The 64,133-nt window shown below is 40.0% G+C and overlaps 2 protein-coding genes across 6 annotated transcripts; one reads left to right on the plus strand and one right to left on the minus strand.

Moving 5' to 3' along the window:
- Window positions 1-1,709: 1,709 nt before the first annotated feature.
- tmem79a (transmembrane protein 79a) lies at window positions 1,710-12,169 on the plus strand. Its single transcript, XM_085446671.1, has 5 exons — window positions 1,710-1,985; window positions 4,722-5,495; window positions 6,383-6,577; window positions 6,677-6,899; window positions 11,252-12,169. Exons 2-5 carry the CDS (start codon window positions 4,814-4,816, stop codon window positions 11,442-11,444), a joined length of 1,293 nt encoding a protein of 430 aa, XP_085302797.1. The 5' UTR covers window positions 1,710-1,985; window positions 4,722-4,813; the 3' UTR covers window positions 11,445-12,169.
- Window positions 12,170-13,981: 1,812 nt separating this feature from the next.
- Window positions 13,982-47,517, minus strand: LOC146682985 (myocyte-specific enhancer factor 2D homolog). 5 transcript variants are annotated; one of them, XM_085446666.1, is made up of 14 exons: window positions 47,322-47,517; window positions 38,462-38,499; window positions 38,149-38,387; window positions 34,418-34,621; window positions 33,644-33,781; window positions 30,304-30,520; window positions 29,318-29,374; window positions 28,586-28,767; window positions 27,175-27,204; window positions 23,864-23,984; window positions 23,535-23,709; window positions 20,993-21,061; window positions 19,535-19,585; window positions 13,982-19,024 (listed from the first exon to the last, which is right to left on the minus strand). In XM_085446666.1, exons 3-14 carry the CDS (start codon window positions 38,200-38,202, stop codon window positions 18,547-18,549), a joined length of 1,776 nt encoding a protein of 591 aa, XP_085302792.1. In that variant the 5' UTR covers window positions 38,203-38,387; window positions 38,462-38,499; window positions 47,322-47,517; the 3' UTR covers window positions 13,982-18,546. The 5 variants fall into 5 exon arrangements, with proteins under 5 accessions (XP_085302792.1, XP_085302793.1, XP_085302794.1 ...); XM_085446667.1 differs by lacking the exon at window positions 27,175-27,204 and having other exon boundaries at window positions 38,149-38,499; XM_085446668.1 differs by lacking the exon at window positions 19,535-19,585 and having other exon boundaries at window positions 38,149-38,499.
- Window positions 47,518-64,133: the final 16,616 nt, after the last annotated feature.

Raw genomic sequence — 64,133 nt, forward strand, 5'->3', positions numbered from 1 at the left:
GATTTATTTGTGACATACAGCCTTTTTAACAAAAAGTACAGCGTTTAAAAATAATTGTTTTTCGTTTCCATCTGTGTGCCATTGCAACATTAGTTTACACACACACACACACACACACACACACACACACACACACACACACAGAAATGCTGTTAAGATAGCAGTGGAGTCTGTTAATATGAGGAGCAAAGGGATGAGCGTGCATTTGGATACAGTAATAATGAACAGGTGGGGCTATTATGAAAAAACAGCTGTGATTTTAAACTAGAAAATGCAAAACAACCTGATGACTTCATGGCTGTGGGATGAGGTAATTCACTGCAAGACTCACGAATAGAAACCAGGCTGTAGTTCACAAAAACACCCAAACAGAAGATTTTTGGGACAATCTTCCATAGTGTAAAGCATCACAGATGTCCTAAACCTTTGACCAAAGCAACCAAAAAACCGTTCAGACTGAAGAAGTTGGATACATTTCTGAAACATTAGCTAGAGGCTGATTTATCAGGACTACAACTTTATTGAGATATGCACCATGAACACGATGAGGATGAGAAAGGGGGGGGAATGGCTGTGTTAAGGGTGTGTAGCAGGACGGGTACTTTTTTGTTTCTGAGCAAATATCTCCATACTGTCAGCTGGAAGCAACATCAGACTGCAGCACATGAAAAATTGACTCAGTGAGTATTATGCAGTCATAATTATTATGCATAATAATGCATAATTATTCAGTTCAATTATGCATATATTATGCATAATTGAAGCTGCTGGAACAGTGAGGTGCTGATGAGAGAGAGTAGAAAGCAGAGGAGAGCTAGTGAATAAGGAAGTGCAGCGGATTACTATGGAGAAGGAGAGGGCAGCTATGAAGAGGAAGGAGAGTGGAACAGCGCTCGGTTGAGATGACATACCTGTAGAGATGTCTAGGAGAGAGGGCAGTGGAATTTTTAACTAGTCTGTTTAATAGTCTTGGAGAGTGAGAGGATGCATGAAAACCCATGCCATGAAGAGATGAGAAAGAGTTAAGAAAAGTGGTGATGATCAATGAGGAGCACTATGACTTAATGCTGAGAAAGAGCGTTGAGTGTGTTGGTATTTGAGGACTGTGGAGAAAGCTTATATTAGGATGCCAAGACAGGAACTGTGGTACTGCATGAGGAAGGTGGGAGAGGTGGAGGTATGAAGTTAGTAGAAGCAAGATAGAATATGTGTGTGTGCATGAAAAAGCGACAGATGGAAAGCTGAAGCTGCGAGGAGCAGAAGTAGTGAAGGTGGATCAGTTTAAATATCTGGGTTTAATGCAATGCAATGGACAGCTTGCAAGAGAGGTGAAGGGCCGAGTGCTAGGGTGGAGTGCGTGGAGACGAGTGTCAGTGGTGATTTGTGACAGAAGAATAGTTACAACAATGAAGGTGAAAGTTTCTAGGATGGTAGCGAGACCTGCTATGATGTATGGCACGGAGAGGCCTGGCCTTCTGTTTCTGTACAGGCCACGCCTCTGTATTCAGGTGAATAAATTAGCCTGTGAAGGGAAATGCGTTTGTTATGAAAAAGGAAATTTTTTGTTGTAAATTTGAGGCTGTAAACATGCTTTTTATGCTGTAAAATTGGGCATGTTAACATTTAGAGATCGAACTATTCTGAAGACAGCTCCTCAAGTGTTCACTAGAGGAACTGCAGCTTTTCAGCTCTGGAATAAAGGTTGATTAGCTGAACACGTGACTTTTTAGTAGAGACCGTAAAGATTAATAATAAAGATAAATACTCTAACTTTGATCAGAACCCCGATACAATAACGCTTTGAGAGAGGGCGGGGATGTTGACGTTTCTCGGGCGGAGTGATACTTCTGCACTGTTTAAACAGTGGAAGAGCACCTGGCCTCACCTGTCTGGAACTTTGTTTCCGCTTGCGGGAAACGGCAAAACTGGCGACTTTTAAACGAAGTTACGGATTGTCTCAGTGATGTGACCGGATTTAAAAACAGGTAAATCAACCGTTAACTTTTTTAAAAGATATATTTTAAAACCCGGTGCGGCGAAGAATCAACGGGCTGAGTCGTACTAAATATAGAGTTGCTAAACAAGTTCTGGCTGAAGCTACTTTTTCTTTCACGGGCTTCTAAAGTTACTCTACAGTGCATTTAAAGGCCCAGAAACGTCTCTGTGACACCTTAAGCCTTCACAGCAAACTCTAGACAATAAACTTGATCAACAGTGACCTGTTTTTTTTTTTTTGTTGTTGTTTTTTTAAAGTGAAATACCGATAATGTGGACCGGTCGTCCAGAAGCAGAAGTATTTCCTGAGAAATCGCAGCGGCTGCCTCACATATTTTAATGCGTGTACAGCTTTGAGCACTCCTATCTCATTTTCTTAAATGTTTAAGAAAACAAAACATTTGATAACACATTAGATCTTTTTTCCTAACGACTTTGCACGATATTTTCAATCCTGAACAGCTCAAATCAGATTAATGGACGATGCAGCTGATTCTTGGTTGAGGCCTCAAAGTGGTGAAATGCCATCAGAACTGCTTTAGTTCTCAATGTCATAGATTCAAAGAGGTGCTGGAAACGTTCTTCAGAGATGTTGCTTCATGTTGATATGATTGCATCACACAGTTGCTGCAGATTTGTGAGCTGCGCATCCATTATGGGTCTGCTGTTCCACCACATGTCAGAGGTGCTCTGTTAGGTTGAGATCTAGTAACTGTCAGTGCAGTGAATTCATTATCATGTTCAAGAAACCAGTTTGAGATGATTTCAGCTTTGTGACGTGGCACGTTATCCTACTAGAAGCAACTATCAGCAGATGGGTACATTGGTCTCAAAGAGAGATGGTTAGCAACAGTACTCAGGTTGGTACTAAGGGGTCCAAAATATACCACAAGAATGTCCCCTAAATTGTTACATCACAAGCAGCCTGAAATGCTGATACAAGGCAGGATGGAGCCATGCTTTCACATTTCTGCCAAATTCTGATCGTACAATCAGAATGTTGCAGTAGAAATTGAGACTCAAAATAAAATGTTATTTGTATAGGACATTTTCAGAAGAATCTCAAGCAACAATAAAATGAATCAAATACAAGTTTAAAAAGAAGCATTTTTAGCTGCTTGTTAAAAGGGATCAAATCCATTGATCAGAGGCTCAGAAGGATGTAATTGCAGATCTGGGGGCCACTGTTAAAAAAGCTCTCAGCCTTGTGTGATGCGGGCCCTGATCACTTGACCTCCAGGACCTTGCTGGGAATGCAAGGATGTAAAAGTTCACTGATGTAACCTGAAGTTTGTCTGTGCAGAGCTCTAAAAGTCAAAGCCAGATCCTTAAAGTAGACTCTAAAGATAATGGGGAGTCAAGGCGATTGAATTAACAATGTTGTGAAGTGGGAGCACTCAGGAGATTTAGAAGATAACCTATAGAAGTTTCAAGGAAGCTTTCTTAAGACAAGTGAACAATGAATTGCAGTAATCCAAATGTGATGAAATAAAGGTGTGAATAACGATTTTCCCTTCAGAGTGTGACCCAATGAAACTGAACTTGGTAATATTTCTCAAGTAGAATCCAAGAGTGAACCAGAGATTTAACGTAAGCATTCAAAGTAAAGGCCGAGTCAGAAGTTACACCTGAGAGAAGATTTAGCTAACATGGCAGAGGATCAAAAATGTCCATAACCTTAGACACAAATCTTTTCAAAGCACAAAAAAAGGCTTCTGTTTTTGCTTCATTAAGTAGAAGAAAATTGTCAAACATCAAACTTTTAATATTTTCTAAATCCAAGAGTAACTATACAACTTAGAAAAATCTTGGGGCTTAAAGGAGGCATACAAATGAACTTCATCTGCATAGAATGATCCAAAAAAGTACTTAATAGTGCTCAAACTGTGCTGAAGAGGGACGGAAACAGCCTTCTGGTACACCGTAGGCAGGAGAATAGGACCTAGACTTGGAAGCAGTCATGGGAAAGGACCATTCAGGCAGAAGTGATCAGAGTCATTTCAAACCAGGCCACGATACGCCCACCCAGTATCTCAGTTAACTGAGCAAAAAGTGATCGTCAACATTTCTGAAGGTAGACATCAGCAGAACAGATCAATCTCCTGCATGATTGATCCGGGGCTGGGTGGCGGGGGCAGCACCTCCCTCTACCCTGCCACCTCCTCCTGCTTGTCCTTGGGAACACCAAGACATTCCCAGCAGTGGAACCTGGTGTGGCCTTCTGCTGCTGTAGACAATCTGCTTCAAGTGTTGTGCTGTGTATTCAAAGATCCTCTTCTGCATGTCTTGGTTGTAACAAGTGGTTGTTTGAGTTACTGTTACCTTCCTATCAGCTCAAAGCAGTGCGGTAGTTGCTGGTGAAGTTGCTGCCATGTGATTAGCTGATTAAATATTTGCATTAAAGATAAATTCAACAAGCGTACCTAACAAAGTGGCCTTTGAGTGTACATCGTGATCTCCTAATAATTTTCCCGTTCACCCTCTGGATTAGTCGTTTATTGCATTTGCGACTCAGACACGTAGTGATTCATGTATTAATCCTGTCACATAAATCAGAGCTGCAGTAACATGTTGTATGCACAGTGCTGGTATGTGTGACGACAGAGTGAGCCATATCTGGTAACACGCCCATGATAAACAGTGAACTTTGATGTTTTTATGAAGCTCAAGTTGAAGCAGGCTGCTGCTTCAAGCATCGTTATAATGTTTTGTTCCCTCTCTCACAGAGAAATGCGAACAAAGAGGACTTTTAGGAGCTGGTAACAACAGATTCTCAGCAGTGCAGCTGGTATTGACTGGAAGTAAAGAAACACCAAGAATGGCTGACCTAATCAACAACACAAGTGAGGAGCTGGCATTTTCACCTGCTGCTTCAACTGCAGAGCCACAAACGCCAGTAAGTAAAAAGCCACAAGAACACAACGGCTTGGAGGACAAAAGAAAGCTTACAGATGATGAGGAGGAGGAGGAAGAAGAAGAAGAAGATGATGATGCGACCAGCTCTGCTTTTCTGGAGCCAAGCACTTTACCGTGGTCGGCAGGCAGAAACAGCAGAGCCCTTACAGAGCAGGATGAGGGAATCTCGTCAGAAAAAGGAGGATCAGAGCTTGACGAGAGGGACACGGGAATCAGCAGAGGGAGCCAGGACCTGTCAGAGGAGCAGAGCCAGGAAGAGAGCGATGTGAAGAGCAAGACCAAATGGAGGGAGAGCATGCCCGAGGGGGAGAGGTGGAGGGACGATGAGATTAAGGTGAAGCAGGGTGATAAAGAGGACGGCTCCCTCGCAGATGATGAGGAAGAGGAAGACGAAGGGGGATTAACATGGGTCTCGGAAAAATCATCTCCAGGTTTCACGCCACAAGTCACGATTTTGAATCACTCCACGAAAGAGGTTCCCGAGGTGAGCAGGCCACTCGGAGAGAAGGAGGTGGAGCCGGAGATAGAGCACGACTCCGTTGTAGAGTTTTACCCGGAGTGGACAACCAATGACGACAAGTACTGTGAGTATCCCGACCAACCCAGACTCTGCTACACCCAGCCCACTTTTTTTATTAGCATTAATAAGGACCTACTCCTTGCACCGCTGAAATCTTAGTGCTTAGTGCTCTTATTCTGAAAAGTTGTTTCATTTTTGTTTTCAAAGTATTTAAAACTCCATCACAGTCATGAGGTGAGCAGCCAAAGTTGGCACACAGGCACATATCATTGATATCAGGTATTACGATGTCATCGCATTCCTTAACAACCTACTAACTGGCTGAAACAGCCTATTTGTGGCTTTTACGCACCTAGCACACCTTACAAAAAGAACAGTATTTTAATTTCACACCAATAAAATCTTGAATTGTGCTATATAGTACTCTTTTTAGTACTCTTGGATCTGTCTTTATATGGTTACCTGAGACTCGAGGCTCTACTTGATAGCACAGAAGCTCCACCTTCATGAGGGGCTGCCAATCAGAAGAGGAGCTTGTTTCACACAGTGGGTGAACTGAGGAGCTGCATCAAGACTAAGTATGAGAGAAATCAGGAAGTGTGACTCATGCAAAGTTACTCTATTAAAGTCAAAGAATAAAAATATGGAGTAGTAATTGAGGATAATAGGTCCGCTTTAATTTGATGATCTAATCACATGTTGGTTCTGTTCCAAGTAGGTTAGCGTGTTTTCTGGAGCGCATTTTCCCCCAGTGAGAAAGTCATTGGTGACCCGGCCTAGATCTCCCTTTTTTATTTTGGTGCTTAACTGGAATTAATGACACGTAATTATGTCTTTAGGTGAATCATGCTGTGGCTTCAGGATATGTTGTGTCATCTTTTTTGGCACAGTCTCCTTCCTGCAGAGTTACTTTGGCTAATCATAAACCGTAACTGTGTTCTTCCTCCTCAGACCTGTGTGAGCATATCTGCAAGGAGAAACTGAGGGTGGTTTTGGCGATGGTAGCTGCAGCAATACTTTTCCCTTTCCTGGTGTGGGGTGGTTACGCCCTAATACCTTTTGATTCGCCAAAGCTTGAAAGCGCCCCCCTCAGGGTGGTGTACACACTGCGCTGCGCCTTTTTTGCCAGCGTGCCCATCCTGCTCGGTGAGACTTTAGTGTTTTCCTGTGTTTAAAATTGTAATGCACCAAAGCAAATCTGTCATGCAAATAAGAAAATGAGGTGACTATGATCTTTCTCTGCAGGCGTGGTGGTGCAGGGCCTCGCCCGGCTGCGTTACAGCGCGGTCAAGCCCCTCGTTCAGAGTAACCTGTTGAACATACAAGTGGCCGTGCACTGGCACTACGTCAATGAATCGCTCGGCCTCTTCCTCTTCTACTTCCTGCAGCTTGCTGTCATGGCAACCTACATCAGCCAGGACCTCATCAAACTGGTGCCGCTGCTTACCATCGTATTTGTTTTTGGCAGGTACGTGTTTGTGTGCGTGTTGTCAGCAACTGGTAGTTCAGTGATGAAAATATTATGATTAGTTTATACCTACTGAATGACACTCTCATAAGACTCATCTCTCATAAGACTTTTCAGACTATCTAAACATGGAGCACAGCAATGATTAAGTAAAGGAGGGTTCTGTGTCAAGCCTGCATTGGTGCTCTCTGGGTACTCAAGCGCCAGAGATATTAATTTTGTGTTAAAGTGTGATTGTGATGCTGGCCAGCGGTGTGAATGTGAGAGTTTTTACTTGCATCTGTCTAGGATGTACCCTGCTTCTTGCTCACTGTCAGCTGGTATAGGGTCATCTTCCCTTAGCCCGAATTAGATAAATGGTAAAGAAAATGCTGATATAGATGGAATTTTATGGATGGAATGATTTTCCAACTTCCTAACAGACCGTGCAGAAGCTCAAAGAATCCCAAACAAATACAGAGGGAGATGTTTTAAGAGCTTGAAAAGATTAGACTTTCCAAAGAAAATGTCATGTATTTCTGTTTCTGGTCTATACTTGCATCGCTGTACCAGTGCTGCTGCAGAGGTACAGTGGAGATAAATTATACGTTTGTGGTGATGTCACTGTTTGCGTGCAACATGGTCACTCTTGTGTGACCTCATCAGAAGCTCGAATGTCCTCAGCAACACTAATATCAGGAGGGACTAGGACCTCTGGTATAATAAGCTGACATGGTGTCACACCTCTTCTCTGCTTCTATAGCAAGGAGGCTGTCTGGTGAAAGGCTCACTCATGGTACTCAGAGAACCGGGGTTATATACATAACCTTAAAGTTCTGGTCTTTTACATGTGTTGATGGGCAGGTTTTGTCTGAGTCACAAAAGTAAATTAAGGAAATTGGTGCAAGTTTTGCATGTCCTCAGTACCAGTATAGGTGGTCACATCATTGTGCTTGACAAAACCAGTGTGTCGATCATAATAGGCTCGTATGATTGGAGTTTAACCATGCATTGCATTAACTTTTGATAATTTGTGCCAAGTAAGGGAATCATCAGCAGTTTTTGAAGGATTGTTTAAAAAAAAAAACAAAAAAAAAAAACCTCAACTAAAAGTTTGTCCAGATGTCCGCACGTCATAATGACCAAACCTATTACAGTTCATGCTAAGGGGGAGGGTTGATGACAACACTGTTGCAGTTACTTTACTAAAATCCAGGAGCTGTTGTACGTCAGTACGATTTATCCTCCATTAGCTATGATTGTCCCTATACAATGATCTGAATCCATGAAAGTTTTGTCTGTGATAAAGTTTTAAACCTGTTCGACTGTCACAGTCGTCTCTGTGAAACCTGGGAAAGGTGCTGAGCAGACAAAAGTCCAACTAAAGCTGCAAAGTCAGCGTGCTCAGACTCCGTCATTACTACGACTTCACTAGACTGACTAGGTCAAATTTCTGTGAGACAAAGTGCGGCTGTAGTGAGTGTTTTTTAAAAAGCTTTTAATGTGATTACTCCTCTGATCTTTAGGTCTACAACAGTGAACTCTAATCCCTTTAAAATGCTGCTTGATGCTTTAATTGGTTTTTATTTGGTTGCACATTAGCTCCACAAGTATGAGGTAAAGACTGTGAAACCATTACTTTCAAATTGTACTGTGCAAGAACAGATAATCATCTTCACTTGTAAAAAAACAAACTGTTTTTGTGCCCCAGTTAAATGAATAAATGAGGAGAAGCTGAAGAACAAAGTTTCTTTTCAAACTTTAAAGAATCATCAGACCAAAAAGCCTTTTTAACAGCCTTTTAAATAAAGTTTCACTCTTTGTTCAGTCAGTGGCTGAACAAACAAACATGACCCCTCGATCAGTTTTACTAAATTGAATACAGTGAAACTATTTGCATGCTCGAGCACGATTACCACAGAGAGGGTGAATAACTTGTTATATAACCTGTTACTTCCTGCTGTTTCTCTGTTGGACTCGTCATGCCTCTAACTGCTTTCCTGCCTTTCATCATCTGGTTCAACTGGGGATTTGCCCTAAACCTGTCTGATCACCCGTACTGCTGCAGTTACTTTATCCACAGTTTAAAGCTTGCATTCAAAAGAAAAACATCTGCAGTGGGGACATCACAGTGCCGCCTGCTTACAAAAAACAGTGAGCCAGTCGTATCGATCCCTGGTTCAAAGAGTGTGCTGTGGGACTCTGAAAACTAGTGATAAGTCAAGGGTAGCTCATGGTTTATTTCTCAAAAATTGCAGTCTGAAATTGCACTCAAAGATTATTTTTTTTAGTTTTTTTTACCTTTGTGCACGTCATTATATTTTGGGTAATCTGCATAAACCAGGGGTGGGCAACTCCTGGCCTCAAGGACCGGTGACCTGTAGGTTTTAGATGTGTCCTTGAGCCAACACAGTTCCAACTGTGATTTAAATGGCTAAATTACTTCCTCAACATGTCTTGAAGTTCTCCAGAGGCCTGGTAATGAACTTATCATTCGATTCAGTTGTATTGACCCAGGGTGATAACTAAAACCTGTATGAGGCCTGGAGTTCCCCACCCCTGGTATAACCAATTAGGAGCAACATACAGTGGCTTGCAAAAGTATTCGGCTCCCTTGAACTTTTCCACATTTTCTCACATTACAGCCACAAACATGAATCAATTTTATTTGAATTCCACTTTAAAGACCGATACAAAGTGGTGTACATGTAAGAAGTGGAACGAAAATCACACATGATTCCAAACATCTTTTACAAATAACTGAAAAGTGGGGTGTGCGTAATTATTCAGCTCCCTGAGTCAATACTTTGTAGAACCACCTTTTGCTGCAATTACAGCTGCCAGTCTTTTAGGGTCTGTCTCTACCAGCTCTGCACATCTAGAGACTGAAATCCTTGCCCATTCTTCTTTGCAAAACAGCTCCAGCTCAGTCAGATTAGATGGACAGCGTTTGTGAACAGCAGTTTTCAGATCTTGCCACAGATTCTTGGCTGGATTTAGATCTGGACTTTGACTGGGCCATTCTAACACATGGATATGTTTTGTGTTAAACCATTCCATTGTTGCCCTGGCTTTATGTTTGGGTCGTTGTCCTGCTGGAAGGTGAACCTCCGCCCCAGTCTCAAGTCTTTTGCAGACTCCAAGAGGTTTTCTTCCAGGATTGCCCTGTATTTGGCTCCATCCATCTTCCCATCAACTCTGACCAGCTTCACTGTCCCTGCTGAAGAGAAGCACCCCCAGAGCATGATGCTGCCACCACCATATTTGACAGTGGGGATGGTGTGTTCAGAGTGATGTGCAGTGATAGTTTTCCGCCACACGTAGGGTTTTGCATTTTGGCCTAAAAGTTCCATTTTGGTCTCATCTGATCAGAGCACCTTCTTCCACATGTTTGCTGTGTCCCCACATGGCTTGTGGCAAACTGCAAACAGGACTTCTTATGGTTTTCTTTTAACAATGGCTTTCTTCTTGCCACTCTTCCATAAAGGCCAACTTTGTGCAATGCACAACTAATAGTTGTCCTATGGACAGATTCCCCCACCTGAGCTGTAGATCTCTGCAGCTCGTCCAGAGTCACCATGGGCCTCTTGGCTGCATTTCTGATTAGTGCTCTCCTTGTTCGGCCTGTGAGTTTAGGTGGACGGCCTTGTCTTGGTAAGTTATACTTTTGCAAGCCACTGCATTTGGCATCAGAAGCTCTCTGGTTCCCATTTGTAGCCAATGTTCTGTTAACCTGTTACATCTGAGCATTCATAAATGGACGGTGTGGAATAGATTTTAGCATTTTATAAACCAGATTTAATAGGTAACAGCTGATTTAGACTTCTGCAGCGAGTCTTCGTTGAGCTGATGATGTCACCTACACACGTGGACAAGCTTCGAGGCTACGTTCTGCTTTTCATAAGCAGTCTGCTGCCAGCCGATTTTAAAAACTGCTGTAATAATGAATACATTTAATTTCCAACTCGGGCTGAGAGCTCTGAGACGATAATTAATTCTTCCTATACCACAGCACTTTGAGCTACATACTGAAAAATAAGGCCTCAACTCTCCAGTACTCCATCACATTGTGCCCTGAAAAAGATCTGACAGTCTCGAAAACACGATGACAGAAAATTAGGACACTTTAAAAAAAAAAAAAAAAAAAAAAGAAGCCTCTATTAGGCCATTAGTGCAGCTTTGAGTCATCAAGCACTCGATACAAAAACAGATGAAAAGGATAAAGGAGCTGCGCTGTCTAATGTTCCTGCTGAAAGGAGAGAGTGGGTGTGTGGGCTGATGCGGGCAGTGATCAGATCTTCTCTCAGTATTGTGTCCAGCTGCTGGTGACTGTGCTTCAAACAGAAATGAGTCTCATCCCCCTCTCGTTGCAGGCTGATCTACTGGCTCTGCCTCTCCCTGGGCAGCAGCGCCAGAGGCTTCGGCTTCGGCTTCTCCTTCTTCCCCATACTAGTCATGCTGGGCACCAACCTCTACTTCGTGTGCTCGTCGATGGGACAAGACGGCGTCTTTGACGTGGCGCTGCCCACCTCTGCTCCTCCACCCAGGCAGCGCTGGTGGGGTTAAAAGGGCGTGGAGCAGAAAGAGACAATGAAACCTGTAATATAATACTTGGAGTATAACGATACAGTTTTTGCTCACAGACAGCTCGTTCTGTCCTGGTGGGTCCAAGTTTTAATAAAGAAGTCATCTGCTGATGAATTAAATATGCTTTATGATCATTGATCAGCAGTGTTGTGTAAAAATATATATATTTTTGTATAATTTAGCCCTGATGCAGTTCATCATACGGGGCTGTTAATCAGTGACTTCATGAAAAGCTAAAGGATCACGACTTAGTGCGAAATGTTTCCTCGGACCTTTTTCTGTTTACAAAGAATTCAAACGTACGAGCTCGTTATGTTGTGGGTGAAGAAAGTGACTTTAAAAACTGGAGCGTCAAAATCAAAATCAGAAACATTTAATCAACCGTCCAATCATAAAACATATGACTCTGTACAGTTGTCTTTTTTTTCTTGTTTTTGAACTTCGCTTTGAGCAGACTGACGTAGACGATCCGGTTTATATAGATTTAACATTTTGGACGCCCTCATGAGACGATCCGTTCTTAGTGAGCTACAACTCTGTGGTCTCATGTTTTGTGCTGATGTAGTACTTTTTTGTATGTTTGTATATCTACTTGTTATTTTTTCACTTTAGGTCATATTTAGTGATTTAAACTTTAAAAATACACAAACTAAAACAAAATATCTGAACTCTCGACATAAGAGAATTAAAAGATTTTCAAATCATTGTCTTTCACTTATTTGTTTATTTTCACACTGCTGCTGCCAGCTGTGTGGCTTCTTAAACTTAATATTTATAACTGTGCCTGTTAAATGCACCTTTGTTGTTTTGATCAAAGGCTTTTCTTTGTTGATAGCAGCACAAAGTGAAATGCTATTTTTGGATTGTCTTTTTTTTTTTTTTTTTTTTGTGTCCAAAGGATGTTTTGTGTTTACCCCCCCTCCTGCTGTGAGTGGTAAATATGTAAAGAAAATGTCAATATTTGGGCCCCTGAATGAGTTCAATGAATCTTCATTATGAAACATGATAACAGTGCAGCTGATGATTCAGATTAAAATGCCTCATTTCATCAATTCTGTCCGGGAAAGGGTGAGTCAATGTTCTGAGTTTTGGCAACATCAGAATGTAAAGATGAAAAATGCCCCCAGTCCTGAAAAGCAGACTGCAGAGCCACGATCGCGGTGACCCGACGAAGCTCGAGGAGCGCCGTGAGTAACGCCGTATCAAAACCAGCAAACGGCGGACGTGAATGAACTCTGAGTCAGTGCCACAGGGTTGAAGTCCATTACTGCGTCTGCTCAGTGTAACGATGTGTTCAAATCAATAGATTCAGTCCTTGTCTAACAGAGTCCCTCAAACATCCCAGAACTGTGGTGCCAACACAAAGCTGCTTTACATCTGTGTAACTTTATTTAAGCAGTCATTTATTGATTCATTTTCGAGCTAAAATTTGTGAGTTGCAATAAAATTGCACAATGTACTTTTCCTTAATCACAATACAAGGCTTGTCAGCATTGAAGGGTGGACATGAGCTGCTTGAATGTTCTCCCACACACACACACACACCTTTGCCTCTTTAGACATGTGTCTTGGTTGGTATGTTTGCTTTAGTTTCCCCAGCCTTTGTCATGTCATGCGTGTGCGTGTACACACCCATTATTCCATATCAAACTTTTCCATGTTGGGCTTGTTGTGATCTGTCCAGGAATCCCAGTAAACTCACAATCCGATCGGGAACTACCCTTGAAGGGAGTTTAGAGCCACCTTCATTTGCCGACTTGTTTTCTCTCTCTGCATTTTATTTATTTTCTTTTGTAAATTATTAGAACCGACAAATGTTACTAAGGCTGTAGTATGGTCAGGCGGTTACTTTGAGGATTGATCCAGCAGCAACAGCCTGCAGTGAAAAACATGTTTGTTTGTTTGTTTGTTCGCAGGTGTGGCTACGTTTTGTTTAAACTGATGACCAAGAAGTCGAGTGTAAATTATAGTCTGGATCTAAAGTCCTGCAACAGTAATTCAATTTTTATCTAATGCCACACTTGTTTGCATTAAAAACAGCTTTTATTTCTCTGCTTTTACCAGTTTCCCCCCTGTGAAACATCAATGCAAACCCTTTAAATCACAATGAGTGAAGTCCATATACAATAACAGCGCCTTAAAAGATAATATTGGCTTTTTAGAAAAACTACAATTATTCATTCTTAAATCTCAGATGTTGTTGATGCACAGCTGCTGCTCACCTCCTCAGAGGTTGTGAGAGATGAGCTAAATTTGGCCGTCTGGTTATTGTCGAATGTGCGAATCGAACCTCCGTCTCACGTGTTTGTAACTGTGACAATAAGCAGAGGATGAAGAGGTGAAGGAAAAAAGGAAAGAGAGACACGTGAATGCACTAATGGACTGAATTCACAAAGATTTCTGGGTATTTCGCACCTCTTGCTGTGCCGCCACATGTTCCGGATGAGTCATTATAAAAGCACTTTTGCCCCCACCTCGACGCAGGAACAACAAAAAAAATGAATCACAGATCCAAATTCATTTCACTCAGTTTGTCTATTTAATATATAAAATACGGTAAAACATACGCAAAAAGGATAAGGTTTCAAGGGACTTGGATACTTTGGTACAACAAACACTTTTTTGTAAAAGCGGTATAGAATTTCAATAACATATCAGTGCATACTTTGTATATGAAAATATACACAAACTGTATATCATTCTCAAAAAAAACAACAAAAAAAGAAATATTTTCTTTACAACAAAACCCAAAGCAGACCAGCTCAACACAATATATTAGCTATAAATTTCATCTTTAGTATTTCATATGCTACATTATTCTGAGTTGTTTTAAAACTCATCTCTGATGCATGTCCTTATCATTACTGTACGTAACATATGTCATTGTTACCTGTATCCCATGCATTTACATGTTTCAAATTTCAGGATTTTACTAATTTCAGTTGTTTCCCGTTTTTATAAATATATTCTGTATCTTAATTAAAACTGCAGCATTTAACTGGTATTTCCTTCATTGCATTTGCTAATACCACAATAACTGATCGTGCAATTGTCAGCAAAGTTGCCTCAAAAAAGGAAACCAGTACTATATGTTTATGATACGGAAGAGAAAAATAAGAAAGAGGAAATTAAAAACAGTTGGCTATCCTACACAAAAAATAGCAATAAAATAAAAGCTCCATAATAATATCATTATAATAATAATAATAATAATAATAATAGACAATGGAACTGTCACCAGCACAAATTAATCCAAAAATAGTGAGATTCTAAAAAACATTGTACACAACAAGTAACAGGGGTGCAGGTTTTCATTTCTCATATAGATTGTCTTGTGACTACACTGCTAGATTGGACAGAGAACCTTTTTTTTTTCCTTTTGTACATGAACAAAGCCAATCGGTGTGGTGTCACATTTCAGTCAAACATCAGCGCCCACAGAAACGAAGAGATGCCACTGAAGGTGAGTTTTTCTAAAAGTGGAAATGAGCGGGTGGTACGAGAGGAGATCGTTAGCTCTGTCTGCAGGAAGGCGGACACGCATCCCGAGTGTTCAAAAGGAATAGTTTGACATCTTGAAATTTCTTGATGGGATGTAGGCCGGAGAAGAGGCTCGATGCGACGGTCCAGCGGTCACACTCTGCCTGCCAGCACCTCTAAAGCTCACTCTGTCATTTTAACTTAAAAAAAAAAAGTGCTGCATTAATTTTGAGATCTTGCATCTCAACTCTGAGATGTGCCGCGGCTTGTAGTTGTGTAATGTAAATGCCTGAGCTCGATACTTTTATAGTATTGTGAAAATGGATGCAGACGACGCATAACTGAGCTCGAGCTGACTTTATGGTCGTTAACACCAAGACATGTCAGGTGGAGACATCCAAATTTATTTATGTACATTTTATACAAGCGGGGGATAAAAACAACAAATTTAATTGAATTGATTTTAAGTGTGTAAAAATTATCCAAATGGTGACACAGGCCTGCAAACGGTTCAAGATTCTCACTTGGATTTACTGCACTTTAGGCCGATGCTTAAATAATACACGTAAAATGCTTTGATTGGTGACATATCTAATTTGCACACAGGTCCTCAAACAATCGAATCTAGACTCATATTGTGTATAAGGAGAAAAATGGGCACCCTTTTTTAATCCTGTAAGACCCAACCCATCAAAAAACAGCCAGAAAATTCTGGTTTTTTTCAAACTGAGATGTTCATTAACCCTTAAAGCAAAATCAACAAAAATTTTTTTTGCTATATCATGTTGTGTATGATATATTTTGATTATATACTTGCTATATATTTCTTTGTATCGCGTTTGATACACTGGGTGTTTTTGGCAATTTTGTGTTAACAACAATGTCAATTTTAGACCCAAAAAAAAGAGTTTTATCCATAAGTTTTTAAAATTATGGCAAGTATTGATCATGTTAATGAGATAGAGGTCTCAGAAACTCCTGTATTAAGGGCATTATAAGGTTAAGAGACACTAAAGATTACTGACAGCTTTCATGCTTGCATCACTTCCCGACTCTGACAAACTCTGGAGGGAATCACACATTATTCACTTTCTTTAGTGATTTTTGGGAAATTTGTATTTTAACGTTTGAATCTGAAGCTGTAAATAATGTAAATAATTCGCTTTCATAAATGCAGCATTAGAGGTAAGCATCAGGCGTGTTGGCTGGTGTTTTGTGTACATACTGACCACATAAGTAAAAGCACAGATCTCCTCGTTCTCACTCACTGTATAAGTATTCCTTTAAAAAAAACTTCTCCAATAAGCGCTCTTTGAAAGTGTTGGCTGTTAAATTGCTAACCGTGGCTGACTGAGAGGGGAAAGCAGCGCTAACCTGAAATCAGTGGAGTGAAAAACTACCCTCCACACATACTAGGAAAGATGATGATGATGATGACGATGAAATACCTCAGCAACGCCGCCGCTAGACGCGTCAGTCTTTTGGAGAAAATCCCACGCGGCCCCAATGTCTTTTTCCGACTCGCAGCATGAACCCAGAGTCGGCGTCAAACGCTGCTCACCTACACTGACGGAAAGGTGTAGGATTGTTTAAATAACAGCCGGTCTGCACTTTGAGCATCGTCTCCAGGGGGGAAAAAAAGGTAAAGTAATCGAGAGCAATAAACAGCCTGGGTTCACACACCAATACACACACTTGAAATGGTTCAACGAAAAACAGATTTGTTCAAGAAAAGCTACACTTAAACGTCAAACTTGGTTTTCCCGATGGGAAAAAAAAGAAATTGTCAGCTTACAGTGACGTGGAAAAGATTTTACACGAGTCCGTCAAAGTGTATTTTACCTCTCTACGCTAGAAGTGAATGGCAGTGTCCTGATAATAAGTTTATGTCACGGTGTAGGATTCTTTCTTTGATCGTGGGTTCTTTTCTTCAAAAGAAAGAAAGAAGAAGAACTGTGGCAAGCGAATATGATGACACCACAACCAAGCAGGCCTCTGTGAGTGAGAGACGGAAAGTGCACACACCATCGACACTAGAATAAAATAGGTTTAGTTGAAACACGTCCGATCCGCCGGCACCACCCAGCGCGGCGTAACCCCTGCACCTGTATCTCAAAACATATCAAATGCACACTCATATATGCAAACAGATCCACTGAGAATCAACACATTGCTTGTTTTTAGGGATACCTAGCAAAGTCTATGCAAATATATTCATATGTACATACACGTCGTTGAAGCCGAAAAGCTACTTTTACTTTGTCGCCAACTGAAGCGGTAGAAATATAGAAAAATGTCTTTTTCCTTTCACTTTTTCGAAACACGGCAAAGAGCTAAGGAGAGCTATAGAGAGCTAAAGAGGACATCAAAGCTTTTTTTGTATAAGGAGTGATTTTTATACAAAGTCGGAATTCCTACTTCTGGACGACTAACAGAGTTTTAAAATACCAACAGATAGAGAACACTTGGACTTAGAGAACCAAATACTTCCCTACTCCAAAAAATCAAATCAAATTAAAAAAAAAAAAAAAGAGCCAACAGAGGCTCAAAAAACTCTTACTATTGAATTTCACTTGGATGGCATCTACTCCTGCTAATAAGCTGAGTAACCGGCTGGATTTCCATCCGAGTTCCAGAGGAGATGAGGTGAGAGGACGGGAGGAGCACCCCAGTCTGTGAACAAAGTGACCGCCAATACAATTCAATGTTTCACGACAGTGCGAGCGATAGCATGTCCCTATAGAGAACAGGGGCATTTGGCATTTTGTTTGTTTCTCTTCTTTTATTTAAATCTCAAAGAGAAGTTGATATTGGCACTCTGGCGAGGTGCTCGACTCACACAGCTGCAGAGTGCCACCTGAGGGGCTCGGGGCCTGCCTGGTTGCATGAGGTCGTGGCAGCAGAGGCAAAAAAAAAATAAATAAATAAAAAATCCTTTGACACAGAAATATTGTTACCTAGAAAGACCTTTGCTTGAGTCTGTTTTGGTCAGTGCCAAAAATTGCTCAGTCTTTGTCCAGATAAAGTTATTTCCTTTAGTGCAGTTTGGAAGTGCCTTACAGGAGAATCGACAGCACGCAGCCTAAATAAACGCTGGATTCTGGAGAGCAGGAAGTGGCGCGTCGTGCGGCATTAGTCCCGTAATGTCGACAGGCCACGAGTCACATTGTATTAAAATGAAAGGAGGTCGATGTAAATACATGGAGGCGATACGGAAACCGTGTGAAAGAGAAATGTTTGTTTCGTGGTTTCACTTTAAACAACGTATTTCTACCAAAGAAGAAAAAGAAAAATATCAATATGTGGGAGTCCGTTCAAGCAAGAAGGCTTTAAAAATCTACTGTCCCTCCATCCGAGGGGCTAAAATATCCAGCTGAGCTCGGAGCCGTCCATCAGGATTTTTATGCTTGTTTTTAATGGGGTTTTTGGCAAAGCCTCTGAAGTCTGAGTGACGCAACTGAGTAATATAACTGTGTGTGATGATAGTGTCACATGACAGTGGGGTCGGGGAAGTGGTGGTGGGACTAAGAATGAGTGTGGGTGCGTGTTGTGGGAGTCACCAAAACTTCACTGTGGGTGCAGAGAGAAGGTGTTGGTGCCTTTATGTGACCCAGGCATCCAATCTCATGCGCTTGATGTTTCCTCCCTCCTGGTCTTGTTCGTTCGACGCCCTGAGGAGCTCGGCCGACGGGCTGAACTCGGGCGGCACGGACCGGCTGGTGGGACCTGCCGAGCTGCCACCTCCACCTCCGGTCCCACCGCCTCCTCCTCCCGCACCTGCAGTGCCACCTCCGGCTGCTCCAGCGTCGTCGCGGTCGCTGCCTTCGAAGGAGCTGGCGTTGCTGCTTACGCTGTCTGCGGGCGAGCGGCCGGTCGGGGGCTCCAGGCATAGCAGGGAGCCGGGGTATTGAGGCGGAGCAGTCAGGATGGTACCTCCCGAGGTCGAGGATGGCGTGGTAGACGGAGGAGGGCAAGGGGTGCTGCGATCCCGGCCGGGCGAGATGGGCTCCGATTTGATGCTCACGCCGGAGCTTGTGTTGACGGTCAGCATGGCACCTTGAGGGATGTTGGTCACCGGCCTGAGAATGGGGTCACAGAGGCAGAGGAAGAAAAATGGAAGGAAGACAAAGGGCAGAACAAAGAGGAAAAGCAAGAGACAATTTACAAATAATTAGCCACTTGACAAAAGGGAATATGGAAAAATTGGAAGACCACTCATGTGAAGACATAACCCACATTACAAAGCACAGCACCAACAGGGAAAAGCAACACTCCATTATTCCATAAAAACAATCAAATCTGAGCCTTTTAAAAGCAGGAGTTAAGATCCCAACTGCTCCCAAAAGATCAACAGAACAGCCGAAGAAGCGTGAAATGATTCGAGTGACAGGGTGGTTTGCAATGAGTCAGCTGTGACGGTGTAGAAACTCCAGAATGAGAAAACAAAGTAATCTCGGGTTAGAGAACATGGCGGAAGCCGGAACTAAGTCTCTTTTCCTGTTTGACTGCAGACGGCACCAGACATGCTAAGAGAGCGAGGCAGCCAAAAGCGCACAGACACACAGGAAAAAGGAAGTGTGATACAGTACCGGCCCAACCACTCATCTCTACCCAAGAGCAGGTTGGACGGAGAGCCAACACTGTGGGAAGAAAACAAAATGTTGGAGCCCAAACCAAAGGGAACAGGTGGACGAGAAGGCATGTGTGGAGAGAGGTGTGAAACATTATTGCGGGCAACGTTTTTTTTTCAACAACAGCAATAATGTTCATAATGTTTTGGAAGCAAGAGCACAACAAAACCCATAAGAAAATCTTGTTTTCTGATCTACAAATACACAATATACAACGTGTGGAGCGTTTATGCAGGAATTCACGTGTTAATCGGAAAACCTGAGTGTGGACGGTGGCCCTAAAGAAGTAACAGAGTACAAGATCGAATGCAAAAACATGGACAAAGTTCTTTTCTTCAAAGCTTGAGAGTGGCGAACATGATGGCATGTAAATCACATGGTACAAATTATTACTTTTAATGTTTGTGCCTTTTGTCCAATTGCTGCTTCAGTTTTTGCAGCTTTTTGTTTGATCCTTAAGGGCCACCGTATCCATGTATGTTTAAATTTAAAAAAAAGATATATAAATGATCAATTTAAGTAAATATCTATTGGCCTAATTTGGAAATACACTGTGAAAACAATTAGGTAAAATACCTATGTCACCCCTCATTTCTTTATATTTTGCTTCCAAGTAGAAAGACATTAATGTATTTTGATCTTGAACAGTAATTTTCCAGGATTTCTGAAGTTCCTTCCAAGTGTTTCTTTGGAAATTGGTTGTTTTTTCACTCATTACCGGTCCAATCCTTGTACCTGAGCATTTTTTGTTTTGTTTTGTTTGTTAAACCACTTAACACTGACCTGTGAATCATTCAAGCATAAGAAAGCCCCTAAATGTTTTCTATGCATAACAGACAACTAAGCAAAGAACCAATTAGAAGTGTATTTTTTAGAGACGTCGTTACCAGCTGCCTGTCACAAAAACAGAGTTTGTTCCGATTTCTTAAGTGAAACACAGAGGATGCTCTGTCATGGTTTGGGCCTTCTTTGATGTTGAGGATCATGTCAAAATTGATGATGAACACACAAAACATGCAGTTTTTTGCCTTATGTACTCTTTTCCCATTCGGGTGTCAATAAACTGCTGCATGTATTTCCAAATTTCCTAGAAAACATAAAGAAATGAGGAGTAGCTTCAAGGCCTTTATTATAGACGGAGCAATCCTTTCTTTTACAGTCTAAATATTCTTGAAAGCTCTTATTGAAGAGTTCTTCCTGCTCTGTCTTCCCAAAATTAATAATAAGCTCAAAAAGTTTATTTTTAAGGCCGGTTGTTAGTAAAAAGAATAAAAGAAATGTTGTCTACGGCAGCACGCACTGAGTGTTGTTTGTGTTTTAGACAGAATCCCATTCAAGTGCAAAGTGGACTACAGCCCCCCCTACAGACAAGGTCATGACATTTCACACACGCACACACTATTAGTGGCTTTTCACCTCAGATTGGCAGCCAGACTGGACACCTGGCTAGACAGCTCGCTGCTCTGTTTGTCCACGCCCCACATGCTGTGGACGAGAGGAGAGAACACACTTCAAGGCTCTGGTGTTCACGCTACCAAACCCCAACCCAGCTCACACAGCTCTTCAGTCACACCCACACCGCACTGATATAATCCAGTCCAGATGCTGCTTATTAAGGGAGAAAAACAGTGAAACCATCTGCTTAACTTGATAACAGTTTCTCTAAATCACTGCATTTCCTCCATATTGAAAATAGCATCATACTGTGCATGCAAGTCCCGAATTACATCGAAATTACATTTAATTATTCCCCCTACGTTCCTACGCAGAAGATCTAACATCTTCACATGAGGCAAAGTCTGACTGAATGTTTTCATGAAGGACGAGCCAAAGTTGTGCTGACAAACAAATGCGGGCAGGTTTGTTTCCTAAAATGAGGAACCATTCACATCAGGACCGAGGAACTGTGGCGATTCTTTAAAACAGTTTCTCACTTCCTATAAATTTTCAGGTTGACTGACAAAATAGTTTACCAAGGATCGAAATCCTTTTTGTGTTTCCCTCCTGAGCTGAGGGAAACCAAAGCTGAATTAAACCTATAGAGACAGAGTGCATTTAGGTCCTACCATCACACAGCTAACCTGTGAATTTGTATTTAGTGAAGGTGCCTCCACCAAGAAGAGTTCAGTGACCCAGACTAAGACTGTAAAAACCGCATAACATCAACAGTCAACCTTCATTTAGCCTACGTATGTGACATCAGAGTGACGTGTAGTTATATTTTTTAGGGAAGCTACTACGGAGGGTATCAGAAAGGTTTGGAGTTACAATGTTGCCACAGCTCAGATTTAACGCAGCTCTAACCCACTGTCAGTACACAGACACCACTTTGTCGCTGATTGGTTAAATATCTAAACATCACTTTGTCATCGCTATGATTTTTAAATGAAGCTAAAGGATTGTGTCAGTTTGTAAACTGTGGGTAACTCAGAAGGCTGTAACGTTATGTCTGCAATGAAATGCCTACACACACTCGACAGTTTTAGCATCTTTATAAGGTGAATATAGCCTCGCTATGAATCCTGGATTTAATCCATTTGGGTAGAACAAGTCTGATGAATGTAGACTCTACGAGGTTAATGCTGAACTGGGATGAAGACAAATGGCTGTTGGCTCTGATAACAGCTGGATGATAGATCATACAAACAACTTTCTGCTGCCAAACTTCAAATAGATTTCATTTTTAACCTTTTTTTTTTCTGTTCCAAGTTTGGTGCAAATCATCTGACGTTGTGTCATTTTGCTTCTGAGGCAATTAAGTTTTACTTCCATATATTCGATTTAAGTTTGTTTGGTGCTGTCTGGTTGATAAGCATGTGAGTAGATAAACGCTGTGGCAGCAGGGTCATCCTAAGTTTGTCCCACGCTATCTTTGCTTACAAAACTGTTGAACTTTTACCCCTGTACAACGCACAATCACAGTTTTGTAGCCACGGTTGAGGATATTATCCTGATTCTTTCACACTGATCAGCTTTCATCTTGGACAGCATAAAATGTCACAGAAGTTTGCTAACAATAACTCGCCACAGCTAACTAGACAATAGCCTAAAAGATTCCTTTGACATAATGAAATTCTATATTTTTGGCCTTTATAACGATATTTTGCAGAATGAAAGGTTGCACTCTGTCTCTGTAGGAAGTAAAACACACAATCCCATTTATAATTATTTACGTAAGACATTGTACTACATTTCACTGTGCACACAGTTTAAAGATGCAGTGACCTGTATTCTTCTTCCAATATAAGGAGTTTGTGTAGCTCTCAGTGTAGCTGGAAGCAGCTTCATCATATTTGTTTTTGATGCTGTGATATTTTTTCTTTATTTGTGTCTCAGCATGGCTCAGGGAAAGTTGTACGCAACAGGGGCAAACAAAGAGACTTATTCAGTGGTCTACAGCCAATAACAGCCAATGACAGGAGCATGACTTCCAGTAAAAGATTCACTTTAACAGGAAAAGTAGTGCCTTTTCAGCCAAGCGAGCCACCTGATGTTTACTAGTCAGTTGAGCGTACATAAACACGCTGCCTAACAAGGTTATTCAGGGGAGCTTTAGTTGACTGAGAACCGTGTGGGTGATAAAGGGTTTCGATAATAATAATTATCTGATAGTTGTGTCATTTTGTTTCCACTGTGAGGCAATAAAACCACTTCTTCATTCCACGTAATGTTTGTTTTTTTAATCAACCCAGAAAAAGCCGAACAGTGTTCAGACTGATGTTATGAGAAGGCTGAGATGGTGAGATGCTGGTGAGAGACCAGATCGCTAAAAAAAAGGATGTGGATTGCTTGCATATAAAGGTCATGGTATGGATATCATGCAAGCTAAATGGGAGAGTCTGTAGATTCAGTACATCAGCATTAAAAGGGTTAGAGAGGCATTACAGGAACGTCTCAGCTGCCACCGTCTCTGGACCTGAGTGCAGGTTCAACTGCTGAAGATGAAGAGCAGACTTACACCAAGTTGCTGAGTGATGCTAAGTTAAGCTGCTGCTGTGTTTGCTGTTGCTGCTGCTGCTGACTTGGCTGGGAAACCGTCTGTTGCTGCCATGTGGACACGCCGGTGGGCAGCAAGCCTCCTGGTGACGCCAGAGCGTGTAGAGCAGTGATGTCCGCGCTGGTCAGCTGGTACTCTGAGAGGGGGCAAAGGTCACAGCAGGAATTCAAAATAGATTTCTTCTTTAAGCTATAAGGGTGAATAATTACATAAACTTGTTATTTAATTATTAAACTCTGTTTCATCTAAAAAGGATATTGCTGCTGCCAAAGCTCTCGTGTTGAGTTCACCTGTGTTGTACGCTGTAGGCATGGCGGAGAAGGGCAGCCCCTGTGCCAGGAGGCTCGGTGTGGCTACAGAGACCACTGGCGTGGTGAGAGTTTGAGCTCCAGCTGCCAGTCGCTGGGCGTTCTGCCAAAGAGGACCACAGCATGTTAGTGAGAGCAGGACAGAAAGGATCAAAACTTCCACATGTGACCCAAAGGAGTCAAGACTTATTTTTTGTTTAATGTACACTCTGACATGCTGGGAATGACGATGTGCACATGGCTGGATTCATAATGGCGTTCCACATGGAGTAAATCTCAGAGTTAAGTGTGGATTTACTGTCGGGACGTTCTTGATGACATGCATCAAAAACACTTTCATTGTTCTCGGTGATTTATAGAATTACATTAAAGGCACATTGTTCAACCCTCAGTTGCCACATTTTATTCAAATTAAGCTTCCAGGAATATTAATGATAATTACCAAAATGTAAATCAGATCAATTAACTAGATAAAAGATTATGTGAAAGTAAAACCTCCCAAGCAGATCGACTCTGACGAGACACAGACTCTGTAGAAATTCAATATTTTATCAATGCATTTTTAAAAAAAACATCAACAGATTTAAAATATTTTAGCAAAATTTGGATCCATCTCGTCTCATTTTTTTTCTTTACTGTTCTATTTGGTGCTCTTTGTTTTTATGTAAAAACCTACACAAATATGTTCAATAAAAATTATACAATCACTGTTTAAGTTTAATATGGCTTATCTGGATATAAACATCCACAGTGATGTGAAAAAGTTTGAATAGGAGTCAATACAGCTCTGTGATAAAATAAGTACACCCCATGGTTCAGTCGCTTCTAGCAGGAATAGCTTGAACTAATAGTTTTCTGTATGACTTTATCAGTCTCTCAAATCATCGTGGAGGAATTTTGGCCCACTCTCCATTACAAGACTGCTTCAGTTCACTGAAGTTTGCAGGCATCCAGAATATTTTGGTATACAGAGGATTTCACTGGGCTCAATGACTGCAAGGTGCCCAGGTCCTGTGGCTGCATAAAGAGCCCAAATCCTCACCCCTCCACCGCCGTGCTTGACAGCTGGTATGGGGTGTTTGTGCTGATATTCTGTTTTGCAGTCTTGCAGTTTGTTCAGATGCAGCTTTGCAAACCTAAGCTGTGCTGCCACGTTCTTCCTGGAGAGAAGAAGATGTCTTATGTTAACCCTCCCAAACAAGCCATGCTCATTCTGTCTTTTTCTTATTCTAATGTCATGAACTTTAACATGTAACATGCTAACTAAGGAAGCATTGAGGGTGTACTTAGTTTTTCACATGGCAGAAACTCCTCCCAGTCTGTATCATCTGCACGTATTTGCCATATTTTCTTGATAAATCAAGATTTTTTTTGATTTAAAAAGGTCAAAAGCGATAAAAGTACATCACAGGGTTTTGCAGCCAAAATGGCTCTTTGATTTCTTCATTCAGTTTACCATCGTATTCATACATACAGTTGCTCACTGTGTTTTTGGCCTTTCGATTTAAAAAAATGGCATAAACATTTAATAGGAAATAAAATCTCCCATTTCAATTTTAATATCATCTACTGTGCATATAGTGTGTTTTAATTTTAAATGGTAAATTTCAGAATAAACTCTCCAGTCTCACTATAATAAACTACAAACGGGTGACGTTATCTGCAGCTATCGTGAAGCTGATCCTGTTTGCCTCAATGCAGAGCTCATCTCATGATTCTCCAGTGGATGTCAGTAAAGGTTTGCAGTGCGCTGCGAGAGTGGTAAAGCATCCTGTTTATGTTTCTATCACTCAGTTTTATAGGAGCCACGGAGATGACTGTTTGCACATCCAGTCACCCATTTACATGACAAGATATTCAGTGTTTCTCCAACACAGGTGCCACAGTCACACTGCTAAATCTGTGGAACTGCTGCCCTGAGGTTTTATTATTATTATGTACACTCGCTGAAACACACAAATCTGTGAAGAAACACAACCCTCCAGAGTCAGGTTGAGCTGAATTATATCACAGATAAAAGCAGATGGAGGTTTTTAACAGAAGGAAATAATAAAAGGTTTGCGAATAAAAGGCCAAAGACGCAGTAATTCAGGTCTGGAATTACTCTTCTCGATGCTGAGGCTCATCATCCGGAGAGGAAACATTCGGACAGAGTTATGACTGCAACGCTGAATTTACACAGAGAGAGAGAAGAGACAGACCGGAGAGAGGAGCCGGATTCAATTATCTGCCTTTGTGAAGAAGTGAGGAGGAGCGGCGAGGTGAGAGCGATGAAAATTAATCACTCTTCTCTGGAAAATGAGAATCTTGCCTGTCAACTTTGGGAGGAATTGTGAAAGAGGGGGAACGGCAACAGCCACCACCACCATCAGCAGCAACCATCATCTCTCTCTGTGTAAACTCAGCTTAAATCAAAGGCAGATTTTTTAGAATAACAAGAAAATTCAATGTTTTCTTCCCCCCAGTATTATTAAAAGTGGGATAAGTATTTTTTCTGTCTCACAAATATTCAATGAAAGTAAAATGTTGCTATAACATTTTTTTTTGTCTCAAATAATAATCCTGCCCATGAATAGTCAGAAAACAGTGGAATAATAGCTTGTTTTCAACAAATCTCAACACAAAATTGTCCCATTTAAAAAGCCGAAGCCATCGCCTCACAAAAACATAGCTAATTAGCTTTATTTCATCTTAATCATTAATTAATTTGTTATAGTAACACCATAAATACAGAGGTGCACAATCCTAAAATGTTTAAATCCTAGTGTTTCAGAGCTAAATATGCATACGTGACAGAGGAAATGCCTTTAATGTAATGCCAGTTAGTTCTTAAACATCTGTACTTCACACAGTTTTTGGAGGATGGTGGAATGAGTCGGTGTGAGTGTCAGTGAGCAGGGAGCATGCTCCGTGGTGCCTCGAGAAGACATCCATGCTTTTAAAGTGGCATCGTATGATGAAGTAAATGGACCTGCATGGTTCAAAAACTTACAGGAGCACATTACAGTATGACACTTCTGCTGAAACAAAACTGATTCATGTGAAGGTCTGAATCACTTGAGTATTTCTAGATCACTGACAGGTTTATGAGCCCACGACTAAAGAAATGCTGGAACAACACATCCATGAGCCCTGAACCACATGCAGTCAGGTGGGAACCACAAACTGAAAGACTATCCCAAGAAATGTGAGTGGAGCAAGACCAGAACAATGTGAAACTCCTATAAGAGAACTGCATCCATGCTATTAATGTGCCATCGACTCATGCGAGTGACTGACGTGGGGGAAATCACCTCGTTTACCAATTCCAGCTCATCCTCTGTCTGCAAAGGGTGGTAACAGAGAGGGTTACAACTCTGGGGTAATTAAAAAAGATATATGGAACAACAATGAAACTACTTACTGTAGTCTGGCAGCTACTTCACTGGTGGCTTGCTTAACAATGACATACTTGCAGTCTGATTATGAAATGTGCGGCGGTGCCATCACTCTGCCTGCCTACAGTCATTAGAAATGTAATGACTGGTCTCACTAATCTGGAGCTTTCGTTCACACAATCGCCCTCAGCCGTTACAGTGTCAACATATTTATCACTTTGTACCGAGCTAAGAGAAAACAGGAAAAGCTGCAGGAAATGTGAAGTAGTACAGCAGCAAAAAATCTTTAATACTGCTGGGTAGCAGAGGCTGCTTTCTGCTCTTAAAACACCAGCAGTTCGTGCATGTTTATCTTGTGGCTGTGTAGGTTTTCAGTCATCCAGGGCAGGGTAGTCTTAAAGCTTGAAAATAAGGCAATTGTACTTGTAGATGTTGTACCTCTCATCCAAGAGGCTTCTTCAGTTCAGTTCAACACTTTGGACGGAGAACCTATCGGTCTCATGGTGGATTCACCTGAAATCTCTGGTGGTAATGACCCATGCCTTTTTTCATACCCTGGGTCATGTGGTGACGCTCATGATCAATAGTGGGTCAATGACCACCTGAGGGACAAGCACGCAAGGGTTTAAAATGTCTGAGACTCTCCACTTTTTTGGTTTTAGATCTGAAGAAAGTGAAATGTTTTTAAAAACTTATAGAAGTACAGTCCCCTTATTTTTAAGTTCTTAAGACCACGTTTATGTTACTCAAGGACAGCTAATAAATGGACCTCGCTGTTGAAATGAACTTTAAGTCCTCGATGAAACCAAGACTGTTTTTTGTTAGCACAGACACTGCTGAACATGCCTCCAAGAAACGTGGGTGCACGCTTGGTTCAGGAAAAGAGAGGAGAGAAATCTCATCGGTGTGTCGGTGGGAGTAGGCTGATTCAACACGACTTTACTCACTTTCCTAGACTAAATAATGAGAAGAGTTGAGCACAAAAACTCTTCCCCCAGGTCTTTACTAAAGCACAAAACTGATGGCAAGCATTCCTCTATAACAGACTGTTTATCTTCTGTGTAATTCTTGAATTTCATTCAACACATCAATATGAATTCCCAGAGTTTTGTATGGTTTTCCATCTCACTCACAAAACTTTCCTGAGATAAGAAATGAAAATAATCCTCCCGTGGTCCTGAAATAATCCTTCAGATTCATCGTTTGTCTTTGCTTCAACATCGCGGGTAACTTTAGTGAAGGCAGGAGGTGTTATGCTGCTCGTTAAAGGATCGAAGCGTTAAAGAAACCGACCCAGACAACACAAGTTCGGCTTAGTTAAGCTCACCATCTGCATGAGGCTCTTTCCGCCCTGTGAGGTGATGACTCGGAGGTCTGGCTTGCGGCTGTTGACCATCTGGGGGCTCGGAGGTGGGGGTGGAGACTTGGCCGGAACTAGTTTCCCCAGACTGTTGCCGTTGGAAACGGTGAGGAGGCCTGGGGAGGCCCTGGCACTGGTGTATCCATTAGCTGCGGGGAGACGGAGGTGTGAATGGACAGAAATCAATAGGAAAATCAAACAGGTGAAAGCAGACGGCGGGGTACAGACGGTGTGCCCCCTCAACGATGGCTTACATAATCCTCCCAAAGGTTTCTTTGTTAAACAGTTTTTCAAAGACGTGCAAACAGAACCAAGGAGTAAAAGCCCTCTAATGTTACAGATTATTGGATATGTTGAGGCAAATGTGCTCTAGTACTAATAAATAAAAGATTGGACATTTTTAATCTAGAAATCCAATATAAAGTAAGTAAATGAAAACGTTTTCCTGGTGCAGGCTTGAAATAAAGAACTAAGGCATGTGCCAGGCTGACTGCATTCCCCGCAGGAAGTGCTGGGAATCCCATGCATTTCTGTTGTTACTGGTGGCTTCCCCTGATCCCTGTGAGATACAATCACAGACGGTGCAGAGGAGGAGAGCAGGAACGAATACTCCCAATACAGACCGGATAACAGAAGGACGATCTGTGGTGAAAAACAACAAATAAGTGGAAGATAGCGCTCAGATATTTTAATACTCACGGACTGGACTTGGACATCCTCCATTTGAATTATTCAGGTCGCCTCCAAGAAGAGCGCCTATTGATAAAAGCTTAAATTAATAGAAATGTTGGGACTTAAGAACAAGAACATCACTTTAAGGTTCGGCAGTGGAAGAAAAGGTAATACATGGAGTTCTCAGTGATTTCTAATGCAACAAAAGCCTCAAAATATGAGAGAACTGCCTTTTGTTCTCACATAACATTTTACCACAGTGGACATTTTAATCTTTTGTACTTTGAAAAAGACCCCAGCTCATGCATACACTGTATACTATATGCACTCTATTTGTTTCTTTGTTTTATCTTAAATATTGACTTATACACAGTTGTTCATTCCCTCCTCAGGTTTCAGCTCCAGCCAGTGCTGCACATGCATTATGTCACCATGCATTTCACTACACAAACTGTATGAGTATATCCAAAAAAAGGACTTTAAATTGAGTATAATCTAAATAAATATTAACTCCAGGTCTCCCCTGCATGCATCAACTAATCAACTAAAATTTAATATAAACGTGAAAAAAAAAAAGTGTAAGTGAAGTGCAGCGAATGTCACACAGAGCAAATTAGTCCAGAGGAGAGCGGCATGCATTTCTCCCCGAGGAATGAAGCAGCTTATTATGCATAATGATATGGAGCTGCATGCTTCCAGTGTCTGCTATAGTCTCTGATTACCTGACAGTGTCGCCTTGCTTGATTTTGTAATTATCTCTGCTATTAACTAATAAAGGCCAACGTTTACTTGTGTTTACAAAGAATTCAAAATGAATCCTATGGGGGTACAAACATGGATAATTTTTTGTCATCTTTCTTTTTTTAAACAACTTCTTTTGTTTTAGATCAAACACACTGAAAAAACATGAGCAACTTAAAAAAGTCATGTTCGTGTAAAAGTAGAAAAATCCCTGCGCTGAAGACTGTTTACTGTCTTTTGCTGGTCTACAGGCCATTCCTCATCTCGCTCACCTGCACTGGCTGGTCGCTGTGGCAACCCAGGAGACACCGTATTTCTCTGAAGAGCCGGTTGCTGTGGCGACAGGAGGTGGGTATCCGTGAGCGATGATGATGTTACATAGGAGGTAGTTACCAGTGCGCTGCCAGGGTTGCTGAACTGCAGTGTGCTTTGATTGGACGCCTGGACGGTGACCGGCATGGAGAACGTCTGAGGCGGAGCTGTTGACTGCTGCGAAATTAAGAAAACGTCACTTTTAGTCCCACTGCGCGACATTACCGCACTACTTCGGTAACAATCAGAACATTACCTAGATTTAGCCTCACGCTACTTTTTTGGAATTAAAAAAAATGTGGTAAAACTGGCAGGTTGTGTACTTTACAGCTTCAACTAACAAACTACACGATCGTTTACAAATATAAAAGCATGTAATGGAAAAAACTGTCTCCAGAGTTTTAGTCATCTCATTTGTAAAAGATCAAATCTAATTTCAAAGAAAAATTAGGCACTGTAATACCTATTTTTTATTATAATACGGTAAAATTAAGACGTATTGTCATGCTCCAAATAGGTGCACATAATATATGAATATGGGTCTACAGGCATTTCCTTATTTCACCATTGTGGAAGAAGCACGACTGAAAACCGTTGCCGTATGACATATTGTGAAGTGGAGAAGTTTTAATATTGAAGGACCCACACTGGCTTGTGTGGGTCCTTCAATGTTATAAAATATTATTTTAAGTTATTGTTTAAGTTATTATTGTAAGTTAAAAAGTAAAGAAAAACAAGTCAAAATATAATTATTAAAGAGTAAAAAAAAATGCAAATATAAACCTGTCATTGCTCTCTGTTTGATGAACATCAGAATAACAACCTTTATTTCTTTCACTTTCACAAAAAAGTAGCATTAGAAAATTATAAATAGATAAAATGACATTAAAACCACGATATAAAAGCCAATATACAAGTGTGGGCTTTTAAAAGTTTTTTTAAAACGAGGAACTGATCGTGCTGAGCTAACTTTAAGAGGAAGTTTGTTGGGCTAAAACTGAATGCAGTCCCCCTTTCTATTAACAGTAATCAGTAAAATCTTAATTTGAATTTTGCACTGAATGGGAGGCCAAAGAAATTTTGTGAGGACTGGAGTCATGCATTTGCAGCGCAAAGTGTTTGTGAGTAGTCTTGTACCAAGTGTAGATGCAAAAGTGCTGCATCATTTAAGAATATATACAATGACTTGCAATAATCTAATCAGCAGAAAATCAGAGAGTGGATAAGGTGTTCAGCTGTATTATTCAGAAGTCCTGATCTGACCTTTGTAATATACTAACCCATATAAAGACTGGGCTGAGAGATTTGAAATAACAGTTGAAACTGAGAAGCTTGAAAAAAAAAAATGAGTAGTTTGCTTTGGGTCAGTTATTAGTTGTCCAAAACGGGGAATGACACTATTAGTAAGATGTTCAGTACCAATAACAGTTTGGTTTTAAAAAATTAGAAGTCATCCAGTCCTTAATGGCACCAAGGCAGGAATGCAGGCAAGCTACATGTTTGTGTTTTTCTACTAAATAAGACAAGCGAATGTCAATAATCAGCATTACAGAGGTAAGACAGACACAAACTAAAGAAAATAGGTCCAAGGATTGAGCCCTGTGGGACCCAATATGGCATGAGGGTGCAGTAAACAAGGTAAAACTGTCCACAGTGACTCTAGCTGTACCAAATGTAAAATACAAACTGTAATGTTGCCTGAATCTGTGCTCATTAAAATGTCCTTAAAAACTTTACGTAAAGTGGTTTCTGTACTTTTTTTCTAAGACCAGACTGAAATTATTGCCTTTTATTACCCCTAAGAGCTGCCTACTAACCACTTTTTCAAGAATTTTTGAAAGCAGAGGTCATTTGGAAATAGGAAGGTATTTATGCAGTTATGGTGGGTATTAATCAGTTTTCTTTAACTCTTTACCCCTTGAAAGCTGACTAGGAGTAACCTTTGAAGCTCTTTTCTGAACTGAGTGGTTTCATATCTGAGGGCTTCTTATAGAACGAAATGACTGTGTTTGCATCAGACGTTATAGTGAGAGTGAGCTCTGCCTATACAGCTACCACTGGAAACTATTCTAATGTCATCAAACCACATGTTCATTGATAAATACTGAGCTGTCAAACACATTATTACGGGTACAGGGGAGCTCATCAAATGTCATCTTTATGGGGAGAAAGCGTTAACGATCCATGAGGCTATAACATCAAAACCCTGCCTGAACAGCTTATGAAGCAACATGTGAACTTCCACCTTACACGGTGTTGTATTTATGTCTGACACAAATTTGTTCAAATCCAGTAGAGTAATGGGGGTAAATGCAGTAAGGTGAATGGTGGGTGCCAAGGTAGAGAAAGAAAGGAACAAGTGGCACCCAGTGAAGCCTTAAAGTTTATTTTAAGAACTCTCACAAAGTTTACTACTGATGGTAATAAACAGACGTCTCAGTTTATAGATAGCAGTGTTATGCCACTCTCTCAGTTTTTAGCAGACTACTCAGTGAACACCATCAACTCCCTCATATGAAGCTGGTGGACCTGAAAATATGCAATGACACAAGGTTCCTGAATGATTTACAGTTATTACTGCAACTTTTCATTACCTGTTTTGCTTCCACTGATGCATCTGTGGTCAATTAAAAATCATACAACAATAGCAGCCATGTTGATGCAAGTAATCTTTTGTCATTTAAATAAAAGACATGAAGTGCTATCTGCTTTCTTTTGTCTTCAAAATGCCCTTTGTGTGCAAATTTCCTGGCGTGCAGCTGATACAGTGTACAAATGTTATGATCTTAACTCCGATCTATTGACTATAAATGAACATGGTATTATTGTAAAAAGCACAATTATTTAATTGGAGTCTTTAAGCACAAAATATAGGTGAGTATCATCAGCATACAACAGAAAAATACAGAGAACTGAAGGCATGCATGGCCAGAAAAACCAAAAAGCAGTGGTTTTACAGATGTTGAGTTTTAGCCCTCGCTTGTGAATAATATGAGTTAGACTAACTCATTTACTGCCTTCAAAACAATGACCAAACCCCCCCCAAACAAAAGCTCTTAATAATACCACCATCTCTAACACGAATCAAGCAATCTGCATTTTTTTATAAAGGTCACAGTAAAGTGTAACACAACTCGTTAGAGGAACTTCCTACCAGTAGCAGTTTCCTGTCAGTACTTAAGACAAAGCAGAACAACAACAACAGACAAGTGTTTGACCAATAAGCAGAACAAACTGCAATATAAAAAAAATGCTGCATGAATTAAGAGAAGACGTAAGTGTGAAGTTTACAAAACTTACTCCGTAGCGTTTGAAGAGAACATCCAGGTCCTCTGTGGTTTTCCGGTATTTGTCATCATTAAGGGGACTTTGGTCGATCGAGTCTTCGCCGTCTGGCTCTGGGCTGTCACAGCCGTTGAAGCCTTTCTTTCTCAAAGTCTGTAAATGTAAAAACTGGGCTTTAGAAGTGAGAAGACATGATACTGCAATCATAGTATGAATCATGAGTTTATCATTTAAAGTGTTTCAGAAAATGTAGGTGGAAGAGAATCAGCTGCCACTGAAAATTATTTGATCACGGTTGTGAAGTCAGAAACACAATTCCCATTAATTATAACTACTTTCTCTATAACACCCCTGAATGAAGGCAGTGACGTGAGACAATGACACTGAGGTGCGCCGGTTACATTGCCTCTGATCACACAAAGATAACACTTCAAATTCTTTCTTCAGAGACTGCATTAAAACAACAGTCACAAAGCCTTTTTCAAGAAGCCCAAGCTTTTAATCTTGTTGGTTTTGTCACATCAAAAACACAAAAGCAAACAGCAAATAAATCAAAATCTGGTGAAATGATGACAATACAGCTAAAAGACCAAAAAAAACCAAATCACTTGTGCAGCATATGGCTACATATTTAACAGATTAAATGGGATATTGCCAGCATTATACAGCTCTTTATGTTTTAAGAGTTGGTGCAACAGTTCAGCCCTGACAGTTTCCATATTATTTAAAATCTAATCAAGGCCTTAGCTTACTCACTTCTGCACAAATGGTGAGGATGCATCGACTAACCTCAATGATATCGGCATTGGTCCGGCTCTCATGCGGCTCATTGTACTCTGTGTATTTGAGCAGGACCTTGTCCATGTCAGTACTGGCATACTGGAACAGCTTGTTCGCATGGTTGAAGATGATCAGGGCAATCTCGCAGTCACACAATACACTCAGCTCGTAGGCTTTCTTCATCAAACCAAACTTTCGCTTTGTGAATGTCACCTGAAAGAAAACAGAAGAAAGGATTTGTAAAAACAGCAGAGGGCAGGGTAAAAAAATCCCAGCGGTTTCTCAGGGTTAAAGCACTATTAACGCTGTAACTCCTATAAAAGACCTTTACACAGGTCTTCTGTGCACCACACGCAAACAGGTCTAGGCCTGCAAAATAAAATGAAATCTTTACAAAGACAAAGTAAGTCTATGACTATTTCAACTGCCTGTAACACAAACACATATTTCACACAGCAGATAGACACATTAGGTAAAAGCACACACAAATAACAGTGTACAAGTGACAACAATAGCAATAACATCATAAATAAAGAGGCATCAATGAAGCATAGTGAGTCAGTTTTCAGCATCGATACTGAAGCATCCTTGTTTTTGTGGCCCTTTATCATCACAATAAATAGCCTTCAGACACTCTGGTTGCTAACAATAAACAGTCAATAATCATTTTTCCCTGATGTATGTGTGTGTGTGTGTGTGTGTGTGTGTGTGTGTGTGTGTGTGTGTGTATATATATATATATATATATATATATATATATATATATATATATATGAATATGTTTACAAACAGTTTTGATATTTGTTGATATTTTTAGCCTAACATTTATTCACTGCTTCTGCTATAATTAGATGTGGTCTAAGTTGAACTAGAGATGCACACTTTGGCATAAATACTGCAGGTCATAAACTTTTTCCTATATTGTGTTATTTTTTTTTTATTTGTTTCCCAACTGACTGTGAATCAGTCGGTCAGTGTTGAGATGCATAGATTGTGCAACTGAATGCTCAGTCATTTCTGTGCTTCATGGTGACCTGTTTTATATTTAATATCTGTATTTAGAAAGGTCACTAATTCAACTCCAGCACGAGACAAAAAAAAAAAAAAAAAAAAAATCCCCTTTTGCATCAGGAAGGGCATCTGGATCAAACTCTGCTAAAAAAGAGATGTGAAGAGATGTGGTGTTTAAATGTGACAAGGGAGCAGGTGAAAGTAGCTTTACCTAACCCGGAGGTAACCTACAGAGCTGAAGTTAAGTACTAATAACTACAGTTCCTCTAGTGGCCCCTTTAGAAAGGCTCCAAAAGCAGGACAATCCCTACAGACGCCTGTTTTAAAACTGTAAAGCTTGTATGTAATTTTTTACATTATATTAACAGATTTTCTTTCTTTTTGGACCCCCCCTCCCATCCTTTTAGATTTTGTTATGACCTAAAGTTAAAGGCGTGGCCATTTTGCCTGACAGGTTTGCCGACGCAGGCAACAGTAGCCGGCAGCTGCAACACCAACAGACAGCAGGAAGTGACAAGCAAGGGGTGGATCAGACTGACATTCTGGATAACTCCGATATTAACCAGAATTAACAAAAACAGCTCTGTTCTTTTTAACATGACCTGAAAACAGCGTCTTAGGCCATAAAGTCATCTCAGAGCAACGGGAAACTAAACCTATTTTCCCATCTTTTTCCAACCAGGAGTCACCCCCCCTGCTGGCCGCTAAAAAGAATCCAGGTTTAAGGCACTTGGGTTTTGCCTTCACATTTCAGATCAGTCCATCGTTTTTACACTCTATGGCTAGCCCTGGCCTTGGCCAATTCCAGCCTCTGAAATTGGCCTCTCCATTGTCACACATTATCTGAAAAGGTTTCAGGGTCTGTTATGTCCACAAAGTCTGGGCTGGAGGGCATGAGAACGTCAAACATTTTTGTAGATTAAAGAGAGAAGAAATTAAAAGTACAGAATTCAAATTACAGCTACCGTCCGACCTGGCAGAAACGATCTTCTGAAAAGACAAATCAATGCAGCGATTTTTAAATTTGGTCTTCGAGCAAAATGTCTTGGAGGCATCAGTTGTGGAAAAAATGAGCTTGAAGATTGCCAAAGGAAAAAAAAAAAAAAAGCACGTGGAGGCCTGAGAGCATGAGGCAAAATATTCTGTGGTGTGATGAAAACAAAACTGAAGTTTTCAGTTGTCATACAAAGCATTCTGTTTGGCAGGAATCACCTCATCACTCATCCAGCACCATCATTACTGTGAAGTGGAGTGGCAGCCTCATGCAGTGAGAAGAGAAAGGAAGCAAATGGAGCTGAAAAGGCAGATTTTGGGGTACAGCCTGATTTAGTACTTGAGACCTTTCATTGCAGGACTTGAATGTGGACGCCAAACAACATCACAAAGCTGTGTGAGGCCAGCCCAAAATCATGACCTTACTGCCATTTGAAATCTGTGACATCTAGACAGCTATGTTGACCCTGTAAAACTGTCCCAGCGCCTACTAGCAGTAAACAGCTCTAATCATGTTATAATATGCAAGTTTTTGGTTTCTTTTTGTTTCGCATGCTGAACCTTTCTATGACCACACAACGTTCACCACTTTTGGCAATAAAACATGGAGTTTTTTTGTTTAAGATCAGATCAGTCCTCACAAAGTACTGTCCGGAGAACACCATTTTTGGATTAAACAGCTCACAGAATAAAACACTATTATAAAACAGTATTGTATAATACCTAAAACAGATGGATTTCTAAATAAAGCCTCACTGGGCTCTCGTCTTTTGAGTCAACCATTAAAATTAATATTGGCTGTATTTTAGAACACTTCACAAGTGATTTTTCAAAGGAAACAAAAATGGGGTGACCCGGTGCGTTTGCTTTACCTATAATAAAAAAATGTAGTAATCTGCAACCATGTGCACACTTTACTTGTAAGTGAGCTTATCACTGGTTACACTATGTTTTATTAACTCATTGATTAAACTATGTTTGGTTTTTTTTATCTGAACTTTTAAGCAAATTTGGCTGAGATGTCACTTTATGATTACAAGAAAAACTGCCTCAGCTGATGAAAGTCACGTCATGTGATCAAAAGCTCCAGAACAGCTTTTGAAGAGACTTTTAATAAACAAATTTTTCAGAAATTGCTCATTTTTTCCCTTCCTCTTTTCATACAGATCTCCCTTTTTACATGTTTTACATATCATCATACTAACCAAAGCAGGGACAGGCAACAAGCGCCAAATGTCACTGATAAAGTGCACTGAAGCGTACGAAGCAAACACGATGTGTTGCTGAGAAAAAACAAAGGACGCAAGTAAGAAAAGCAGTCACAATTAGAACCATGAGAACTAAGAAAATTGCACATAACTCCTGACCACACGGGTGATTAAAGCTCTTAATTAACTGGCTGACAGCTCTGCTCCATTTATATGGAAAAAAGTGTCCTCCTTCTTAATGGATTTAGCAGAAAAGTAAGCTTTTAATATGACATTTGAATTTGTAGATCAGGCGCAAATCTCAGCACATGCAGAGTCAGAGCCAAAAGTAACAAAAACGAGAACCTTATTTTGAAATAACGCCTTAACTCTGGAGGTTAATGCTCAAGCTGGAGCTGCGTGCTTTAAAAATCGGATATGTATCACAGTGTTACATACAGACAAATGCACCGAGGTTCAATCTGCAGTCTCTTCAATGACTCATTTCAGCAGATTAAACGAGCAACCAAATAAATAATTAAGCCTCACCTGCTTGTTCCTTTCATCGGTGATCCTTTGGATCTGAATCTTTTTCCTACCCATGATGCTTTGTTGTGATGAAGACAAATGTTGCAGTCAGTCAAGTGCAGAAGTGCCTCTCGGAAGGTGAGAGAGGAAGTGCAGCCACAAAACACTGAGATGCGGTCATGCACTCGAGGACACGCACAGACACATTTCTCTGTCCAGTGTGGCGAGGCAACGTGGTCGACTCCTTCAACGAGCGGGTGCTGCGGAGACGCTTGAGGTTGAGATGGTTCTCAGTTCGTCATTTGTTCAACGGGGACTAAAGTGACAAACTTACCCCCCAGCTGCTGTGGTGAGGATGACGACACTCCTCTCCTGTGAAAAGTAAAGAGACAAAGACGTTACTGGAAGGTTCTTTATGTATGACACAAACAGAGGAAAGGAAAACAATGGATATCTAATGGTGGGAATCATGCAATCAGAAATCAGTAAGTTATCATTCACTTGTGTGAAAAAAATAATGACTAACCCCACTTGTTCAACTGTAATTAACCTGAAAACAACTGAGGAAACAATGCTGTCTGATTATGAGGCCAGGGGGCACCAAGCGACACACGACACCACCGCGATGGGTTAAATTCATCGGCTGCCATTGTCTCAATCTCTTCAGGCAACGCATTAAAAATATGAAAAGGCGTTCAAGCTCAGAAAATGTTCCCAGAGATTGAATTTGATGATGAGATTTGGATTTTTTGTCATCCTTAGTGTTAAGTAACAGCTAACAGATCAGGTCTAAGATAGGCCGGATGTTTTGTGTTTTGTTTACACTCACTTCAGCAGGTCAAAATGAGAAAGGGATTTATTTTAGTCATTGCAATCAAAATTTGTGAATATAAGCAAGCACTAAAGCAAAAAATATGTCCATCCCCCAGTTCCAAAGCAGAAAGAGCTCATTTGTAAATCATTTAAACTTCATATTTAATCAATGACATATTAAACGTGTTAGTACTATCTTAAAGGTTACAAATTTCACGCTGTTATGTTGAAGGCAAAATTGTGCTACATATAGGCTTTGCTCTATTTTTGGTTCTTTATAATTCAACTAATGTTTTCTATGGTCTGAATTAACGCGAGCCAGTTTGGCAATCACATTATTTTGCTAATATAGGCAAGGTCCTCCCTGAAAAATGATGCTCTCTGCAGCAGTTCAAGTGTTCAAGTTACCCATGCAATATGCACTAAAACCTCCAGCCACAATGGATGCCGGCTTTTGAGCTGTGCGCTGATCAATAATAAGCTGGATGGTCCTTCTTCCCTTGGACCTGGAGGCAGAGCTCACGATTTCCCCCAAAAAATAAATAAATAAAATTTTGACTGATTAGACCAAATCACAGATTTTCTACTTCCAAAGAGTTAACCCAAGTCACACAGCCTATAGACTGATTAGTGACCCCTTGGTGACCTCTAGTTATTAGGGCCAAAAAATGATTATTCCTCAACCAGTTAGAGAGTGTTGCTGGCAGCCTCATTGTGAAATTGGTTGCAAAGAGGTATATAGTGTTGCACCAAAAACTTCCTTTTGGTTGCTTTGGTCAATAGCACGTTGCCATGGTCACCCTTAGTTTGCAAACTTGTCCAAAAACATTTGTTAACTACTCACGGAGCGGTAGTGAAACTTGAAAAACAGCAGCGCAAGCCCAAAATGATAAGCATTAGCCTTCAAAATAAAAGCTGACGAGTAAGCATTTCCCACGCAAACTGCAGGTGATCAAAGCATTTGCAAGGAGGTTTTTGGTGCAGCACTGTATACCTCTTTGCAACCAATTCAACATTATGACTACCAGCAGCCTGCAAATGGCTTTTAATTTCCACTGAAACCACTGAAAGCCCCAAAATCCATGAAGTTATTACTGTTACATTTATCAAAAGGTCACCCGTAGTGACTCGTGGTTTATAAGTGCATAACAAAACAGAACACTAAGGAACCTGTGGTTAATATTTTAAAATCTATTAAACTGTGGTTAATAGAATAAATTCATTCATTCTTAAAACAAATTTAATGCAGTCCTCCAAAGGACTAAAAACGTAAACGTGACATCAGTCAAGATAATTGTCAGTATGATTTTCTCCAGGATTCAGCCCTTCAGGGTTACTCAGTGACACCATGGAAATAATCAAAGTAATTTTAGTTTGAAGAGCAGGCCTTTGGGCTTATTATCGGCTAATGAAGACATTTACTGGATGGTTTACAAGCCTCTGAAAACTTTATTTTAGTTTTTCTTTCACACACACGTTTAAAAACACATTTTTGGCAGAAATCCTTAACAACTCCACTGTAGCTCTAATCTGCTACTTGGGAAAAACATAGATTTGAGAATGAAGTGACTTGGCACTTTGTGATTGTACCTGGGACACCCGGGGTAATGAGCTTTGTTAAAGGGTCGATCTTATAACAGCTGCAGTACTTACAAATATTTAACTGGCCACTTTTACTTTGCATGATAATGAGTTAAAAGTCATTAAGAGTCACATACTGCACAGGTGCACTTATCCTATCTGCAGCGAGAGCTTTTAATTAATCTATATTACATTCGGGATGCACAATTAATCATTCATTAATCACAGTTTTAGCAAGAACATTTCATTAAACTCAGTCAGGTGCAATGCTGATGCTTTGCATTTATGGGAGCTGCCTGGTGTGGTACATTAAATCAAGCGCTACCCTGAGCTGAAAGGAAAATTTGTTTTGTCTATTAATTAGTGGAAGGACAGAAAATCCTGGTATTTCAGAAAGTGTTGCTTTTCTTTGTGATCTTACTGACAACAACAGACAGTCAATGGACCGAGTTCCAGCAATCTCTGTTATTTTAAAATCTATGTTTTTATGTAATAAAAAATATGTTAAACAGATTTCATCACACCTGTGAAATGGACCCCAAAACTAACCTGTTCTAATCTCCTTACTGGCCTGAAAATTCACAGCAAAACTACTTTTCTTTCCTCAACCAATTTTATCTTCAGCTCACATTTTACTAAACACTAGGGCTGCTCAATTAATCGAATTTTAATCACGATTACGATCTGGGCTTTCAACGATCATTAAAAATGACTGAGCCGATTATTAGCCCCTCCCTCGTTTATCCGCGACACCTTAAAGGCCGCATAAACCGGTCCGTGGTGCAAAAAAGGTTGGAGACCGCTGATTAAGAGGACCCGAGGGAAGCTCGGAAAGCTAAGCAGAAGTTATTTGGAGAGGAGAGTGACTGCCGTTGGTTGAAAAGAGAGGTAAAAAAAAAAAACTTCAGTGGTGTTGCACACTATTTTATATTATTTTTTAAAGTCATTGTTAACCCTTTAAAGCCGTCAGAGCAGCACGCTCCGTTTTGTGTAACTATTTTTAAATCCCTGTAGAACCTGGACCGTGTAAGCTAGCGCAATAATTTGTTTTGCATATGAAACCAGAGGAGTTGTACTTACACCTCATACCATCAGCTTGTCCTCGGTCACGGTTTCCTTCCACATAAAGCTTTGCAAAAATTGCATAAAAAGCGCTTGCAGGAACAAAAACATAATATTCCAGAAACACGCTTCGCTGATCCGATCAGCTGTTCGTAACACTTCCCACAGTGAAACAGGCGTCAGCGCGAACTATCACATGTCCGCCATTTCCTGGCCGAAACCGGAAGTGACGTCATTTTCGCGGAAATGTAGTTTTTTAAAACTTGTAGGCCTTAAAGGCCTATACTGGTCATGTTTGACTTTTCTGAATAGTTTCTGGGATGCTTAGAACTCGAATTGCACTGCTGGAAATAGTTTATTTTGATGCACCTGCTGTTTTCTTTGAAAATTTGCATCATAGGATTGTTTTTTTGTTTTTCCTGCAGTATATAAAAATTGGTGTATCTCCAAAATAAAACTATGAACACACTCAAAATAAGTTTCCTGTTGTTGTAAACTATTTTTTGCAACTTTTTTGTATTTAAAGTTTTGAGGGATAAACCTCTTAAATTTCTCCAAGTAGAAATATATGTAAAAAAAACAAACAAAAACGATTTTCAATTTTTTTTTGTAGTTTATTGCACTTTTTTGCAATTAATGTAGTTACTATGGACTTAATTCATACATATTATTAAAATATGGGCTATAACAGTTGTATAGCAACTTGAAATGCTCCCATAAATGGCACTACAACATGTAAAAAAATAATATAAGCTCTGGCGGACTTGGTTCTATAGTAGGTCTTAAAGGGTTAAATAAATATCGTCAAATAATCGAGATCTCAATTTCAGTGAAAATAATCGTGATTATCATTTTTGCCATAATCGAGCAGCCCTACTAAACACATTACCTAAACCCCATTCTCTTTCCTACATGTGGGCTCGGCTCTGTGGCAATTGTGTTAAGTTTTCCCTCCAGTCTTGACCCTCCGCATCCGAGCTTTCCTGTGGGACTGTTGTTAGGCCAGACGGAAAAAATGAAAACGCCACTGAAGTGCACATGGGGCTTCCCAAAAAAAATAACCCACATTTTAACAAATGTCCAGACTGAGAATTAACTGGTGAAAACTCAAACCAGAGCTGCACCTATGAATTCATACAAGACGTCCTGATCGTGTAAATAATTAAACTGGTCTTTTTTTTACTTTGTTCGGTCAACTTTGAATTTCTTCTACCGCCACCTGAACCCACAGCAGCTGCTATCATTTCTTTTCCTCAATTTATCCATTATGACTTTTCTGCTCACCAGCCAACCAATTTTCTCTGGAGATGAAAATAATAATCTCACTGAGCGGGTCAGGTGTGGCCATACAGTGTATTTTCACTATCACTTACATTCATTTAGTCACAGCGGGCTGTGACGTGCCCCCGTACCCGTGTCAGCTCGCATAAAAACGATTCCAATCACTTTTAAATTCTGGCTTATACGGAAGTGTAAGTGTTTTTTTGTTACTCGATATAATGCAGATTCCTCATAGATAAAGATATCAGAAACAGCATCCTTGGTTTTAACACACTCTCAGCTACAAAATTTTAGATGTTTGACTTTTGTGCTTTGTTTTCACTTGATGATCATCTTGTTTGCGCTCGCTTTTTACTTTTGCTTTCACTCACTGGTTAGGTTTAGACAGCAAAAACTATGTTGTCCGGTTGTGTTACAGATTGTGGTCTGAGTTAAAATACAACCCCCTTCACAACACTAGCATTACCAACTGAATAATGATGGTTTGTTTAAGTGTATCGCTCAATAGATTCTATGGTTCGTTATGCACCAATACTAAAAAAGACCCGTAGTGACAAAAAAAAAGTAATTATTTGATGCAATGGAAATGATAACAGCAACTTACAGCAATATATGGAAAATCCACATATAAAAACAGGAAATTAACACTTCTATAACAATCAAACCAATGTGACACATCAGCCTCCAATGTGACATCTTCATATCATCATGCTTTGCGTGACCATCTGAGCTTTTAAAGTCTTTTACAGCAACACCAAAAATCTGCAGCTTTGTGAAGCTGGGAAAACACAGAGTAATTACCAATCAATTAATGGGCTGATTGATTAAGCTGCTAATGAGCTAAATCTTTCCAAGTACCTTATGTGTATAAACAGCAGTAGTGGCTGTCATATCGACACACAGGTTCATCTTATTAGCTGTGAATCCGTTCATGAGTGTACCTACTAGTCTTTAATAGCGTCAGCATCATCATCGTTGTCAAGTCATAAAAAGTGCTCAAAATGTCATGTTTTTGCACGAGTCCTCTGCTCACAAAGCCTGCAGTAATAATAATATTACTATTACTGCTAATATTGGTGTCCTTTATTAAACAACATTTTATGAAGGACCTTTTTAAATACAGGCTAACAACTAATCCAATAACCCTCGAGCCCAAAAAGCTACTTGACACATACAGATGCATGAGCATTAGGTGCTTTGAGTTGTGCTTAGACCGAGCTTTCCGTATATTAAATCTATATCCACAGCAGTGTTAATGGATCACTCAGCAGCTCTAACAATTACCACAACACGACATGTAGAAATATCCCACAGCTAGAGGGGAAAATGATTTTAAAAAATGCTCTTCCCTACTGACTCTGCTAACTTTGGCACTGTCAGGCTACAATATTATCTTTGATTAGTCGTGAATTGACCATAACAGGGCGACGCTGCAAGGCTTCTGTCTAGCCTTCCTCTCCCCGACTGCCCTCTGCATGGCTGCCCCCTCATTATTGTAATTGACACGTTCATCCCTCCTCTTCCCCCTTAAGGCGCGATGGCTCAATTAGGAGGTGGCCGGAGGACTGATTGGACACTGAGATAACGAGATCACCGCTGGGCTAAAACTGAGCCCTGCAGCCAGTCGAACCAATCTCGCTCAGACGCAGGAAGCCAATCAGCCAGAAAAGGCGCAAGTCGATCTAAAAGACACTATTTAAAAAGTCTGTGACAGTGGCAAATGAATGACTTTCAGCTGGACCAGGTGTGCCTCATCATCGTAGGAGGAAAGGCATTTGATCACTCTGGTTAGGAAAAAGAAAAAGAGCCACACATATGTTATTCGAATCATGCAAGTGATGCTTATGCAACCCTTGAATAGTCTCCTAATGAAGGGTGGCGCAATCAAGCTCAGGGTAGGCATCTGCCTGTTTTGGAGTAGTGTAATTAGTGACAGTGACCTTTAGCGGATTACGCACTGCCCAATGAAATGTGCCAAACCCCTGAGATAAATGGTCGGAGCCTCAAACGTGACTAGCAATGGGGTTTGCCCGGCTCCCAGACAAGGATTCAGTACTTGATGGCCTTAATGGCTCAATCTCCCACAGCCAAAAGGTGGATAGAATTGATTTACACTCACAGTTTGTGACTTTGCATCCATCTGACAACATAAGGCAACAACACATTGATTATTAAGGTGCTGCATAGAAAATCTCAGGCAATGGAGAAAAATCTCTTTGTAATTTCTAAAGTAGCATCTTTAGGTTTCATATAGGACCAAGAAAAAAAGCACCATTTAGGGAGCTGAATTCAGGGAGTGTTTCGCATATCTGTCTCCATTTTTTCGTAACTCAACTCCTCAATTAACCACCTAATTGCTTTAGGGCTCCAAGCTTTCCAATTTAAATAAAGCTGTTTTTTTTTTAACGAGATTTAACTAGACACTGTCATTTTAAAAGCAAAAAAATATTACTAAGGACTCACATATGTTGCCAGTTTAAACCCTTGTGCATTAGGACAGTGTTACACTGTGTCTTCCTATTAAATGAACTTTACCAAACAAGTCAATGTCTGACCTTCCAAAACCTTCCAACTAATATTACTGTTTAAGAGCAAAAAGCATTAGACATGTAAGTAATAAAGTCGTAAGAAGATATAAAGAAATGTCATTACTCTAGCAAATTATGCTTCTAAAGCAAAAACATCCAAATTTCTTAGACCTGCCTCAAGCCTTAATAAATTCAATGTGATGAGGTGTTATTTGAGTGGAAAATTATTGCAATTTTAATGAGCTTTCAGTTCAAGGCACACTAAACACAAAGGGAAACAAATTAAAACTATCCTTACATGGATGGACTATTTCAGCCAGGTCAGAAGGACAAAACTTGCATGCAATCACTGTGTATTATTATTAAAACTGGAAAATTCCTAGATTTGGATGGATATTGCCTAATTTTATGTGCCACCATTGCCTGTTTGTTTGGTCACATCTTTACCACATCTAGGAGACAAAAGCTTACATTCTGACAGCCCAAAGGGTGCTCATAACCTAAGAGCACGATGCTATCTTAATGATTTGTTGTTGTGAAGAAACTATTTCATTCCGTTCAACTTGGCAACCATTACCAGCTTTGTCAGCTTAAATCCTAACCCCGAGGTGGCAACACGCTTCTATATCAATGTTGTTTTCCTCATTTTAATCAGATATTTCACTTGAAGATAGCAAAGTTTTTGGCCTGCCAGCATGTTGATCCTGCTGCCAGGCCAGCAGAGGACCAGGACTGGGAAGCATTTGCAATCCAAATAATAATGTGACATTTTGAAACATTTAAACATGAGGATTTTGTGCTCAATCCACAGCATACAGTACACATCACGATAAACGAGAAATTATGTGTAAAATCTGTGCTGATGGTCAGTGGGGCTGCACTACCGAGGGATGTTGATATGAATCCATCTGCAGGGACGCCTCACAGCGGTGGATCACCCTGTCAAAGTGGCCTACTTATAGCCCAGCAGCACTGGCATCTACCATAGGAGGGCACAGAAAAATCATGGCTGCACGGGCCAGCCTCTCTGCTAAACCACATCAGAGCCCCAATTTCACTGGAATTACTTTTAAGTATTAATAAACAACGCAACAAAAAAAGACCACACAAATATGGACATTGTAGTGTGACCACTGATTGTTAGCGCTTTTAAATATTATGTGCATTGTTCTGCACACACGTAAACCAGTGCAGGAAAGTGAAATATATTTTCCCTCGGGCTCCTGTGAAGAGCTAAAAAATAATTTAAAAAATAATAATAAAAAAAATGCAGCAGCAGGGTGAACAGCTTTGAACAATAGCTCTCCTTTATGTGCACTTGGACTGTTTTCTCCTTAATGGCGTTAAACTAATAACCGTGTGAGATCTGGTATGTGAAGACCACATTAGGTTAAAGTGGATTTTTTTCCCCCTTTTTTGTTAACAAAGTGGGTGCAGGAGTCCAAACTGTCTAACCATGATGACAGATGGGAGTCTGGATACTGAGGAGGCCCACTGACGGCAGACAGGTACCCTACAGGATCTAATCTGACATGTTGGAGGCAAAACCTAGTGTCAGATCCTCGGTTCGTGCTTTTTAAAAGCCTAACGCAGCCGTTTAGGACACCATAACTACCGGAGCCAACATGGAAAGCAAAGGACGAGCTAACGTTGCTCTACACAGGCCATTTCACAATTTTCTAGTTACGAGTCCGACCGACAGCCATTACCTTCCTCACTCTCTCCATATAACTCGGCAGGGCGAGCTGGAGTACGCACTACTTTTAATCATATCACGGATATTTCATGTTCACGTGAAGACTGGGTATCTGTGTGATATAACACAGTAGTCTCGCTTATTACTTTTTTGTATTTAAATAATAAAGCAAGCAGGTCTGCACCCGTGTGAAGGAAAAAAGACGCAGGAAGGAAATGTATCACTCCACTTACCCTGAAATATTGCTGATAAACACCGAAAATAGGCCTGCCACTACCGGCTCCAGAGGTGACCCGTGTTAATTAAGAAACATTAATTATGAGCGCTGAAGCGAAGTCTCTATTTACATGAATCCGCGGCATTTTATTCCCTTTAATGTTGATGTAACTATACTATCCACCCAGGCGACACAGCGTACCCAGTGTACGATCGACGTCATTGACATTAGCACGTGATCGACGTGACGCTCGTCCAATTGGGAGCTGACGTGCAAACTTCTCGTCCAATCGCAGACGAGTGGGTCGGTCTGCGGGAGAGGACATGACGGAGGTGACGGCCATGTTCTGCAATAGTGTTGGTATCCCTCCGCCTCAGTATTTACCTTTTGCATGATTTTGCATGTGGGGAAAATGTCACTGTAGCCCCACTGTGCCCTGCCTGCTTTCCATAAGAGAGCCCGCTAGCCCATTTGTTTTTCACGTCTGCAATCAACACAGCCCTGTTAGCGGCGAATAACCGCCTGCTGCGGCATGTGAAGGCTGTCAAAGTGGGAAATGTTGAATGTTGTGAGGCAATTACCGCTTAAATTGTTTTCACCTCAAGTGCTTCTTTTCTAACGGTATACCAGACGCTATGATATCAGACTGGTGAAATGTCCACGTATTGTTTAAGAGTAAATAAAGGGACACGTGGTGAAATCGGTGAGATATATGTGACAATAATATATGTGACATATGTGACATATGTGACAATAAAAGTGATTTGATTTGATTTGATATATACATATATAAAACAGACCACTTCATAAGGTACACCTGTTCAACTGATTCTTAACACAGATATCTAATTGGGCAGTTACGTGGCAGCAAATGAGTGCATTTAAACATGTACACATGGTCAAGATGACCTGGTGAAGCTGAAATTGAATCACAATGGTGAAGAAATGTGATTTAAGTGACTTTTTTCAATGTGGGGTGGCTGTTGGTGCTAGATGGGCTGTTCTGATTATTTCAAAAGCTGATGAAATGCTGGAATACTACATCCTGATTTTACAGAGAATGATCAGAAAACATAAAACAGGCTACAATCTGCGCTGCAATTCACAGTTAGACAATTTTCTGTTGCAACATTCAGACAGTAGGTTCAGAATTTGCTATGAAAGTATGAAATCATTCTACCTGTTCAGGCAGCTGATTATCACATTAAGCATCATTTATACACCACAGCGTGAGTAATGTGGCTGACTGTCAGTCCATTGCCACAATGTACCCATCTTCTGATAGCTGCTTCTAGTAAGATAACACACTATGTCACAAAACTCAGATCATCTCAAAGTGGCGTCTTGAACATGAAAATGAGTTCACAGTACTCAAATGGTCTCCACAGTCATAATATGCTGCTGGGATGTGGTGGAACGGGAGATGCACATCATGGATATGCAGCCAACAAATCTGCAGCAGCTGTGTGAGGCTATCACATCATTGTGGACCAGAATCTCTGAGGAGTGTTTCCAGCACCTTGTTGAATCCATGTGTGCCTAATAAAGTGTCCAGTGAGTGTATAGACTACATATTATAGCCCAGCACACATGCACTAGTGCATATATTTATAATGTGTAAGAAGTGTACACATAATAAATTATCCATTGGAAAGAAAAGGACTTCTGTGTGCAGAGTAATTTCTGGTGTACAGTATTACAGGGCAAAGCTGACATGTTAGCGGGCCGAGGGGCCTCATCACCTTTGAGTACCTATGTCAGTCCCCCAGCCAATCTCCACACTTCTTCACAACATAAGCATGGCATTAAATGTTTTCATACTGAGTTCTAACAAAAGACAGTATAAGATGTGGACATAGCCACTGTGATTCACCTGTTGGTTTGTGAAGTCCAGTTATTAAGCCTCCACAGTGGATCTGAAAAGTCATTGGCTAATGACTTGTGATTGACAAGGCATTAGCCAGTGGGCATATCCTGGATAATCCCCTATAATTTACAAAATGGACTTCATGTTTTATTCAAAATGATTCAAAACTGACTGCGTTCTGTGTTACTGAGATCACAGAGGAAGGGAACTAAGAGGACCTCTGCATAAGTATTTTTGCAACCGCAAGTGTCGCCCCCTGGGAGCAACTTAAAAGAATGCAGGTCTAAGGCACTTCAGCATTGGTTTTATTTTCAGAGCCAGGAGTCATACATCTTTTACACTGTCACAGGGCCCCTCAATAATACTCAGCGCTCTTGCTATTTCAGTTCTTTAGAGATGCATATTTCTGAATTAAATGTCAGTTAATCAAATTACCACAAAGTCATTGCTAAGCAATGCAAGCCTCCTGGGCTCCCTGCGCAGCAGCTGTCCACTTTCCATTTAAAGCCCTGAATACTTATTAGAGCATTCTTTGCACTGCAAAGGACTCTCGCATTCCCTGCACAGATACTATATGGTCTACAGACCTTTGAATGTATACACGTTGCTTGAATTTTGCTTATATTTTTTTTAATTTTAGTTGTTTTACTGTGGCACCTTCAAAGAGAAAGCCTCTGTTACACATGGGGTTTGAATCATAATGACTAAGCACTTTGTTACATAAAAGTAAAAATCCTCTGTGCTGACTTTGACAGGTGTAAAACAGCTTACTACCATGCCCAGCTTCATTTAAATGAGTTCTGCAGGCAGCAAGCAACAGCAGCTTGTTAGCTTGCTGGCAGCCGTATCCATCCTGTTCTTGTCAATGAAAAATCCTGACAGGCTCTTTAAGTAAGTCTTTCAGAACAGATAAGGAGAAACCTACTATTCTTGACATGTTACTGCTGTTGAGCCTTTTAAAAGAGGACTACATTTGAAAATATATAACAGAAGTGCCGCTGCATTATAACTTTACACAAGCACTGGTGTCTGGTTGGATGATGATGAAGCTGTCTTGGTCTCTACCTTTGCTCTCAAGGAAGAACTGAAAACACGAAAGCTAGCGCTGTAAGAGAATCTGTAACCTTTTTACTGGCGGAGCGATTCAGAGGTGACATAAACAGCACATAAACATCGAACAGAGGTAGGAGGAGGTCAGCAGAAGCTCATTTGCAAATTTTCGCCCTGGGGCCTACAAATGTGTTAACCCAGTCATGGCAGTTGGCAAATATATATGCTGCCAGTGGCAAACCAGTGGGTGAGGTTCATCCTGTAAGTCAGATCACATTGATGTGCATGCGGATCTCTAGAGAGTAAAAAAAATCTGCATTTCTACTAATGTGCTGCCCACATCTTTCTTCTTCTTCTTTCCTCTGCCTTTCTAGGCAAACTCATGTCCTAGTTTAAGAACATATGCTGTATCAGACACAGTGCTGAGGCACTACAGGGAATAGAGGATGACAGAGATAAAACAACTGACACCTTGGAAATATGCCTCATAAACGACATTTTGGATTAGAAACACAGTATCAAAGGCTGAGATAAATTGTTCAACTCAAAGCCATAAACTTCAAACAAGCATCACGCTCAGATCTAACAAGAACCAGTACAGACCTGACCATCACTATGGACAAGGAGAAAAGCAGAAGAGCTGTGCCGCAGGAGGATGAAAGAGCCCAAGTCGAATGGAGAAAAGACAGCATGTTAATGGACTTAAATCCACCAAGAAAAGCAGAAAGGGGGTTGCAGGAATCCTGTGATGACCTGCAGCTTTTGAGGAGCACATAGAAGCTACCTGGATAATGCAGAAGCTCAAGGTCTGCAGCATAACAGTGTCCAGAGACAGATGTAAGAAATGAAATGCAGTGCAGAGGGCAGAGAGATCTGGCTGCATGAGAAGGAAAGATTCAGAAGTAGAAAGGCTTTGGACTCCAAAAGAAGTTAAAAAAAAAAAAAACATGTAGGCATCCGTTAAATATCCGATAGTAGCTAAGGAAAGCTTAGATTAACTGTTTGAACTTTTTGTTACAGTGGCTGCACATTCACTGGTAGAGCAGGTTAATTGTTTGGATGCTTGTTTGATCCTCCAGCTTCTGCTCTGCAAGTGTCCTTGAGCCTAAATCGAATGTGTGGTTATAAATCCATGAGTTTTCAGCAAATATTTGAGCGTGCGCACAGTGCAGTACACGCTGTAAACAAGCCATAGTGTTCACATGTGCAACCTGAGCAAAGGCCACCATAACAAGGCAGCCTATTGTTTGACAAGCGCGTCTCCATATATATAATCTGAGTTTACCGGAGGGGGTCATCTTATCCCATCAGCATGCCTGGAAATGTGCTTTACTTTCACCGCGGTAATGACAAAAACAAGCCAAAGTGCTCTCCATGCAGGTCTGCCCCACTCCGCCGCCCACACGCACACATACACACACCTCTCTCTCTCCCTCCCACACACACTCCACTCTGCCATCATGTTACTCTTTCATGATTTCATTTCAGCATGGAGGCTATTCACAAGGGTATTCTCTAGTACTCGCTATAATTTAGATTGAATTGCTGTGATGAGAAATAGGTGCAATTCTTGGTTCTGTTGCATAGAAATATGAGGTGCCTGTTTTTATGGAAAACAAGACCAATGTAAATATCAACACGCAACCACACCAAGGTTGTTATAGGTGACAAAACTTAACCTAGGGGTGAAAACATTTTAGTCACCTGACACAAAAAAAGATGTCGTTTTAAAAATAGTGTTGTGAAATAAAATAAAATAAAACCACGGTGTAGGTGTCTTTAGATTTATTTTCCATCAGTTTGATCAATTTTGTCAGTACAAAGAAAAATAAAGATTAAAGTCTTGAGCCACCTTTTATTCCTTTATATTTTCCTAGGAAAATGGAAAATGTGCAAACATACATGGACATACTGAATGTACTGCTGTGAAAAAGTATTTGCTTTCCTGATTTCTTAGTGTTTCACATCATTGTCAGACTTAAATGTTTTACATCACCAAACAATTTTCAATATTAGATCAAGATAACACGAGTAAATACAAAATGCAGTTTTTAAATGATTATTTCATTTATCAAGGAGAAAAAATATCCAAGCCTACCTGGCCCTGTTTGAAAAAGTAGCTGGTCCCCTTGTTAAATTATGAATTAAATGTGACTAACCACATTTTTGGAAAGCAAGGCTCAATTTCTTAGCCACACCCAGAGATTACTGCCAGACCTACTGAATCAATAAGACTCTAAAATAGAACCGGTCTGACAATTGAGGAAAGATCTCAGAAAGAAACACATCATACCATGATCTTAAGAAACAGCTGAGAAACAAAATCATTGACATCTATCAGCCTGGAAAGGGTCACATTTCTAAGGCTTTGGGACTCCAGTGAACCACAGTGAGAGCCATTATCCACAAATGGAGAAAACTTGGAACAACCCACACAGGAGTGGCCAGCTTACCAAATTAGTCCAAGAGCACCAAGAAGAAAAAAAGAAAACCACTGCTGACCAAAAAGATCCCTAAGACTTTGGTGAAAATATTCTTTGGACTTATGAGACAAAAGTTTAACTTTTTGCAAGGTTTGACTCCCCTTACACCTGGCATGACGCTAACGCTAAGAGTGAAACATGGTGGTGGTAGTGTGACGGTCTTGGGCTGCTTTGCTGCTTCAGGACCTGGATGACTTGCTGTAATTGCTGGAACTGTGAATTCTGCTCTCTACCAGGAAAATCTGAAGGAGATAGTGCAGCCATCAGTTCATGCCTTAAAGATCAAGCTCACTTTGGTTTTCCAGCAGGACAATGATCTAAACACACAAGCAAGTCCACCTGTGAATGGCTCAAAAAAAGAAAAACAAAGGTTTTGGAGTTGCCTAGTCAAAGTCTGGACTTAAATCTGATTGAGAGGCTTTGGCATGACCTTAAACATGATCTTCATGCTTGAAAACTCTCCAATGTGGCTGAATTAAAACAGGAAGAGTGGGCCAAAATTCCTCCACAGAGATGTGAAAGACTCATTGTCAGTCATTACAAACACTTGATTGCAGTTTTTTTTGCCAAGGGTGGCACAGCCAGTCATTAGGTTTCAGGGGCAATTACTTTTGACACAGGCTTCGATAGGTTTTTTTCCCTTAATAAATAAAATCATCATTTAAAAACTAAATTTTCTTTTTACTTGGGTTATTTTTATCAACTATTAAAAATTGTTTGGTGGTGTGAAACATTTAAGTGCCACAAATATGCAAAAAAGCTAAGAAATCAGGAACCAGGCAATTACTTTTTAACTGTACTTAAGGTATCTGCTGTGATTAGTATTGAGCTAAATCAGCTAGGATTGAAGTTAAACATTACTATCACACGTCGACATGTGAAAAATGATCATGCCTACTTATTAAAACAGTAAGATTTTTTATTTTATTTCATCATTACATAAATATATTGTTAATAAACATCTGGTACGAGCCCCACTGCTACTCCATGATATTCATTTCCCCTTCAGGATGAACCGAAATAACTTCAGCAATCCTTTCATTTCCCCTAAGTACCACTATCTTGTTAAATATACTCACCTGACAATTTAATAGGCACACCTTAAACTGCGTTGGAGCCCCTTTTGCCTTCAGAACTGTCTGAATTCTTCATAATAAAGATTCAACCAGGTGCTGGAAACATTCCTCTGAGATTTGGGTCCATATTGAAGTGTCAGCATCACACAGTTGTTTCACATTTGTTGACCGCACATCCATAATGTGAATCTCTCCACCACATCTCAATAGTGCTCTATTGGATTGGATCTGATGACTATGGAAGCCATTTGAGTACAGTGAACTCATTGTTATGTACAAGAACCTAGTTTGAGATTTTGTGACATGGCGCGTTATCCTGCTGGAAGCAGCCATCAGAAGATGGGAGCACTGTGGTTATAAAGGACAATATAAAGGGACATGTTTGAGTTTGAGCGTCAACAGATCATCTTCATCAAACACAAACATCACTAAATTCATTATACTGCTGCCATGTGGCTGATTAGACATTTGCATTAATAACGCAGTTAGTCAGGTGTTTCGAACAAAGAGGCAGGTAAGTGCATATTTTAATTTAATAGTTTGAAAAACAGTAAAAAGTAATTTACTCAAGATGTCAGGAGACAAAAGTATTAAGACAAAATCCTGAAAACCAGTTTTACTGGAAAATGGTCTCAGACAAAGAAAGAGACAGCCCGGCACATTTCAGATTTTCTTTTTCTGCCTGCATGCTCTTTCTCCTCACGGTGGACGGTTCCCTGCTCTGAGTAATGAGGCCCAAACAAATGACACCATTAGGTAACTCTGAACATAATATGCTCCTCCAGCCTGCCCTCACTATATTACTGCAGGGAGTTTGTGTTTTTCATAAATGTATTTTCGCTGATAAATGCACCCATAAATGTGCCACTCTACAAAAAGAAAAATCTCAAAGCTCAGAAGTGATTTCACAAGATAAAAACCACAGCATTAGGACTCAGCTGTCAACAAATAAACAAAAACAAATGAACATAAACCAACATAAAGCAAAAGCATCTGACAGGACAGCCAGAATAAATCTTCATTATCTTTTAATAATTCATAACTTTTATACCTTGATTATTTCACATGCTTTTAGAAGGCCAAAAACATTATGTTTGCACTAAAATGTTAGAATGACAGTCTGTATGTACAATACAGTGCTCTGCTGTATGCATTTTTTTACTATTAATCTTTTCTCCAAAAGAAGACCTGAGACTTTAGTTTTCGGCTGCAGTGTTCCAGATATTCCTTTTAAGCCATCATAGATAAACTGGTTAAAAAAATCTGATTTATAAAAAAGAGAGTGAAGGAAGTGCTGCATGACTCCAGTGGCTCTTCAGAGGATCAGACAGGAGCATAGCGAATGAAATCCAGGAAAACCTGCTATTATAAGTGATGTAACCACAGAAAAGTAGTGAGCTCCTCTGACATCTGGTAGAATATTTACATTTACTCTTTGATCAGATTGGTGGAAAAAAAAAAAACCCCCAGACCAACATATATGTCTTGATCAGAGTCTTGATGATAACAAATTGTCTTAGCAATCTTCTATGGTTATACTTACAACATAATATCTTAATGCAAAGGTCACAGTTAAGGGTGACCACCACAACCATCAGATGGGTCAAGTCATTTTTGACAGATAGACCACAGTGTGTTAAGTGTTGCAGTATTATTTACTTTTACTGCTAACACTTGGGCAGTGTTACATCTCGTGTTTTATGTAGTCTATATACTAATGAATGTATAGCGCTGTGCAAAGGTTTTGAGCCATCCCTCATTTGTTTTATTAAATGGGAAATAGGTGCAAACATACATGGAACTAAAGTATATAAGGCAAAAAAACTGAGTTAATAGTTTAAAATCCAGTATTTGGTGTGACCATCTTTCTTCTTCAGCACAGTCTGAACTCTGTTAGGCAAGCTTTCTTGTAATTTATCTGTTTTCAGGAATCGTTCTCCAGGCTCCTTGAAGGACATTCGCAGCTCTTCCTTGGATGTTGGCTTTAAAAATTACAAGAAAGTCTGGCTCCTTGGAAGCAAAATGTAAGGAAATAGAGGGTTGCTCAAGATTTTTGCACAGTACTGTTTCACTGTCTGTAGTTAATAAGAACAAACTAAATAAAATTGTAAATATGGGCAGTAAGATTGCAGGTCACCAGCAAAACAGTATGACACAACTTTGTGAGTCCTGCTGGGGAAATGGACGACAAATCCTAAGTGATGCAACACATCCTCTTTGTAGTGAATACATGCTACCATCAGGATGGAGGTAGAAGATGCCAGCTTTGCAAGCTTCTTCTACAGATTTGTTATACTTTGAAGCATAGCTCTGTAATAAAAAAATCCAAGCAATTATAACACGTGTTGCTTGTATGAAATTGTGTTTCAAGCTTTGATTTTCTTTTCTCATTTTTGCTCATTTTCATAGTGGCTGCATTTGTCTGACAGCTGGCACAAGGCACAAAAATACTGCTACACACAAATTTCCCAAGTTTTCAGAAAAATGTAAAAATAGTCTATGTTGAAACCCAAAATTTTAAAAATCTTCATTTGGTGTTTTTATGATGGTGTTGCTGAGGACTGGTGTTTATAACACTCTAAGAGCTTTCAGATGGGTTGACATCTTGTAACACAGGGCATTGCGAGGGCACTGGATTTGCATCATTTTCATACTCGTTGAACCACTCAGTGACACCTCGAGCTATGCAGGTTGGATCACTGTCACCCTGATGGAGAAAACTCCCGTTAGTAAAGACACTTTTCATCACAGGATCAAAAGTGATCACTCATAACAACTTTGCAGTCATTTGCAGTGACCCTCCCGAGTGAGGGGGCAAGTGAACCTAAACTATGTCGGCATAACACGGCACCAGGGAGAGCCAAACAGTGACTCAAATAGTGAATAACAAACAAAGCCAAGAAAAAGGGAAAAAAACAGCTGAGGGCCTCCATCCTTAGATGACAGGAAAAATCTCACAAAGATGGAGAAAACTAAGAGTGTAGGAGAAGTGCCTGCCTTCTTTTCTAGCCTCCTCTCTGTATATTTGACTAAAACACATGCAGCAGTCTCCTGAGAGCAAGAGATGTTGTCTATACTGTCAGCCTGTTTATTTTCTCTGTTTACGTGTGTAGTGGACTAGAAATGTGGAGGATTTTTATTTTTCTTATGTAAACTGAAGGTCCAAAGATAGAAGTTCTATAGACTGTAAAGACTGTGGCCTATATAAATAAACCGATCTTAGTGCATGCATTGTGGTAATGTGCTGTAACAAAGATTGTAGAGCAGCATGAGCAGCCCAAACTAGGAATCCCAACAGGAAGCCTGTTGACTGATAAGGAGCATTAGTATCCAGATTAGCCTCTGTGATAACCAGCTTTTATCTCCCCAAAGTGAATAAGAAGTACACTTAAGGAAGATACTGTGTTTATGAGTGTCTACATTACAAATTCGATAAAGTGTTCAACAGCTCAGGAGCCCCTAAAGCCCCCAGACCATCATTTACTCACTTCCTCCAACAGAAAATCACATCAGTGAATTATTAATCCATAGCAGCAGGTCATAGACCTACGTGCTGTGACCCTGATCTTAAAGAAGTAATTGAATTCAGTTCTTTTTGTTTGTCTGGTAACAATCAGCTCAAGGTAATGCTTGTTATTCACAGCAGTAAGTCTGAACATTCTTCTTTATTTGCTTTTTGCTATTTTCTGGCATGTAGACTGTTGCAGTGGTGATGCTCAGCATTGAACAGCTTCAAACAACAAGTTTAATGCATGTACAGGTGACCCCTGACTGCGCTAAAGGTTTGGTTTTTTCTACTCTTGTACCTGTCAGATGTATGGGACTTCCCTATATGCTCGTATTAAGCACACAGCTGTAGCTGTGAGCATAGAAGCTTCTCCACATGCTGTTTGTGAGAGACAGGCAATCAGAGGAAAGTTAGCTGAAAGGGGAAGGAGCTAATACTTTCAAACAGTGAAATAAATAACCGAAGAGGTGCACTGAGGCCCGGTATAGGAAAAACAAGTATTATTTTGGACTGTGAATCATACAAAGCCACCCAGGACCAGTTCAAAAAATAAAACCATGGCGCTTCAAATGTGTGTAGTAAGTTCTATTTTGAGCCCAAGTTAGTTTCTGCTCATTTTAGTGTTGTGGATCACCTGTCAGAGTACAAAAGTACTGGATTTGCTGTCACAGAAAACTATGGACAGCAGTAAAAAGCACACTGAAAAGAAAATGACTTAAACAATAAATGTGAGCCTGCAACAGTCTATGTGCTAGCGTGATATGTGGCTGCAACAACAAAAGTTTGCCTAGGAGCCCCCCAGGTGGTTAATCCAGGCATATGAGTGTATGACAGAAGTACAAGGTGTGTTAGCATTAAAAACTGCAGTGCTTCAGATGTTGAGGGAATTGAAGATTGCTTTAAACAGTTAGTTTCAGACAGTTTTTTCTTTTAAAAAATCTACTAAATCTACTCTTGGCTCTATGTGATGTCAGTGAGAGTGAATATCCCCACTATGGCCAGTAGGGATATAAACATGCTATATAGATAAAATTGTATTGTATTGTATTTCAGACACACAGCTTTGTTGTGAGCGCAGAAGCTCCTCCCACATGCTGCTCAAACCTCCTATTTGTGAGGGGCAGCCAATCAGAAGAAGTTAAAGTTTGCTTGTTTCAAACAGAGGATAAAGCTATAAGCAGTACCAAGACCCACAACAAGATGTATTAGATGATTTTGGACTGTGAATCATGAAAAAAGACAATAGTAAAGTCCAAGAACAGAAATATGAAGATGGAAATGAGCTTAATATTGTGATTGGGATAATAATGAAGGGAGTAATAAGATATAAATAGGCAATATTTACAGTACAATACTGTATACTCACTAAATTAATGACATTTCATTCTGTGAAAATGTGTGCTTTGTTTTACACTCAAATCTTCTGATTGTGTTTTCGAACGTCACAACAAACATACCACATGATGTTCTGCTAACGAGAGCGGTGGAGAGGTTTTAGACGGCGGCTGTGAATTTGATTATAATCTGCAGGAAGCATTCTGCTCCTGAGGTCACAGACACCCTCTCATTAATGCCGTCACATAGTTCGAAAATGAAGACAGGCTGCTTTTGTTTGTTCTCAGCAATCACAAAAGACATCTATAAATCTGCAGTGATGATGCGGGATGGGGGGGCTACAAAAAGAGCTGAGGTACTGATGTCCTGTAGCTACTGTTACAACATCTGGAAGAAAAGCTGACTTCCAAATTCCTCCAGCTTTGCTTAAAAAATCTCAACAGCTATCAAAAAACAGGGTTTTTTCTTCTTCCATGTTATTGATGGTGAAAAGGGGCTGTTTCAAAGCCTCCTCTGGACTTCCCTTACTGCTTCCATAAGAATTAAGAGGGTTCGTAGCAGGCAGGTGATTATAATCAAATGCCCTCAATTAACTGATCATTTGCAAGCAACAGCACCTCTATAAAACAGAGGTTTTGGCAGTTTGCTGGTCTGAAGCATGCAGGTGTGTGGTAACACACTATGGATCTCCCAACATCAGAGTTCAACCGAGACCGTGCAACCCCAAGTGCTACATCTTAAGACTCCACAGGCCTCAGTTATAGGGTGACCAACCATCCTCTTTTTTTCCCTTTTTTTTTTTAACTTGTTGACTTGTAAAAGCCTATATGACATTTTTTATTTCACCATTCATTAACCGCACAGATAAGGTATCGTTTAAATATGTTAGTTCTCTTTAAACAAACAGTATTATTAAAGTTCTTCATGACTGGGTCAAGTGTCCTCTTTTTTGGAAATCAAAATATGGTCACCCAACTTAGTTACCATGTTAAATGCTCAAGTTCATGACAGCACGATTAAAACGAGACTGAGCAAATATAGCTTCGTTTGGAAGGGTTGCAGTAAAAAGCCTCTTTTCTCTGAAAGAACTTGGAAGCACAGATTAAGTTTGAACAAACCACAAGACTGTAACAATCTGCTATGGAAGCCTGAGACCAAAGTGCAGATGTTAGCCGTAATGCCTAGGATATCACCTCATACCAGCTGTGCAAACGATTTCATAACATCATAAATGTAGTGGAAATAAAATGAAAGAAATACGTATTCGTGTAGTTATTACTCATCCAGTGAAAAGCCCCGTATGTACATTCTTTATCCTGTTGGGGCAGCAGAGGATCAGAAGTCAAATATTCAGACGGCATTTAGCTGTAATACACAAAACGTCCGCATGATGGCAGAAGCGGAAAAGAAAACAAAACCACCTGGTTTCAAGACAAGAACGCAGGTAAATTAACACTTCAGCTTTTAAGTGCTCATAGTTTGTTTCTTAGTGTTCACTCAGCAGGAAAATGCATTTATATTAAATGTGTTTACAGCCTTGTAGAACCAGAGATTGTGGCCTCACAGACTGTGACCACATGTTCATGTGACCAGCAGCGCTTTTTAAAAAGACATAATAATAATAATAATAATAATAATAATAATAATAATAATAATAATAATAATAATAATATAACAATAATAATAATAATAATAATAATAATAATAATATTATAATAATAATAATAATAATAATAATAATAATAATAATAATAATGAGGTGAGGAAGTTTCTATCAACGTTTAAATATGTACTGAGGCTAAATAAGAGAGGGCAGAAGGCTGTCTGTACGTTTTCTGAGCATTTTCCAAAGATGAATGTGATCAATAAGTGATTAAATATGACTGGAGAGTAAAGGAAACAATGGAAAGATTAAAAAAGTCAGACGTGAGCTGTAAACCACAGTTTCGGTGAGACAACAGGACAGGTAAGTGACCGCTTTGGAGGTGCAGTTCACCTGATTTGTGGCTTGTTTTCTGTGGCGAGCTCGTGAAGATTTAAAGATCAGAGATCAGTTAGAGCGATTCAAAATCAAATTAAAAAATAATATCCAGGCAATCTGTCCCAAACTAGAAGCTGTTTTAAACACTTCAGAAATAAAGATAAAAGATCAAAAGCAGGTTTGAAAATTGTTTTAATAGCGAGCTTCTTTTTTATTTTTTCTTCAAAAATCTTCAGAGGAGGAATTAAAATGTTGTTTCTAACTCTGGAATAAAATTGATTTGATTTGTTTATACGTGCATTACTTCGCAAGGTATCACTAAACTGAAGAGCATCCACATTAAGCGTGACAGGCGTGGTTCTGCTACACAGTCTGAATGCGGAGTGGACACAGGAATAATCTGCTGGATCACCTTTAAGCATGACTTTCACTGGGTACAGCACGGAATCCAGGCAACTTCGATTATTATATTTCTCCAAGTTTTCCACTTAATACGTGTAAAAATAAATGTTTAAAAAAAGAAACGTTTATTTATCAAACACAGACAAGTGCTCACAAAGAGCTGCACACAAAACAGATTAAAATAAATACGAAAAAATGCTACAAAAACAAGACAAACCCGAGTTAAGATGGAGGCTGTATGAATTGATCTCATGTTCTACATTATTTTCTCACGACTCGTGTACTCTATATTTCCTTTGAGGTAAAAAGCCTGTTGAATTCCTGCGAAGCTGAAAGTCTGAAATATTTCAGTGCTTGTTCGCTTTTTTTCGTTCTTCTTTTGGTTTTACAAAGACGTGATCTTTTTGGCTCTGTGTCTACATTATAATGAGTCCAATCCAATCCTGGTGCCACTTACACTATCTTTAGAAGACTGTGAATTTTTTTTATTTATTGCAATTCCCTTTTTCAGCAGGTCACTCTTAAAAAACATTTTAATGTCAATGATACTTTTTAGCTGGACAAATAAAAGATATATAAAAGTCACTTTTCCATAAAATCTGATTGCAGCTTCTACTTTGTGACAGAAACGTCGCTTGTGGCTCACAGTGACTCGATATCATTCATGAAAAACATGTTTGACATATTATAGGCCAACAAGTCATTTACAGGAGTTTAAATACGGGCAATCTTTTTTTTGTTTTTTGCACAAATACTGAAAATCACTTTTGGCACAACACCGGTGATGAGTTATATCAGCGCTGATAATACATATTAAATAGTTATTGTAGTTTTAACAAACGATAGAATTATAATATTAGTAGTATCGTGATCGATTTATTATTTGATTTGAGTATTACAAAATTTGATTATAGATTATTATGGATTGTATAGAATTGTGGTCTCATAGTCGATAAGAGGCATCTTGAAGTAAAGGTTTAATTTCTCGTTAGTTTTCATGCACAGGACGTCAAATATGGCTGTTTAGCCAGCAATGAGTTGCTGCAGGCGGGTCAGAGTGACGCACAAGCCTGGCTGCTTTAGTGCAAATCCGTGAGTGAAGCATGTGCGGAGGCAACAGTTAGGCTGGTCTCACTCCAGACCCCAAACCTCGACCTTTGCGTAAACCTAAGCAATTATTTTAGGTTCCTAAACTTCATCAAGCAGCCAGGAAAGGGAACATAGACACAGACAAGTTAATGAATAAATAAATAAATAAATAAATAAATAAATAAATAAATAAATAAATAAATGAGTGAATAAAGCAGGACACAAAGTTCAGACTCTTTAACAATCCTGTTATTTCCACCAACCAACCTGCCTTCTTATAGGTTCATTATGAGAAGAATTACGTCCAGATCAACTTCCAGATCATGTTTATATATAATTTACAAACTGTTATTTACAGTTTATGATGTTAATAACAGTTTGTAAATTAGAGCCATCATTATATTGTTCATTAACACTAAAACCTATCAACATTAGTGTAATTAACTATTTACAGTTCATTCATAATGCCCCCCATGAAATTTAATTGCAATTTTATTTAAAAATGTAGTTTTAAAAAAACCTAAATATAGTTTATCAGTAGAAAAGATCCTGTTATAAAAATACAGATATATCAAAAAACATTTTTATTGAATTTGTTATGGTGTGTAGCCAACTTCAACCTTCATCAACAACTCAAAAATATCCAACTGTCTTTTATTAATCTAATTTTTTTATAACACCAATCCTCAGAATATCTTACATTCAAATATATCTTACATTTTAAATTAAATTCAAATGTTCTGTATTTTTTTCTGGAGCACCCACCTCAATGTTTAAATCAGCTACAGCAATAAATACAAGTGTTGGAGTCAGAGAGAGTTTGCCACCGTCTTTCATTACCACTATTCACGAGCACAGGCCAGCACGGCTTCTCAGGCAACTAAAAGTCCATAGCAAAGTTCATTTCTAACAAATAGGACGGGTCATTCATGCAGGGAGAGCCACATAATGAGGGGATGAAAATCTACTTCCAGACCAGAGAATGTCAGTAAAACCTTATAATTACAGATAATTGATCTGTTAGTTTTTGGTAGAACTTGGATTATTGGCTGATTATTGCCCCATGTGCTCCTGTTGGTTCCAAGAGGATGAAAGGACTCTGTATGGGGTTTGTCTTACACAGTGTAAAACTGGCTTTTGGTTGGCAGCAATAAGCAGAAGCTGAACAGGTTCAGTACTTGAGACACTGATGTCTATAGGAAGAAAAAGATCTAGTTTTACTTTCTCTTAAGGAACTGCAGCAACATGGGAAAATACACTAGAGGCTGCACACAACAGTGAACTGTGACCACCCCTGAGCTACAATTCACGGCTGAGGGAATTCAACAACTGGAAAAAATAAAATGCTTGGGTTATTTGGGTCTGTAAGATGTAACATGGTGCAGAGCTAATTTTCTAGAGATATTATTTTAATTTAGAAAAAAAACCCTCAACAACTGTAGTTTTTCGTTAATTGAAGCATGCAAAGCCAGACTTCTACATCTTTGTATAGTCACAAATTCTGGTTCCAGTGCTCACACCCCGAGAGAAAGTGCAGTCTTTACTCAGTTGTCTGAATTATTGTGCAACACAAAAGAGCCTTCTGTAAAAGTCTCTGCAGTATATGTGACAAGTGCTCTGACCCCAGAAGGTGATGGAGAGCTGGTGCTCCCTCTTCATGCAAGCATCCAAACTGCCTTCCACTGTGAAGAAAGAAAAGTGTCTCCTGTCAGATAATATATTGGATCTTCACAGTGACCTGCAGACACCAGCACAGACATTCACCTACACATCTATGTTCAAATGTAAAACACATTTCTTAAATAACTCCACTAAATCTGCAGCAGGATTTCAGCTTCATGAGGTACCTCACCCCCCTTCATTTAATATACACCACCACATCTCATTAAGCTCCTATTCAAATCGCAGGATCCCAATTTGAATATTGGCGCGACGTGGGGTGAGAGGGTGCCAGCTCCGAGTCAGCGCATACACGGGCACAAATGCACACACTGAATCCTTGTGGTGGCGAAAATGTATTACAGTTCATATTTACAT

Source organism: Copadichromis virginalis, linkage group LG22 (genome assembly GCF_057382275.1).
Source record: "Copadichromis virginalis isolate Kocher_CV1m ecotype Utaka linkage group LG22, C_Virginalis_male_GT1.1, whole genome shotgun sequence".
NCBI lineage: Eukaryota > Metazoa > Chordata > Actinopteri > Cichliformes > Cichlidae > Copadichromis > Copadichromis virginalis.

Coding starts and splice junctions, on each gene's coding strand:
- LOC146682985 (XM_085446666.1), bottom strand. CDS start 38,202: ATGGGTAGGAAAAAGATTCAGATCCAAAGGATCACCGATGAAAGGAAC. Junction 33,782..34,417: donor CCAATGCCGATATCATTGAG/GTTAGTCGATGC, acceptor TTACATTTACAG/ACTTTGAGAAAGAAAGGCTT. Junction 19,025..19,534: donor AGAGATGAGTGGTTGGGCCG/GTACTGTATCAC, acceptor CCCCATTCTCAG/GCCGGTGACCAACATCCCTC.
- tmem79a (XM_085446671.1), top strand. CDS start 4,814: ATGGCTGACCTAATCAACAACACAAGTGAGGAGCTGGCATTTTCACCT. Junction 5,496..6,382: donor AACCAATGACGACAAGTACT/GTGAGTATCCCG, acceptor CTTCCTCCTCAG/ACCTGTGTGAGCATATCTGC. Junction 6,900..11,251: donor ATCGTATTTGTTTTTGGCAG/GTACGTGTTTGT, acceptor CTCTCGTTGCAG/GCTGATCTACTGGCTCTGCC.